The sequence below is a fragment of the Microtus oregoni genome, unplaced genomic scaffold (assembly GCF_018167655.1).
Source record: "Microtus oregoni isolate MIOR12 unplaced genomic scaffold, Mior012 000074F_000, whole genome shotgun sequence".
NCBI classification, from domain to species: Eukaryota; Metazoa; Chordata; class Mammalia; order Rodentia; family Cricetidae; genus Microtus; species Microtus oregoni.
The window spans coordinates 2561073-2633161 of NW_024543987.1; the positions used below are offsets into that span (position 1 = coordinate 2561073).

Sequence of the window (72089 nt, forward strand, 5' to 3'; positions counted from 1 at the left end):
CCCCAGATATTTTGCTTTGTCAAAACCACAGATCCAGGTTTGGACTGAATTTAGGTCCCTAAAAGACTAAGGGAACTCCTCAGGCTGTTGCAGAGGACAGAGTGGAGCTGAGCCTCCTTCCCTGTCTCCCTTGACAATAAGAAGCAAGAATAACTTCCAGAGAAGTGTATTCTGTATTCCCGTTTCTGTATTCCTGGACCCATTAGCCACCCACACAACACGACTGGACAAAACCTGCCCATGCCTTCCCTACCCATCTGAACTCAGAATCCTATTTGCAACTGAGATTTCCGAGGGCAGGCCTGCCTGTGCCTGGCAGCTCAACTGTAGGCTTTTGAAGCCCTAGGGAAAAGTCTCTTTCTCTCTGGAATCTGCATCTTAATGCATTCACTGAACCCTTAGAGCTGGTCATAAAAAACGAGCCTTGTTAGTGTGGTTTCTCGCAGTCAGTCATGTCCCAGAATTATTTTGTCCAGGAGGAGAAGTCAAATGTTAACGGATTGATCTTTCTCTTTTAATAAACAAGCACAGAGGTGAAGGTTGTGAGGCCCAAAGCATCCCAGAATCTGAAAATGATTGTTTAATCGAGGCTGTTTTTCTTTTTCAGAACACCTTTAGGTGATGATGCTGTTAAGACTACCATCTTACTTTAAGGCTGAATGCCCTGTGTTATAATCAGATGGGGTTTTGTGGGGCTTTTTGTTTGTTTTGGTTTTGTTTTCCTTTGCCAGTGTCATTTGCTTTCAGTACAGGATCTATACAAATTTGATCATTTTGCCTAGAGAAAGAAAAGAACTCTGTACACGAGCTCTCTGGGTTCCCTTGGCCTGGCAATATGCTGGCGGTTTGCAGTCCCCTCTAGAGAATGCTCTGTGTGTGAATGAATACATGATTGTGTCTGAATGTTATAATATAGCCCTTCCTTCAAAAGCGCACAGAAATTTCATTAATGGCATGTGAGTCAAAGAACAGCAAAGGGCCACATTGATGCATACATTCCGCATCAGGTTACAGTCCCAAGGGGGCACCAATTAGCAAGTTAAATGCAGTTTCTATTTCAAGCTAGATTACAAAGCAATGGGATAATGCCGCAGGCCTTTAAAGGGAACGCATTTTAATTGATCAGTCTGTAGTCCTTGAATCCAAATGAGTCCTCTTCTCATTCCCAAGGGGGAAACCCTAATTCTAGGTCAGCTGAAGAATGGAGAGGAGTCTATTTCACAAGATGGCACATTCAAATTAATAGCCTTCTTTCCACGGGCCTATTCATAATGGGAGGCTTTTTGTAAATCCTCTAACTACTCCTGTTCAAAACCTATGGATTCATTTGGGTAATTGTCACCCACCCCCACCCCACCCCCATGCCCTGGGCTTTGCTGCTAGAATACCACTGTCAGGTATTCGGGAAGTAACCTTGGAAACAAAGATAATTACCTTCCAGTCTTCGCTGTCAAAATGTAAAGAGCATACAAAATGAGGGGCGGAAGTGACTCTTCCATCTTGGCAGCTGCTGCTCCACAGAGAATTCCCATATGTCCCTTGCAGTTCTAGGTCCCGTTGGGCCTTCTCTTTTTATTCTGTCTCAAGCACCATAGGAAGGAAAAGGGGCAAGTGGGAGGATGTTTCAAGCGAGGTGCTCATGTAGATGGATTTGTTTCCCCCAGCACAGAATTCCCCTGGCCCATGGTGAACAGCCAGGATAACGGGTTCAGTGAATGCTGTATTCAGATTCTAATGGAAATCACACCATTGCAGATGTGTGCTAACAAATGCGCATGCTGCCTCCTGCATTGCTGAACACAGTGCTGTTTCTAGTTGTTTTCCTACAAAACCTTCAACTACTTGAACCTTGTTTATCTTCCGTGGAAAAGGTTTATACATGATGTGTTTTTCTTATAAATATTTGGCATGAATAAGCCCAATTCAACAAGATATATGGGATTTCTGTTTTGAGATGGTGGTCTCAGTATGTTGCCCAGAGTAGTATTGAACTACTGGACTCCAGTAATCCTCTTGCCTCGGTCTCCCCAGTGGCTGGGACTACAGGTACAAGCCACCCACCCTATCAGGTTGATGTATAGATGGGAGTTCTGTTTGTTTGTTTTGCTGGGGACCGAACCCACTAGCAGACATATGCTCTACCACTGAGACACCACACACAGCTCAAGATGAATATTTAAAGTACTTAGTGTGAAATATGTGAATTTTGAAAATAACTTAATTGAAAGCAAGGATTCTTCTTTTCTTATAGTATATGTACCATCCAATGACTAATTCAATATGGAACTTTCCATATCATATAGATAGTGGATTTGAGCCTTAACAAAATTACATACATATTAAATTCAAAACTCTCCTAAATCCACTGAATTTGTCTCATGGCTTGACTTAGTATTATGCTGTGAATGTGCCTTGGAGATTTATTAAAAAGTGGAGACTGTTTTTATAACATTAAACTAGACCTTCATTTTGAAGCAGAACATGCTAATCTATATTTAAACAAAGTGAGCACTGGAGTAAATTTGATAACACACTATCCAACCATACCGGACGGCCTGAGGCATTACAGTCCGAGATAGGGGCACAGCTTGATTGGGGTTCACCCCACAGTCTGGCAAAAAACACCTGGGAGCCCAAGCCAATTAGACAACGGGCAACCCTAAGAAAACTACCTCCAGAGAAGGGAAAAGCAAGCCAGTCTTTCCCACCTGTGGCTTTCAGACAATGACTTGAGCTTTTGACAATGACTGCTTCTAAAGCAGTGAGAAAGACCTTTGAGCTCCAGCCATAGTGCTGGGGCCTGGTCATACCAGGTAGGGGACACACTTGATTTTCACACAGTCCAGTGGTGGATAATCTGGTCCCTCACTGTGTGGTTGCTCAATGCTTCTTCTCAGGTTATAATAGTATTAATCATTAATTAAATTTATTTTTTCTCTCTCTCTCTCTCTCTCTCTCTCTCTCTCTCTCTCTCTCTCTCTCTCAAGATGGGACCTTGATTTGTAGCCCAGGCTGGCTTTGACCTGGTCATCACACTGCCTTAGCCTGTACGTGTTGGTATCACAAGCCTGTGTCTGGATGAGTCTCCATCTTGAAAAGATACATATTTTGCCTCCTTTGCCCAGCTATCGTCTGATCAACCCCTCTCTTTTAATCTCATCACTCAGCTTTACTTTACTGGGTATTAAAATGAACTCTGTTCCTTCTAGAATAGGAGATTTCTGAGCCCCCGTGGATCTAATATGCACTCACCATCCATGTCTTCCTCGGATGGGAGGTAGCAGCAGTACAAAATTACTCATGCAATATTTAAGCTCATATGCGATGATCAGTCAGCCATAGTGTTTCCCGTGGTGCCTAATAATTCTGAAGGCCCCACTTAGGCAATATGGAACTTGACTGCCTCGTACATCATATTTCTCTCCACTTTAGGGAACATGTAGCTATCTGAAGGTATGAAAATTCATTTAGTCTAGATTCATATTTTACATTTACTCAAATATTTATTTGAACTCATAAAAAGTTAATTGAGGTAATTTAAAAGGTGAAGAACTAAAAGACCTCTCAAATATTGACCAAGGAACTCTGAGAAGCAACTTCAAGAACTTAACATCCAGATCACTGCAGGCACATTGCCATAGCCCTGCACACAAGCACATCTCTCCTCAAAACCATGCTCCCCAGCTGCTGAATTCATGGGCTGATTTGCTCTGCAAGGTGCCAAAAATGTAGCTAAAGTGAGAAATGCAGCCAACTATAAGGAAGAAATATAAATGTACAAACAGGATATTTTTTTCTAGAGTCTTGGGAATTCAGAAGGTTCATAATCGTCATACAAATATATAAAATTTTTAAGGAGTGCATTTATTTTAATCCATTTTTTTCTCCTTAGTTCTTCACATCAACCCTGCAAAAGAAAAGGCAAACATATCATTAGGTTCTTTCCCTCCTTGATTTTATTAAAATATGACTAACAAACAGAAACTGTATATTTACAATGTGATGTGATGTTTTGATATATGCATACACCATGAAGTGATTAAATCAAGCTAATTAGCATCTATAACAACTCACACATTTTTTATGGTTAGAACACTGACAGTCTACTCTCAACAATTTCCAAATATGTACTACCTTATGAACAGAAGTCACCATACGGGACAACATTCCTGCATGTAGCTGACATTTTGTGCCTTCTCAACATTTTCACATGTCTTCAGCGCCATAGAAACCACCATTATATTTTCTCTGTTTGTGCAAACTCAATATTTAGATTTCACATACAAGTGAGGTCATATAGCAGCCTTCTTTCTCTGTCTAGCTTAGTTCACTTAATGCACTGGCCAAGTTCACTAATTTAGTTTTCACGTGATATTTTTAGGAACACCTTATATACCAAAATGATTAGCACAAGTTAAATGAGGTATAAGACCCCATTTTGACTTACAAATGCATCTCTCAATTCTAAGTATGCAATGTGAACTGCGGGAAAAGTATAGTATAGCCATCAACTTTGGTTCTAGCGATTTAAGTAACTGTGGACGAAATTAGGATGGTGCTCCTTGAAAGAATTAAAAATGCATGCAGAATTTAAAACTATGACTTGGCAAAACCTAGCCTGGTAGAAATTTCCATTCGTGAGTCTAATTCAGCCCTTTCTCTATCCATTTCCACTGTCATGTGACTATAGTTTCCTACAGTTGTAGGTAGGGTGGAAGCCCTAATGCCTGGGTTTGAACGTGTGATTTTCTTTGGCCAAGGAAATGAGACGGAAGTGTCTTTACATGTATTACATGATTTCGCTTGTTTGTTTGTTCCTCTGTTAATGCCATAGCATGAGTAAGCCCAGGCAAGCCTTTTGACCCCCTAAAGAATGAGAAACCTGTAGCAAAGAGCTAAAAGACTTGAAGACTCCTACGTGAGTAACAGCCAAGATCAGCTAAACACAAAACACATGAGCCAGAATGAAAACATCTTTTGTTTTCATCATTGGATTTGGAAGCCATTCATTATGCAGCGATAGCTAATAACACGGTGCCGTTTCTTTCCAAAGTTCTTCCTCAGCAAGTCTCACACATTATTGACACATTTGTTTCCCATTAGTCTTTAGTGCCATTCTTTGTGTGCCTTACTCATGTGAATGGGCAGATTGTTTCTAAGTAGAATAAATAGCTTTTTTATTACCAATGGCAGGATTTAAAAAAAAATCTGCAGGCAAAGGTGACATGACTGCTGGTGCAAAAACTAAGACTTGGGTTCTCTCCGCAGCCCTTGCTTTCTTCTCCACTTCAAACGCTGGCAAGCCAAATGCTATATTTCTCCATCTCTCTCATAGCTAGTGGGAGTCGCAGAGCCCAGATATGGCCCGTGAGCCCTGAGGAGAAGTGTACAGCTGACATCTTTTGGAAAGCTTTGCTTCACAGTATGCATCTGTAGAGCTCACAGAGCCCTACGTGGCTCTGAACATTTGTAACATGGCCGGGATGTAGGCTGTACTGCTCTCCTTGCTGAGATGAAATGCAGAGAGCTTCCAAAAGCAAAGGGACCTTGCTCAAAGCCTCACCTCTTCTAAATGGAAAAAAAAAAAACGGATTTTAACTTAGGTGTCCAGACTCTGAGGCTCTTTCCAGTCTACTAACAAGGATGATTTGGATGGCTCTTTGAACTAGAGGGAAAAGCAGGAGGCCATTATGGTTGTAAACTGAAATGACCTCTTGAATTTCTAGAGAATTTGATGTTTGAATTGTAGTAAGACCACAACATGAGATCTACTCTCAACAAACATTTAAGTATAAAATATGTTATTGTTGGCTTGGGTAAAATGTATAGTAGATCCCTACAGATAATTCATCTTGTTTAACTGAAATTTTATATCCACTGGTGTGTAACCCCTTATTTCTTCCTGCCACCTGCCCCTAGCAAGAATCTTGGCTTTTATGGGTTTGACTAGTTAGGGATATCATATAAATGAAATCAGATAGTGTATGTCTTTCTGTGAGTAGTATGTTTCACTTTGTATAATGCTGCCCAGTTCATCCATGACCTTTAGTGCAGAATTTCTAGGCTGGATAGAATTGCCTTGTATATTAACAGTACATGTTATTTATCCATTGCACTGTTATATAGTTAAGGGTTTTTTTTTCTAACAGTTTTCAAAAGTCACCAAGAGTAAGTAAGATGCCGCATTTGTCCCTGTCCTGGGTTTCTAGATGAGATGGAGATCACTGACTGGCTGCCTCACGTCCCCACACTGGGCACCATGCCGGTCCTGTCTGTAACCATCCTCTCTCATACTTCAGCCCTCTGAGCTCACCAAATCACGCATGCACTGCTTCTGCAACATGGCAAGGCCATCAGACTTCTTATCCCTTGCTAACACATTGAGACTGTCACCCCACCTCTCCATTCTGCTCCGGGTGGCCCCTGAATAGGGTAAGTCTGCTGCTATGCCTCATCTTCATCCCCTTGCATTTCCCACTAGAACTCTCCTGTCATGGGCTAGAACTTTCTGAAGGATTTGCACATGCCCTATCCATTTCCATTTCCATCCGCTGGCCTCTCAACTGCACCTGACACAGAAGCCTCGGGACTGATGAATAGGGACCACTGGAGAAATGATAATTGAGTTGGAGTTACAGATAGCCTCACAGTCTCCAATGTGAGATGGCAGGAATGAGCAAGGGGTCGTAGATTTAATAAACCAAGACTGATGATTTGATGTGCTATGTCCCCGCTGTGCTGTCAATTCTTCTCTAGACCCCAGACGGAGTCCCATCATGACTAGAGTGTGCTATATTCAATTTATTGCAGTGAGCGCTGTGTTGGGTGACATATGGCCAGCCTTTCTGGCTAAGTGAAAGTCCATAACAAGCTGACCTTGAAGCTAAGACATTCCTTGGACTTCTCTGAACAGCATAAAAGGGGTGGTGATCCATATCAAATTGTCACTGAGGCATATTCTGTGAAGTGTGATTTCTCTCTGAGAAATGTCCAGACAGTGAAGCACTGTCTACAGCCCAGAGTCGATACCATTTATATGACAGCCTTGATGCCGACTCTGAACACTCGGCATCTTCCCAGCTACGTGGAATCATGGCTTTCCTGGGAAATATTATTTAGATGGCCCTAGCCTTAAGGGAAGTAGACTCCTTCTCCTCAGCCACTGTGCCTAAGAGCCAAAGCAGTCTGCAAAACCCTGGTTAAAGAGGGGGATTCTGGGTCTGTGCCATAAGCCTGTATTTCAATGGAAAAAGACAAAGAACCGATGGTGATGCTACCGGTTTTGGTTACCTATTATGTGCTAGGCACTCCAGTTACTCCCCTCTATCTACAGATTGAGCCTGGTTGTTCCTAGAGGAGCCAGGCAGGAAGTAATAGGACGGTGGAAACACCCCAATTGCCTTAGAAATCACCCGGTAGCCCACCCTGTTCCCTTTCCCATAGAATTTAAGTGAGGCTGGGCACACAACTCTGCTCACGGATGAAGTCAAATATAATCTCCCCCGGACTTCAAAGCCCCAGAGGAGTGGAGTCTGTCTCGCTGGTCTCATGGGACTCACTGTGTGCTGAGAATCCCTGGCTGATACCAGAATACAAAAAGCCAGGAATCCAGAGCCCAGCACTCTGTTCTCTGAGTCAGGGCTCTAATTTAGAAATGGAATCAGTGGGAAGCTAGCCAGAGCTAAAACTGCCCTTGCTGTAAAGCACACTTGTTTGTTAGGGTGTTGGAATGCAAGTGTGTTGGGCAATCACCAGGGCCATGATGCTTCGCCACCTAGAAAACAGTCGTCAGTGACTCTGCTGCTGTGCCCTAGCCTCAGGACAGGAAGGTGAAATACCCCGATGAAAAGTCACTTGACAGCTAGCTACCCAACACTTCTCTCCCCTAAATTTGAAAAGCCAGACACCCATCCTCCAATTTCCCTTTGGCCAGGGCCCATTTTGGCTAGTATAAGAAATATACCAAAGACCTCCCCTGTGCCACTCTAAGTCCAGGCTGAGGATCATGTGATGTTTATGCCTCCCCATGACCCATTTATAGCTGTCTTACTCATAGTCACTGTGGTCCCACACACATCATAGGAGAAATGGAGTCCACTCAACACTTGTCTGCGTTTCTTCCTTTAGCCGCACACTCGGCGGGTGCTGCAGCAATTACTGCCTCCTATGGGGTACCAAATCATACAGCCATAAACACGATGACACTCAGGAGTAGTAACACTCAGAGAAAGGCAGGGCCTTGTGCTCCGGTTTCATTTGCAATGGCCAACTACCCTTGGAGCACACCGGTTCAAGCCCTCGAGTTCACTAGAGGTTAGCAGAGTAAAGCAAGGTCCTGGCATCTGTGGAGTCTTCTAAAGTATGCAAGGCACTCGCACACATTGTCCTACGGAGGCATCATGATCACGCCGTGAGGTTGGTAGTGCAAGCTATAGCAACAGCACGGAAGAAACATCATAGACCCACAATGAGAGAAGAAGGCATGTGCCACTTAGAACTCTGTCCAGGCAACCCGAAGCCCCGTAATCTTTTAAAATCTGAAACAACGAATTCGTGATCCTAGAGAAGCTAAATAAGAAGGTGAACCAAAAGAATAACATATAGTTATCCTCCTGGATATTGGAAGTAGACAAGATTGCCGGACAGGGGTTGGGAGCACGGGGGTGGGGGTAGGGTGGGGATAAGGGGAGATGAGGAGAGAGAAGGGAGAAGGGGAGGATGGGGAGAGCCTGAGGGAATGGGATGGTTGGGATGGAGGAGGGGTGGATGTGGGAGCAGGGAATTAAATATCTTAATTAAGGGAGCCATTTTAGGATTGGCAAGAGACTTGAATCTTAGGCCTAGAGACAAAGGTGTTTATATCAAAAGTACTCAGAATGTTCTTACAGCTGCCAAGCAATGGTCTGTGGCAACTGTAGACTCGAGAAAAAGCCAAATGGATTGCCAATGTCTTGACATATAACCAGTGGAAAATACTTTTCAAAAATACAGCCTCCCTGCCTTTATTTAGTAGTGCACAGTTGAAAACCATGTTGTCCTAGAAATCACCTTAAAACTGAGGGACTGTACAGTGACAATGTGCATAACGAGCTGATCAAAGTCTCAGCATTCAAATAAAAAGTAGGGCTTGAAGGCAATGGGACTGGGGGAATGACTCATTTTTTGAAAAATAGAAAATTTAAATCAAAACTGGTTGAGTTGTAGCTAGTTAACAGCTAAGAATCCTTTCTCCTACACTAAATTATTTTTCATAAAATGGGAATAAGTAACCAGTACAGATTATATAGGCTGCTGTACGTTCATCAGTGCAGTCTTGGAACAACAGGCACAAAGAAATGCATATGTTTGTATGGATAATAAAGAAACATATCTGCAGTGTATCAAGACTTTGACTAACAGGCCTGGGGAGATGGCTTCATGGTTAAGAGTGTTTGCTGCCCTTCCAGGGGACATAGGTTTGGTTGTGAGGACCTGAGTTGGGTTCTCAGCACCCATATCAGAAAGCCCTCAACTGCCTATTAACTGCAGCTCCAGAGGAATCCAGTGTCCTCTTCTGGCTTCTGCAGGCATGCTTGCACACACACACATGCATGCACACGCACGCACACACACACACTCACATACATCGAACTTTAAAATTTTTTACTTCAATATTCTTGTACTTGTTCTAATGAATACTAATATATTTAATGAATAAGTTTTTTGCCTTCTCATAGTTTAGCTGTGTTCTTAAAACAGTACAAATAAACAAATACCGAGTTAATGGTTTGATGGGGCCTTCTACTTGTTTATTCTCATGATACTTTTTGTTTTCTTGAGGTTAAAGGTTGAACACAGGGCCATGCACCGAATAAACACATCATCTGCCATTAACTTACACCCCTCCCTCTTGATAAGACTTTTCTTAATTTATGTATAATCTCCAAATTACAGTGGCTGGGTTTTAATGTACAATAGTATAAAATAATTGTTTGCTTTTAGGCCTTTGAAAAACATTAAGAAGTCAATCCAATATTAAGCAAACTGGTACAACCACTTGAGGAAATATAAGAGATACAGTGATATGAATGAAGAAGAAACGGAAAAAATCTCTCAGAGATCCACCTGCCTCTACCGTCTGGCTGCTGGGGTTAAAGCATGTGCCACTATGCCCAACTTCACCAAAGTATTTTAAGTACATAATTTTATTAGTTAAAGGGTCAGAAAAATATGCTTATGGAAAGAAAAAGAATCATATCTTAAAGGGTCTTACAGGCTGTTGTAAATCACTCCTAAACTGTGCTCATTTTTAAACTCAAAACAGGATATCAAAGAGCTGTACAGGAGAATCACCTGGAGATTTATTTGCAATCCCAAAGCCCAGATTGCCCTTGAGCAATTACATCAGCATCTCTAGGGGTGCAATCAGTAGTTTTTACAGTTTCCCAGGTACTCTGATGTGAAGCCAAGGTTGACAACCACAGGTCTAAAAGGGCTCCTCGCACTTCTATGTCCAGATGCCCTAGGGATCTTATTAAACTGAGGGTTTAGACTTTGTAAAGTCTGAGGGTGGAGCTTGAGTTTGTGTGTGTCCCCCACCTTCCTAGAAGACATACATAGCTGTTGTTCCATGGACCATCCTTGGAAATCAAAGGGGACTCGAGAAGTGATTCTCAACAGGGCTTGGTACCACAGACACATGACAATGTGTGAAGACGTATTTAGTGATTACAAACAGTAGGAAGGGGTGTCTGTGGCATAAGCAAGTGTCTTTGAGCAGAGTTCTCTGGCCCCAGAGTTAACAGGATGGAAGAAGAGAAACCCAGATCTAGAGAGAGCTGTTTCTGGTGAAAGACAATGCTTCCAAACTTGAGCCAGAACAGAACGTTTGGTCTCTGGTGTAATAAAAGCTTTCTTCTGGGAAGCACTGCCAGTAAAACCTGAGAGATTTTCTGATAAACTTAATGAGATTAAGAGTCCCTTCTGGGAAATTAGATTTACCTGCTCTGCCTTGTAACAGAGTTTAATGATCACTTGTACCTGGGCTCACAATGTTTACTAGTCCCATTTTTTTTTCTTTTTCCAACATTTGAACAGGGTTTCTGAAGCCTCTTTAAGAAACTCTGAAATGAAGCTTTGATTAGTGCCTGTAATCAGTGCATCAGAGAAACTGCTTCAACATCCTTAGCCCAAACTGCCTCCCAGCTGAGTACCAAATGAGCTCCTGACTATAGATTTGGTCGTGTTTTCTGCGTATCTGTTATGGAGACCATGCCAAGCCTTCACATCCCAGCTCTCCTGCCTTCTACCTGTGCACCTTGGACAAGTTACCTAACCTTGTGAGCTCCAATTTTTTTAATGATAGAAAAATAATAGTGTCAAGTTCATATGACAGTCGTGAGGATAACGCATTAAAGCGTTTAGCAGATGGCCTCCCACCTAGTGCAAACTATGCCAATCTTCTCAAAGACCCACACAAAGCTTATAAATCAGCACATCCTTCCTCTGTCTTCCAAGCAAGGCTTTCAATCTGTGTCATCTTATTTTCCTGCTTTTAGTGGTGCTTATGGTCGGGAGAGATCTAAATGTACTGAGAGGAGAATTGAAGGGAGGTAACGAGGGCTTGACAGCCGTCAAGATGACTCAGCTGTCCCGCAAACATGCTGTCCAGAGTTCAATCCCCAGAACCCACACGGTGGAAGGAGAGAATAGACTCCTGGAAGTTGTCCTTTGACCTCCACATGGATGTCATGGAATATGCATACACATACATCTGTGTGCGCATGCGCACACCACCACCACCATCACAAGAGTAGAATAAGTGAAACCAAATCATATTTTCAAAAAGACATGAGTGAGCTAACATTCAGTTGAAGAAAGAAAAAAAATAGAAGGGCTTGGGGGCTCAGCAGAAAACTGGGTCTCTCAGAAAAAAAGCATTTCAATTCTAGATCTCCAGATGCCTTGGAAGGCTAAAGAAAATTCCTGCAGGTGATGGAAGCATTTCTTGGAGTAGTAAATACAAGACAGTTCCTAACTGACTAGATACTGGGGCATGCCATCAGAACTAAGACTGAGCTCTTTCCCTGCCACTTCAAAGTACTTCGAGGGCTAGGAGGGCTTTGTCTTGAAATAAAGTAGAAATGGACAGTTTCTTGGATGTCATAGCTTAATTTTGAACAGGGGAAACAGGCCTTGTGAGGGAGACAGAGCCATTCCTAATGATTTAATCCTTAATAAAACACTTCTATAAATGGAACTCGAGAGAAAAGGTAGCTTGTCAGAGGGCAAAGGAGCCAGCTCCATTAAACAAAATAGGTCAGGCAACGAGGAAGGTGTCGTGTCTCCTGACTAGATAATTTGATCAAGGATGACAGGCCTTGTCATTTTTGAACTGACTAAAAAATGAGAGTTGATATACAAGAGGTTGTTCGCGTGTCTCCTTTCTTAGAAGATATCTATATCTAACAGAGTCTTGGAAAGAACTGATAATATTTACCACAGCTTTGAATGCTGTCCTTAAAAACCTGTGTATATGTGGGTGTGAATGTGTTTGTATATGTTCAGAAATAAGTTTTCCAGGAAAAAAACCCGCTGTGCTTCTTGTAGAGAGTTCTTAGAGGAACCAGCATTTTGGTTTCACTGTTTTTGCTTATTGTTCTGATTTTAGCCCTCAGAAATCAAGAGAGAGGGTAAAATAATACTGCAAAGTAAGCAAGTTAAATAAGGTGAAGAAAAGTTAAAAATCTACCCCTCTCTTATGTAAAATTTAAGTTCATGTTTCTCTCTCTCCTCTCTCTCTCTCTCTCTCTTCTCTCTCTCTTCTCTCTCTTCTCTTTCTCCCTCTCTCTCTCTCCCCCCTCTCTCTCCTGCTCCCTAAAGATTCATATGTGTGATGAAATCATATCCCCTACTGTTCAGAGTCTGCACTTTGTTTGGATATGGTTTATAGTGCTGTCATCTGCTAGAAGCATTAGGGACAGCAGCTTCATGCTTAAAAATAATCTTTCCCACTGGGCAGTGGTGACACATGCCTTTAATTCCAGCACTCAGGAGGCAGAGGTAAGCAGATCTCTGTGAGTTCGAGGCCAGCCTGGTCTACAAGAGTGAGTTAAAGAATAGGCTCCAGAGCTACAGAGAAATTCTGTCTCGAAAAACCAAAAAAAAAAAAAATCTTTCCCATCTTCATAAAGATAAACAGAATTTAGTGTTTGAAATACATATATGAAGTAGTAAGCCAGACGTGATGATTCATGCCTATAATCCTGGGACTTCAGAGGCAGAAGAAGAGACAAAAGGATCAGCACAGTTAGAGACTGACCTGGTCGTCATAGCTGGTTTCAACATAAAACTCAGGACTATAGAGAGATACCCTATCATGAAAGGAGAAAGAAGAGGAGTGGGGAAGGAGAAAGGAGGAAAATGAAGAGGAAGAAGAAACAGGAGCCAGAAGGAGAATGGAGGAGGAGTAGAAGGAGGGAGGAGGAGGGGAGGAGAAAGGAGAAGAGAGTGGGGATAAGGATGAGGAAAAGGGACAAGGGGAGGATAAAGAGGAGGAGGAAGGGGAACAAGTAGTCCTTGGTGAAGTTGGCAGTGATTAAGGATTATATAGAGATAAAAACACAGCAAAGACATTACTGTGTGTATCTAAGATACGACAAACATCTATATGGCTTTGGGAAAACTTCTCTGGAACTCAGTTTTGTCACCTCTAAAAGGAAACACACCCCCAAATAGCCCCCAGTGATCTTTGCTCTTGGAGTTCACACCCCTATGAAGTTCCCTTCAACACAAAACAGGACTGACTTGTGAAAATCAATTATGCATTGCAAAAGTGGCAGAGTGACTTGCAGCACTAGACCACAACAGACTTCCCATGCTTGGATCTCGTGCTCTGTGGCAAGCCAGCTGCCATGGCAGGAAAGTAGCCCAATGGGTGAGGTCCCCCAGCGAAGGCACCATAACCTACTGATAAACAATCATTGCCAGCTAGCCAGCAATGTGACTGAGCCACCCTGAAACCAGACCATCTGGTTCTGTCAAGACTTTGTTCCAGCTGATATCTTGACTATAGCATTTGAGGAGGAGCCAAGACTGGAATCACTTACCTTAGCCCCTTCTGAATGAGGTAATAAGCATCGTTCTCAGAAGTTGCTATGTTGGGAGTTCCTTGTTGCACAGCAATAGCTAATATCGTTGGCTTAACTAAGTTCAGTTGTTATATTCTGTCACTGAATAGGTAATTCTTGATAAGAATCATGAAAAGCTAATGTTACATCTGAAGGTCAGAAGTATAATCCTAGTTGCAGGATAGAATCTAACGGCTTTGGGCACTTTTTGAAGGGATGGAAGAAAGAGACAGTCAAATTTTACAGAGCCACAATTCTGAGAACTGAAAAGTTTAACCTTATAAAAGCAAGCCAACCCAACTGGCTTTGTTAGAGGGAAATAAGTTTTGATAAGGCTTAAAGGTTGCCAGATTTGTGGTGAGACTCAAGTGATTCTCCAGAGTAAGGGACATGATCTGGAAAGCAGAAAGTATAGAGCAGACCTCAGCATAGGTCTGGTCTTGGGCTTTGGTTGGAAGAAGTGGCACTGTGTAGGGATAAGTCCCGCCCCTTAGGGGGAGTGTTCGCCTCGGGCTAATGTCTGCCTATAAATTTGGCGAGCAAGCTCCGAGCGCTTGCTTCTGCTTTCCTGGTCTCCTCGGGAACGGTGGTTCTGTAAGTCTAATTCTACAATAAAGCTATATATATATTTTTACACTCTGTCTGCATTCATTTACGCCGTTACATTTTGGCGTCCAACGTCGGGCTATTTTGCCCCCGACTCAAGCGGGTAGCCCGCTAGCTAACACAGCACCCTCCCCGGTGCTGTTTTTCAGTTCGTGACTCCGGCCCCAGTGCCGAGTCCGAGACACACTCGGCGACACAGGCCCATTCTGCCTGCCTTGGCTAAGTTTTGCAGCGGAACCCCACTGCCTGAATTAGCAGAAGCTCAAGTACTTGCGGTTTTGCAACAAAAGCTGCCACAGCGTCAGATTTGGTCTGTTACAAAGTGACTTGGCCGGTTGTGGTGGCCCACGCCGGTAGGATTTGCTGAAGGAGGCAGAGGCAGGAGGATCACAAGTTTGAGGCCGGCCAGGCAGTGGTAGAGCACGCCTTTAATCCCAGCACTTGGGAAGCAGAGGCAGGCAGATCTCTGTGAGTTTGAGGCCTGCCAGGCCTTGGTAGTGCACGCCTTCAATCCCAGCACTTGGGAGGCAGAGACAGGCTGATCTCTGTGAGTTCAAGGCCAGCCTGGTCTACAAGAGCTAGTTCTAGGACAGGCTCCAAAAACACAGAGACCACCACTGGCAGGAACCGATCTTTGCAGGTAAAAAAATTTTCTTTTATAAATAAAATGTCTGAACACATTACTGTTCAAGAATTTAATGATTTTTTTAATTGTACCATGTGGGAGATTTTACAAGAGGTGTCTATCACCCCACATATATGGATCCTTCTGGGATTCGTAGTTTTCATTGGCACCAAATGGTTTGATAATAGAAATATGATAAAGTCTTTACGAGACGAATCCAGGATTCTTAAGGTAGAGATTGAACGTTTAAAAACAATTGAGAATGACAACAATCTTCTCAAGAATCAGTTTGAAGTTCTCCAGGCTGATAACAATCTTCTCAAGAATCAGGTTGAAGTTCTTCAGGCTGATGTTAAGGAGAAATTCATTACTATGGAAGAGGGAACAGCTGATCTGGACCATAAGATTCAGTCCCTTTCTGTAGGAAATGAAACATTAACTGAGAGAATCAAAACTGCTGAATGTGACAATCGGATTTTGTCTAAAGCTTATGACAGATTGACGGAAAGATTGTCAATACAAGAAGGCACGGTTTATGCCATAAAAATTATGTCCAAAGATGAGATGTTATCTCTAACGGACAAACTTCATATTTTAGAATCCTCAATGAAGGCTTTGGAACATAATTCTGGACAGGAGATTCAGACATTGCAGAAAGCAATGGTGAATAGAATTGAAAAGATTGAGGAATTTCTAAATTCTGATGAGGAAGAGCAAAGGGTAGAAAGGAAAATTTTAACTACATCTGTGGGTAAGTCTCTCCGGGACAATTTCCACAAAGCTCTACCTACAGCTCTACCTGCCTTTCCAGTAATAACAACAGAGAAGGTGATTGGTTCCAAAAACCCTAGGGTCATCAAGGAGGACACATGGGAACCTGTGCGTATGAATGATCTCAAGGAAATAAAACAGGCTGTCATGACTTTTGGGATGCAAGCCTCTTTTGTTAAAGAGATGCTAAGATCTTGGGCCACGACAAGCAGAGCAACCCCCTCAGACTGGCTCCAGCTGAGCTCTGCGGTACTGGAGAGTGGACCGCAATTGAAATGGAAATACTTATTCAGGCAAGAGGCTAGACTCTTAGAACAGCAGGAAAAAGCGAAGGGAATTGACATTTCCCTAGATCAAATTCTAGGTGAAGGGCCCTTTTCCGATCCTCAGGAACAAGCTAATTTGGATGAAAACACACTCTCCATGTGTACTACAGCAGCCTTAAGGGCTTGGGACAGGGTACAAGACCCAGGACAGAGAATGGAATCATTTGTCAGAGTTAAACAGGGTCAGAGAGAACCCTTTAGTGACTTTTTACAAAGATTAACTAAGGCTGTACAAATAGGGATATCTGACCCAGAAGCAAGACGTATAATGATTGAGTCTTTGACTTATGAAAATGCAAATGTGGAATGCAAAAGGATTTTGGGTCCTTTAAAGCTCAGATCAGCGCCGTTGGAAGAATGGGTCTTGCATACACTCAATGTTGATACATTTGATTATGGCACTAAAGCATGGGTAGAAGAAACAATTTCCAATGGTAAAAGGAGACACCAGAATACCAAATGTTTTAATTGTGGCAAAATGGGTCATATGAAAAGGAATTGTAGACAACGGATTTACAGAAATAATAATAATAATAATAACAATAATGCATCTTTCAGAAATAATAATAATAATAATGCAACTTCTAGAAATAACAGAAATAGGAGGACTCAGCCTTCAGGTTTATGTAGAAGATGTGGAAAGGGCAGACATTGGACGAATGAATGCAGGTCTACAAGAGATAGACAAGGCAACCTGATACAGCCGGGAAACGTGAGAGGGGGGCCTCACAGGCCCCCATGGCAAACATGGTTCAGTCATATCCAGTTTCTGCAGAGAACGTGCCTCATCAGGACAATTAGGAAGCCCCATGCCTACTGTTACAAGCAATAATGATCAGAAAGATAAGTTACGTGTGTTTTGGCAAACTTCTATAAATGATCAAAGACCTAAACTGAGAGTGTGTGTAAATGGCATTTTTATTACTGGCCTGCTGGACACAGGTGCTGATGTAAGTATCATTACCCCAGAATCTTGGCATCCGTATTGGCCTCTTCAGAATGTAAATGTTCAGCTCCTGGGAATTGGAACCCTATCTCGAGCAAGGCAGAGCACGAGATGGGTTGAATGTATAGGGCCAGAGGGACAAATAGGAAAATTAAAGCCATATGTAGCCAATATTGCAATGAATTTATGGGGTCGTGACCTATTACAACAATGGAATACTGAAATTAACATTCCTGCTAAATCTAGAGCCTATATTTCTGAGAATAATATTAAAAGATATTACAAACTGAGAAAACCGGCCATTCGGGCTGTAAAAGAACAAGCAATTGATGTCCCTTCAGAGATACCAACAGCCTTGCCTCTAAAATGGTTGACTGAGAAACCAATATGGACAAAGCAATGGCCTTTAGCTGAGGAAAAGTTACAGGCTTTAGAACAGCTGGTACAAGAACAATTAGATGCTGGACATATAGAAGAATCTACCAGCCCTTGGAATTCTCCTGTATTTGTGGTTAAGAAAAAATCAGGTAAATGGAGAATGGTGACAGATCTCAGGGCCATCAACAAGGTTATTCAACCTATGGGCCCTCTGCAATCTGGAATTCCTTTGCCCTCTTTATTACCAAAAGGATGGCCTCTCATAGTTATTGCTTTAAAGGATTGTTTTTTCACTATACCTTTGCAAAAAGAAGATAGAGAAAAATTTGCCTTCACAGTGCCTACTTATAACAATTCTCAACCTTCGAGGAGGTACCACTGGACCGTTCTCCCCCAGGGTATGTTAAATAGCCCCTCCCTGTGCCAATATTTTGTGAACCAACCATTGCAAATAATACGCAAGAAATTTCCCAAATCTATAGTATACCATTACATGGACGACATCTTGTTATCCGATTCAAACATGGATACCTTGAACAGACTGTTTGAAGAAATAAAGATACTTTTACCTAAATGGGGATTGCAATTAGCTCCTGAAAAGATTCAGAAGGGAGATTCTGTTAATTATTTAGGTTATAAAATAGGTTTGCAAAAAATTAAGACACAAAAAGCACAAATTAGGAGAGATCGCCTACGGACTCTTAATGACTTTCAAAGACTGTTAGGAGACATTTCCAGTCTACGACCAGCTATTGGAATAACACCTGATTTAATAATTCATTTGAACAAAACCTTGGATGGTGATAAAGATTTAAACAGTCCCAGAGAATTAACAGCTGAAGCAGAAAAGGAACTGACAATGATTGAGGAAAAATTACAACAGGCACATGTGGACAGGGTGAATCCAGAGCTCGATTGTATTCTCGTCATACTACCATCAAAAATTTCTCCTACAGGAATTTTAATGCAGAGAGATGATATTATTTTGGAATGGATCTTTTTACCACATAAACCAAGTAAGAAACTGAAAACTTATGTGGAAAAAGTCTCTGAGTTAATTATAAAAGGCAAGCTGAGACTTCGTCAACTAACAGGCATAGACCCAGCAGAAATTATAGTGCCTTTCACTGCTGATGAACTAAAGAAATTATGGGAAGATAATGAACCATGGCAAAGAGCTTGTGCTAATTTTTTTGGAGACATTAATAACAACTATCCAAAAAGCAAGCGGCTTAACTTCATAAAGAGAACTTCTTGGATTCTTCCTCGAATCGTCCGTGATGCTCCAATAACTGGAGCCCGTACATTCTATACTGATGCCAATAAATCAGGGAAGGCAGGTTACAAATCAGAAGACTTGGATAAGGTGGAACAAAGTCCGTATACTTCTGTCCAGAAGGCGGAATTATATGCCATTCTTATGGTGCTAAGGGATTTTAAAGAACCTATTAATATAGTTACAGATTCACAATACGCAGAAAGAGTTATTTTACATATTGAAACTGCTGAATTTATACCTGATGATACTGAACTAACCTCATTGTTCCTCCAGGTTCAAGATTTGATCAGGAACAGGCTTTGCCCTATGTACATAACACACATCCGATCCCATACGGGTCTGCCAGGTCCTCTAGCACAAGGTAATGCAGAAATTGATCAATTATTGATTGGTAGTGTGCTACAAGCCTCTGAATTTCATAAAAAACATCATGTTAATAGCAAAGGTTTGAAGAAAGAGTTTTCAATTACATGGCAACAAGCTAAGGAGATTGTAAAGAAATGCCCTACTTGCTCTTTCTATAACCAAACGCCACTGCCTGCAGGGGCTAATCCAAAGGGCACCCAAACGAATGAAATCTGGCAGATGGATGTGTTCCACTTTGCAGAATTTGGCAAATTAAAATATGTACACCACACCATAGACACGTATTCAGGTTTTCAATGGGCTACTGCCCTGAGCTCAGAAAAGGCTGATTCAGTAATCACACATTTATTGGAAGTTATGGCCATCATGGGTATACCTGCGCAAATAAAGACAGATAATGGTCCAGCATATGTATCTAAGAAAATGAAACGCTTTTTTGATTATTATAATATAAAACACATTACAGGTATACCAAATAATCCTACAGGTCAGGCAGTTATAGAAAGATCAAATCGTACTATAAAGGATATGCTGAACAAACAGAAAGGGACTGAAAATACCCCCAGAAATAGATTACATAATGCTTTATTAACCTTGAATTTTCTTAACGCTAATGAGAAAGGAACGACAGCAGCAGAAAGACATTGGATAATGGAAAAGTCTGCTGAACTAAATCAACCGATTTATTTCAAAGATGTGCTGACCTCTCAGTGGAAGCCAGGAGATGTGCTACGTTGGGGAAGGGGTTTTGCTCTTGTTTCCACAGGAGAAGAAAAATTGTGGATACCATCAAAATTAATAAAGTTTCGATTTGAAGAGGAGAAACCTCTTGGAAAGGAGAAATGACAACTCATCCACAACGATGATATTCATACAGGTGGTAAGAAAAACATATAGAATGGGGGCAGGGTTCTGTTTTTATCTCCACAGGAAAACACTCATCTTTGAGAAATTCAAGGGACCCTGGATGTTTGGATACTGACAGATGGAAAAATACCTGCCCAATAGGGAATATCAAGACAACTGAATGGGTTGTGTAAGTAATATTAAACCATATTTCTAAATTTATAAAGCTGGTTTTGAAGTTGGACTCTGGCTCAGTCCCTCTCCAATTCCAAGCCTGTTAGTAAGAGAAAAACCCAGAGTTTCTGGAGTTTCTGTCTCATGTCAAGAGCCATGATATGGGACAGAAAGAAATATGAGTTTAGAAAACATCTTTGCTTCTCTTCATATCTATCATACTTTTCATTGAATATATCTATCATGTCTTTCATTGAATATATATATATATATGTCTATATGATTAATGTTTAAGTTTTTCATAATGAACAATGAGTTTTTCCTGAAGTGACATTTGAAGTTTCCAGGAAGAAGATGGGGCCCCATAACAACAACTCCACCTGGTTGATATGACGTCATGATACTGATAGCGCTACTACAAGACCTGCTTTTGGTACCAGCTGCACAAGACAGTTCCAACTTGGTTAGCTGAAATGGTGCACATCTTATACAACATTTTGGCCAGACCTGCACGAAAATACTCAGAGACTATTTGCAATTTTAAAAGACATTATCTTGAAATTTAACCATCATTTTACTTTCACAGGATCCCCCAGAAAGAACGTCGCCCCTATGACAGCTGGAAGTAATTCTAGAGAACGACGTCCCCTCTCCCAGTAAAGTTTGCCCTTGGGTTTAGGGACATCATTTAGGGGTTGATTATAATTAGTATATGATTGAGGGTTGGGAGAGGAATTTTATAAGCTCAAGGATCATTTTGAAAAAAAAAAGAGGGAATGATGGGATAATAGATTTATAATTGTGAGTTACTGCTTTTAGACAAATATATTGGTATCAATTCTTGTATATTGAAACAAAGTTAAATTATATGGACTATTGTACGCATGCATGTTTCTACCTCTGTTTAAAACATTTTTATGTATTGACATATATTGTATTGATATATATATTGTATATATTTACCATATTGCAGTGTACATTTCTACCTCTGATTAAGATACTTATATAATATTTGTGTATTGATATATATTTACCTACTGCAATGTATATTTGTACATTGTTTATATTTGGAGGTCATTGTCCTCATTTGTTTCACAGTCGTTTATTGTCTTAGTCTTTAAGTTAGATAGATATTGAGAATTATATAGACTAATTGTCATCTAAGTTTGTCATTTATAATTAGACTAATCAGGTTCTTTAGATATATAGAGATTATACTCAGTATAGATAGATAATCTTCAACCTCTTCAAAGAGCTGTAGAATATGGCCTTTAATCTAACTCAGAGTTTCGTGATAGTGAGACACAATTGCTCCTGGCAACACCGCTCTATTCCCGAGAGAATGTTGAGCACCAAAAACACTCCACCTGGAGCCTTTCTATTTTGGCAGAACTGGCCTTTGGGCAAAGAAATGCCCATACCTCAACCACTGACACAGATACAGAGCGTGCATCAATGGATAAAACAGGACTGTCATATCCTGCCAAGACAGGGTAAGATAGTTTTGAAAAGTTCCTTGCCTTTAATAATGGTATGTCAGTTATGTTAGGCCTTAGCCAAAATTGGTTGACTCAACGTTGCAAACGAGACTTTGGGTGATTGCCCAGGTAGTCAGTTGTCTCTGTCAATTGTTGCACATTTTGGATATATCTCGTTTGTTGAGTAGTGTTTATTCCCTTCTCAGATCTTTGACTGAGTTGAAGATTATATAATTGTAGTTACTCTTTACATTATTTGGACTCCTTGAGATAGAATGTTTAGCAAAGCTTTTGTTCTCAATATTGTTTGTTATATTTATTATTTGTTGTTATTGTATGTAGTTGTATTTGGTTTAGTTCTGTCTTATTTAGACAAAAAGGGGAGATGTAGGGATAAGTCCCGCCCCTTAGGGGGCGTGTTCGCCTCGGGCTAATGTCTGCCTATAAATTTGGCGAGCAAGCTCCGAGCGCTTGCTTCTGCTTTCCTGGTCTCCGCGGGAACGGTGGTTCTGTAAGTCTAATTCTACATTAAAGCTATATATATATTTTTACACTCTGTCTGCATTCATTTACGCCGTTACAGCACTGGTGGTCTTCTGACCTGTGAGGCTGTGTGGATGGATACATGGATGGACATGTGACAGAATGCTGATGAAGCACAGCATGCTGTGGAACTCGGATGACTTCAGCTCCCTTTCAGCACAATCTGGCTATTGTTTGGACTCCTATGTCAATCTGGATGCCTCACTATCTTCCTCCGTGTCTTATCCCAAGAATAAGCCAGGCTCACCAATGAGTCACTGTGTACAAAGTTTACATCTATACCAGGAAAGCGTGGTTGTTTTTCACATTTGGAGACTTTCATCCCAACAGCCTTGGTATTTAGCCAAAGAAGCACTTTCCAAATCCAGAATGATCTCAGTCTGTTTGTCAGGAGAGAATGTGATAAACAACTTCTAACTCAGTTTTTCTCAGACAAGCATCAAAATCACCTTTTGATGACCAAGTCTACTTTTCCTTAAAGAGGTGGTTGGTAACCAGGCACATCCCCATGGCTCTAATGTGCAGTCAGTACCACAGATAAAGGCTCCGACTGTATCTAGCATTTTGCTCTGATGTGAAAATAAGTAAAAATATGAGTAAAAATAAGTGATTCTTGCCCAGAGCCCAAGCCTGGACAACTCAATTGCTCAGAAATCAGCTTCAGTCCTTAAGTCATAATATTTTTAAATAAACTATAAAGCTGGTTATCATTCGTCCAAGTAGCTGAGAACCTTTGGTTCTGTCTGCTCTTGGACATGAAAAGTGTTCAAATTTAGAACCTCTTTTATGTTTTGCTTCCACTAGTTGGACAGTCATAAAAGAATGTTTGAACAAAGATTATCACACCCAACTCCTTTGTATTATTGTATACCTGGAACTCAACAAAGCCTTCGTTAGACACATTTTCACATAGGGCAGGGAGATGACTTAGTCATTATGGTGTCTGCTTCACAAGTCTGAGGGCCCAAGATGCCCAGTGCCCTCATAAAAGACTGGCATACATAAATAAGGACCACGGAGTCTACAAGAACCTAAAGAAGCTAAGTAAGAAGGTGAACCCAAGGAAAAACATATAGTTGTCCTCTTGGCTAAGGGAAGTAGACCAAATTTCCGGGGAGAAAATGGGATCTTGGGGATGGGGTGGGATGGGGGTAAAGGGAGATGGGGAGAGAAAAGGTAGAAGGGAAGGAGGGGGGACTTGGGAAACAGGAGAATTGGGATAAAGGAAAGGTGGATAGGGGAGCACGGAACCACAATTCCTAGTTAAGGGAGCCAGTTTAGGGTGGGCAAGAGACTTGACCCTAGAGGGGCTCCCTAGTGCCCAAGATGAGGTTCCCAGTTAGTTCCTTGGGCAGCTGAGGATTGGGAACCTGAAATGACCCTATCCTAGAGCAATACTGACGAATATCTTGCATATCATCATAGAATCTTCATCTGGTGATGGATAGAAATAGAGACAGAGACCCACACAGGAGCACTGGACTGAGCTCCCAAGGTCCCAAGGAGGAGCAGAAGGAGGGAGAACATGAGCAAAGAATTCGGGACCACGAGGCGTGCATCCACCCACTGAGACAGTGGAGCTGATCTACGGGGAGCTCACCAAGGCCAGCTGGACTGTGACCGAAAAAGCATGGGATAAAACCGGACTCTCTGAACATGGCGAACAATGAGGGCTGATGAGACACCAAGGACAATGGCAGGGGGTTTTGATCCTACTTAATGTGCTGGCTTTGTGGGAGCCTAGCCAGTTTGGATGTTCAGCTTCCTAGATATGGACGGAGAGGACCTAGGACTTAACACAGGGCAGGGAACCCGGACTGCTCTGTGGACTGGAGAGGGAGGGGGAGAGGAGTGGGGGAGGGGGAGAAGGGTGGGAGGAGGGGGAGAAGGGTGGGAGGAGGGGGAGAAGGGTGGGAGGAGGGGAAGGGAAATGGGAGGCTGGGAGGAGGTGGAAACTTGTTTTTTGTTTATGTTTTTTTTTTCTTCTTTTCGCAAAAAAAATAAAAAAAAAAAAAGACTGGCATAGGTGTAACCCCAGCATTGAGGAAAGGAGAGAGCAGGTAGACCCTTCCAGCTCATTGTCCAGACAGCCTAGCTTCATGAATGAGCTCTGGGTCGAAGGTATTCGCACACTCCCATACAAACACCACACCTGCAAAATTAAAGAATTATTTTCACAGAGGTTTGCAAAACTGATTTCTCGTCTTCTCTGTCATTTTATCCAGGGATTTGTCTGTGTTGTTTCTTATATATCAATCTAGAACACTCTTGAGAATTTTAGAAAGAAGCGTCAGTGGCACACTGAGCCCTGGCTTGCCCACCTCTGATCTAGAACACTGTTTGTAGAAATTAAGATTGTATCTATGAGTCTAAGTGGCTGGCAGATACTATAACCCTATAACACTGGTAGAAGTCCTTATTATTTACATGAGGATTGTCTCTTGGGATATACAAAGTCTACTAAACCACATGGGGAGAAAAAGTGAAATCTGAAAAAAAAGGGGGACTGTCCTATCTGCCACATGGAAAACCTGCTTAGGATATGATTGAGTGTTGCACAGCCTGGATCCCGGCTGCCCCACTGTCTAGATGTGCCGTGTTGGGAGAAAGCGTGTTCCTGCTCTGTGCCTGTTTTCTCATTTATACAATGCCATCCTTACACACATTTTTTTTAAATTTGAGTCTCACAGGTCCTTAGTGCCTGGTCACTCACTAGAAATACTATAACAAGAATTTGTGATCCCTGCTTTACTGAATTTCAGTGAAGAAGTCTGACTACGTCTCTTACTATGTATTTGAATCTTGGCTATAAAAGTGGGGTGGGTGAAGGGCCAGGCATGCTGCATATCAGTGGCTCTCAAAGTGGAATCCCCAAACCACCAGTAGCAGTAACAGCGGCCACCATGAAAACTTGTCGCAAAAACACTTTCTGGGACCCATTCCAGACCTACTGAATCAGGAATGAGGGGCGGGGGGTAGCCTGGAAGTCTGAGACTCGACAATCCATCCAGATGATTTTAACATTAAATGTTGAGGGACTGTTTGGGGAAAGGAAGGAGACTTATGTATGAGCAGAGGGCATCTGTGGGAAGGGAATAAGGAGAAAATGTGATCTAAGCACAATATTGAATATGTATGAAAATGTCATAAGGAAACCCATGATTTTGTGTGCTAAGTAAAAAAAAAGTCTTTAATTGAAAATCATAGTTCTCATCTCAGAGTTTTCTTCATACCCCAAGACCACTGCCAAAAATTCTGTCCTTGGTGCTGCTATGATCCCCAGTCTCCTCAAGATCTCAGTTAAAAATAGGAAAGGGCTTGCTTCTTGAATTGCAGCCCAGCCATGCAAAGTCAGCCAGGAAGAATAACTACACCATTGGATTCTAGAATCTAACCCTGCAATGATCTCGGCAGGTTGGAAGTGTCTGCCAAAATTCACAGCGCTGTTTGGATTTTTAATGGAGACAGCTTTATATTTCATGTAACTCAAGTTTCTTGGCATTTTACCGCCTACGTGTGCAGGAGGGTTGTCGTAGCATGGCTGCGCTGTGAGCTCTGTGGCCTCAGAGCATACCATGGTGAAGGCTGCAGAATTGCAACAGATTATGCAAAGCTGACCTGTGGTTCAAGAGGTGAAGCCCTGGCGACTACCGCTTGATAGATCAGAATTTGACTAGTGAGAAAGAGTGTTCCCCAGGAGAGAAAACTGAGTGTAGCTTCAGCGAAAGAGATGACAGCCGCAGGCTGTATTAAGGGCTTCCAGAAGCAGTGTGCTGTAGTTGCATTTGCCATTCCCATTGGTCACAGGTTCTCATCCTGTGAATCATGACCCCCCATTTGGAGGTGGTCAAATTGCACTTTCACGGGGGTCACTAAGACCATCAGAAAACACAGATAATTATATTATCATTCAAAATTACAGTTATGAAGTAGCAATAGAAATAATTTTCTGGCTGGGGGTCCCCACCACATGAGGAACTGCAGTAAAGGGTCGAAGCCTTGGGAAAGTTGAGGACCACTGCTCTAGAGCATTGTCACAATTTGGACTCATTTGGGCCATGAGCTCCTCTTCCTGCCCACCAGGGGCTCTGACTCCAGCTGGGCTGGTGGAGTGGCGAGCTCCTGGCAGTGGAAGCAGGCCTATAATTGGCTCATTATTAGATTGGATTTGGCACAAAATGACTTCCAGGCTCTCTACTTCCTGACAGGTAATAAGCAGCAAGCTTTGTATATGATGCTGCGGGGAATCGAAGATACCTGTCTTTGCTGCTTCTGCTGCTGCTGTTGTTGCTGCTGCTGCTGCTGCTGCTGGAAAGCTTTACAGCAGAATTCACTTTTAGAATGGCGATTTGGGGCATTTTGAAGTAAATCTCCCTCCCACCCCCGCGCGCTATTGTTTTCTACATAGTACTTCTGATTTAAGACATTCACCTAATTTCCATAATCCTGGATGTTTTGTGTCAGTGTGTGTGTGTGTGTATGTGTGTGTGTGATGCTTTGCTGCTTGCATGTGAGTAAATGTTGTACTGAATTATGATGTTTTTACATTTATTTGTACATATGCATGTGACTAGACCGCAGCTCACATGTGGCAGCTGAAAAGCAGCTTTAGGGAACTCTGTTCTCTCCTTCTACCGTGTAGGTCCTGGGGACTGAACTCAAGCTGGCAGGCTTGGTGGCAAGCGCTTTTATCCACTGAGCCATCTCCCTGGCCCGAGTATAGCTCTTTTTAATTTACACATCAGGGTCTGCAGCCCAGTGGTGGAGCATTAGCATGTGCAAAGTCCTGGGTTTGATAGCCAGTACTAGACACAGGAAGCAAATAAACACTAAATATGGGAAGAAATAGATATGGTACATTTCTTTTGAAATATATCTGTCATGACACATCATTATTGGTTAGAAAGGATTATTATCCCCTATTGCATGGGGACTTAAAATAGATGTACTTCATAACCAGTCTTAAAATTCCCTTCCACTGATGGGAAATGACAACACATCCCACAGTCCTCCACCCTGTGAAGTTGGAAGTCACATAAGAATGAATTGCAGATCTAATTCCTATCTGACTGCGCTCACAGTGCTGATGAGCGGCTTGAAATGGAATGAACATGGGAATACTTTTGAATTCTCAGAATCTAGTCTGGAGACTTGCTAATGTCTTTCCTACTGCTAGGCCCCAGTTAAAAGATGAAGGGTTTTTTCTACAAGTCCCACCCCCCCCCCCCCCGGCAAAAAAAAAAAAAAATCCTCTTTTTCTTTTTTTTTTTTAATTTATTTATTAAAGATTTCTGTCTCTTCCCCGCCACCGCTTCCCATTTCCCTCCTCCTCCCCCAATCAAGTCCCCCTCCCTCGTCAGCCCAAAGAGCAATCAGGGTTCCCTGCCCTGTGGGAAGTCCAAGGACCACCCACCTCCATCCAGGTCTAGTAAGTTGAGCATCCAAACTGCCTAGGCTCCCACAAAGCCAGTACGTGCAGTAGGATCAAAAACCCATTGCCATTGATCTTGAGTTCTCAGTAGTCCTCATTGTCTGCTGTGTTTATTGCCTGCTTATGATGCCCCTTTAAGCAGACATTTTGCAAAGTCTGTAGGTTTTCATACTATTTAGCACGTGTATTTGTTAGTGGCTGGCTGCCTGCCTGTCTCCCTTTTACTGTAATGGAACTATCACTTAACTGCCAAATTCAGAAATGCAGAAAGAGAGAGGAAACCCTCCTGTGGGGTACTAATTGGGTGTGAGTGGGGCGTAAGGTTAGAGCAGGATGTAATAGAGAAAACCACCAGGGTCTGTCTGGATGATCAGACTGAAATGATTCTCATTTTATTCCCAGGACCAGACTTCAGTAGTGCATAGTCTGTGCATGAGAGATTACTCTAATAGGTGAGATGCCTCTTTCTGTTCTTCTAGGCCTATTCGAAAAAGCACAACAAGGAGTAAATGAAACTCAGCAGCTTTTCTTTGACATCAGAGAAACAGCAGCTCGATCGCCCAATGTTCCTAGCACGGATTCTCTTTGGAGGAAAGTCCAGAAACTACAGGTCATTTACTCGTGGAAAACTGGGAGAAGAGGAGAAAAAAAAAATCCCTTGAAGTTTCCACTAGAAAATGAAAGTGCTCTAAAGAAATCCTGGCGCTGCCTTCTGGAAGAAAGGGCTTTGGAACACTGCCGCCAAGCAGCCTTTCAAAACTGGAGCTGCACTGCCTCCTCCAGGAAAAAGAGGACCCTTGCAGCCTGAAAATCAACTCACAGACAACAGAAGCTCTGGCAGAACAAAGTAGGTGGTGCCTGAGACACAGGTCCTCTGGGATGCTTAGGAGCCTCTGGGTGAGCTCAGATTAGTCACAGATAATTAGTGCTTTTTCATTTTCAGCACACTTTCTTCCCGATCTCTATAGAAATAGGCTGAGCTACTCTTTAGAGGGTATGTTATTTAAAAGCGAAACAAATCTCAGCTTTGGAAGCGAGAGACAGAGTGCAGGGACAGCAAAAGGAAGAAATGTTTCCTCTACGCTTGTTTGTCTTCGGTGGCCCACCTGAAACACCTCCCTGGCCTTCGGGTTCCACCATGTGGATTCCTGTTCATAGATTCAGCTCAGACTGGTCACAGCATCACAATACAGCACAAGTGTGTCCCATGCTTTCCAGAACAAGTAGCATCTAATGGCTTTGTGTTAAGTGGGAAAATCTGAGCCCTGTCCACACCATCTTGTGCCGTCAAACCGACTGCTATAATTGCCCCCCTACTCTTTGCTGACTTGTTTCTTCACGTCTCCTGTGAGCAAATGTCCCCTCTCCCATCCGTCCCTAACTACGCCAAGTTCTTGCTATCTACTTCTAGTATACTCTTGCCTGACACAGGAGGTACACACATACCTTAAGTTTTTTTCCTGGTCAGGCATAGTTTAGAGTGATAACGTGCATTTTTGAAGGAGAAAAGCTGATCCAGTTAGGATAAATTCCACCTAGCCCATGTACAAAATGATTAAGAAATGAAAATGGAATCTAAACAAGTGCATGTTTGAACTCTTGGCATTTAGTAACCCTGCTTGGCAAGTTTTCAGGAGCTGTCTCTGGAACTAAAGGCCGGCATCTTTTGTACTGATTGAGACTCAGGCAAGAGCTAGACAGGAAGAGGTGTAGTGCTTGCTTGTCCGAGGCTCAGTTGTCCCTGCTGCATTTCAAGGCAGATCTTCTGACATGGAAAGAAGTACCACTGACCCTCTAACAGGAGGCCCCCTGGGGCTTTCTGGCAATAGAGCATGCTTGCAGAAATGATGGTTTTTAGCAGTCAAGAGGAATTGTTCTGAGCTGCCTTGCTGCCACCTGCCTGGATGAAAGAAACTCTAATTTGTCGACTGCTTAATAGAAAATTCACTCAGTGGGAAGCCAATTGACCATCCCCGCCTGGGATTAAACCAGCTACCCCCTCACCATCTGCATAAAGCTATAAACCAGAGCATGTGGACTGAGGAGTTCCCAGGCAGGGGACCCTGGCAAGGGAGCATAAGTAAATCTGCAGGTCTTGCTGTGCTCCTCGTGAATCCTCCTTCTCAACCGCCACAGCATGTGCGGGGAGTTGAAACGAGCAGCGAGCCGCGTTGTCACGATGCAGCCAAGGCTGATTAGACAGCCCAAAATTCACTTTCCTAGTTTTCTGCGTGGGCTGCACACAGCGTGAGAGGGGATGAGAGAAAAGGCTTCATGGCTGGAAGACAGCTACAGTTGAGAACAACACGGCCCCGCCTAACAAGCCCTTGCTTATACTGGGAGTAAAGGCAGCAATGGCAGAGGTCAGGATTTTCTCCTCAGCAGCTGTGTTGAACCTAGTAAGGGACCACACCATGTCCCTGTGGTCACAATCTTATACTACTCTGTCTCTTCTCCTCCCCCTGCACTTCCTTTCCTTGCTTTCTTTACCTTCCGGTCTCTTTCTTTCCTGCTTTCTCTCATGTTTTATAGGCTTTAACATTACATTTCCTTCTCCTAAGACCTTTAAGGGAGAGCAAATTCTCTGTGTTGTCACGCAGTTTTTCACCTATTAACCGGTAAACCGGGCTACCCGCAGTACCCGATGGTCTCTGAGCCCAGGGAATCCTTTACGGTTACTGCTTTGCTGACGGATTGAATGAATGAATGGGTAAACAGACAAGCAAAGAAACAAACAAGCTAGCATGAGACTTGTGGCTCAGTACCCTCTTGGTGGGAGGGAGCAGTTTCTGATGTCTCGTAGCCTTTGCTTGTTTCACTCAGAGCTGGCATAGTAAAATATTCGAAAGAACTATAGCTGACTAGAAGGACGCTTTTTCCCAGAATGCAGCAGGTGACCATGATTCAAAGGACCGGGGGTGGGGGTGGGGGGGGGAGAGTACAGCAGATGCTGGAGCGACTTACAAGCTGGGTGACTCTAGTATCACTGAGTAACCTTAGCTTTGACTCTGCATAAACAAACTAGCCATCCCTCACAGTCAAGAAAAGAGGTAAATAAAATATATATGTAAATCACAGGATGCTTCATCGGCCATCCCCAAGCATATAATAAATGGGGCTGCTCCTGGTGATGAGGAAACCGTAATGCTGCTATTGGCACAGATATTTGTTACTAATACTTAACATTGATTTTTAAAAGTTTGGAGAACTGCTGAGATAAATACTATAACCCAGGTAGGTATATACAATTATAAATATCTAATTTACTGATGGGTAAAAAAAAAGTGTATCTGAGTGTCTTATTTCTACAAATCTAATTATGTTTAAAACTATACATATTAGGTAGTTAATTCCTATACTATACTCCTTTTTATTGTCATCTTAATTTTTATAAAATGCATTGGATAGACTGCTTAGAAAGGGAAGTTTGCGAGATGAGACATGAATTTCACAAGTAGAAAATTGGGTTTATTCTTTGCTAGCACTACTGACATTTGAGGCTGGATAATTCTTTGTTGTAGGGACTGTTCTGGACATTATGGGATGTTTAACAACATCCTTGTCTTCCTCCCCACCCTGCACATCAGTGTGTCCAGATATTACCAAATGACCTCTAAAGGACCACACCACACACACACACACACACACACACACACACACACACACACACCACTCATGTATCCTAGGTTGTAAACCACACCTTAGGACGGAGACAAGCATTCTACAGTACTGAAAGCAAAACACATGCCCGTCATGATTGCCCTTGGGCCCAGGAAAAGATATATGCCAGCTTACACAGATCTGCAGAATCTGGTCCTGAGCCAACTGTTTTTATGCAGGTTGTAGACAGGTCCTAGCACCAATTTTTGCGAGACAACAAAACAAATGAATGAAACTCTGATGTGGTTCAGGACCACTGAGGAAACTCCCTTTCTCCAAGTGCAGAGTAGCAAAAGGAGAATTACAAATCAAAAGAGAGGCAGCTTCACTAAAGAGTTAAAAAAAATCCTTCTCCAACCATTTCCTTTAGAGAGAGAAAAGAGCCTATGTAATTGGGTCAAAGCCGAGAACACATCAAAATTGAGGACAAAAAAGAAAAATGCCCAGCAAACTACAGAGAAGACATTAGGGGAAGCTTTTAGGTTTTGTTTTCCTTTTTTTTAACATACAGTTCTACATAAATCAATAAATCAGTCCCCTGTTTTCTGGCAGAGGGACTAGGTTCTGAAATCATGATAAGTCAGACTATGAAAAATGAATCATGTTAGTCCTGGAGGCTGCAAAGCAACATGAAAACAATCACTCTTATGATAAACTGTATGGTGGGAAAAGCAATATGCAAAACTCGAAATGCAATGAATGATGGCGTGTCCGGAAAAAGAGGCTGCAAGAACCCGTTCTTGCTGCCTGAGTCATTGCCTAGCTCAGGCATTGTGCTTACATATCCTTTTCTAGAAGCAGCCCCTATGCTTCAAAGCTACCACATGCAGGGTATACTGTTTTCCACTCATTATAAAATTAACAAAAGAGGCATTTAACTCAACCTTGCAAAGATGGAAGGAAACAAGACCACATCTTTATGACCATATTGTTAGCAACTCGGCTATAAACTACTCCCTATTTACAAGTAGAGAGCGAGAGGAAAGAGATCCAAGTATCCTACTAAGAGGGGCCATTGTTTGGTGCAATTACCTTTTACTCTCCAGATTCGATTATTTCTGTAGGTTCTTGGGGGACGGTTTTTTTTACATATAAAATTTGGTTGCTTGTTCTGGGTTTTAAGGCAAACTTGCACTCTTTAGCCCAAGGTGACCTGGAGGAGATCACAATAATTCTCCAGTCTCACAGTCTCCTAAGTGTTGATATTATAGGCATGAGCCACCAGGCTTTGTTTTAGGGTCTATGTAGATTTTAAAACCTATTATTTTTTGCATTTGACAGGGTTGTTTCCATTCACAAATTAATATTAATCACATTTCCCAAATACAGAGATATTATTGATTTGGTTGTTGATGTAAGACCCTCGTTTTTAACCATGTCTACATGGAAGATCTCTCTGTAAGCTCTGATTTCGCTGCATCCCAGACTTTTCAGTAAGTTGCAGATTTTTTCCTTTAATCTAAAAGGGGCTCTGATTTCTTTTGTGATATTTTGGTTGATTCATTAGGTATTTTGAAATATGTTTTGGAGTTCCACAAATTTGTGACTTTCTAAACTTGACTCTGTTATTGAGTCATAATTTTAAATAATTTGATCCATCATGCATGACTTCAATCCTTATTCATTTATTAAGACTAGTTCTATGTTCAACCAAAAGTACATGGTAGACAATGTTCCTTATGTACTAGAGAAGGATACATACTCTTGTTCAGTACAGTGCTCTAGGTGTGCCTATAAAGTCTAGTTGATTTCCTTTGCTGTTCACATCTTCTATTTCCTGTTACTCTTTTACTAAAAGTGGGATTTCTTTGAGGCAGGGTTTTACTCTGAAGCTGCCCTGGAGCTCACTGTGTAGTCCACAATGGCTTTGGATTCATGGCAATCTCCTTTCCTCGGCTTCCTTAGTGCTGGGATGATGGACGTGAGTCACCATACCCACCTATTAATGCACATGGGGAATTTAAGTCCCCAGTTATTATGTTTATTAAATGTCTGTTGCTCAGCTCAATTCTGTCAGCTTCGGCTTCATGCATTTTGGGGGTCTGTTGTTAAGTGCTAAGTGTACTTCTAATCAAGCTTGTGGGTCCATCCATTTACCCTCCTGTCAACACTCTCACAATTAGCACTTGAATAAACAGGAGTGACAGCGAGGCAGAATGTTTAACATTTAAGAGTAATGAGTACCTTATGTTCTCCTTTTCGAGAGATGACATATCTCTGGATGACTGGTTAACAAATATGTCTTGTCTAGATATAAATGCACTTTGAAAACTAAAGCCAACAAGTTGCTGAAAATTAAATTTTCTTTGATTTTGTATATTTTGTTACATATGTATATAGTAAATATATTTGCAGTCTGGCAATGGTGGTACGCTCCTATAATCCCAGCACTCGGGAGGCAGAGGCAGGTGGATCTCTGTGAGTTCGAGACCAGCCTGTTCTACAAGAGCTAGTTCCAGGACAGGCTCCAAAGCTACAGAGAAACCCTTCTCAAAAAACCATGCAAATATACCTATGTTTGCATTAGTAAAACTGAAAGTGTCTTCCTTAGTTGGTAATTACAAATGGGATTAATTCTGCAAATTATTACTTTCATACATTACCAAAATCCATGAAGTGAATTACTAACAATTACAAAAAGTCTTCAGTTCTAAAAACATTTATTTTTATTTTATAAATGTTTTCCCTGGGTGTACATATGTGCACCATACACATGCCCGAGGAAGAGGGCAGAAGAGGCCCACCCCTGGAACTGGAGTTGCAGACCACTGTGAGCTGCTGTGTAGGTGCTGGGAGCACCACGATCCTAGGCAGGAGGAGCAGGTGCTCTTAACTACTGAGTCATCTCTCCAGCCCCTAGGTTACATTTTTAAAATGAAATGATGTGTGTGGTGATGGATGGATATACAAAGAAAACGTGAAATATAGACACAGTGGAAAAGTATTTGGCCATAAAAAAGTGAAAATCTATGTGATTTAAAGCAATATGGATGGAGATGGAGAACTTTATGTTAAGTGTTTTACAAGCAAAGACACATGGTTCTTACTCTTATGTGGAAGCTAAAAATATTTGTTTCATAGAACTTGATCATTGAGTAATGGTTGCCAGAGATTAGGGAGAGTAGGAGGAAAGTGGACTAGAGAAGGGTTGTATAATAGATAACTAAGCTCAGTTATATGAGAGTAATGGGTTCTGGCATGCTTCAGCATAGATGAATGGCGACACTTCCTCAACAGTCTATTAAATATGGTATACAGAGCAAGAATGTAAAGTCTCCCAGCACAAAAAGTATAAGCATTTAAGGATATGGTGATTACCACATCATACATCATAAATAAACATATATGCATTGATTTAAAAATGACAAGCCACACCCAGGCAATGCTGGAGTATGCGTTTAATGCCAGCACTTGGGAGGCAGAGACAGGCAGATCTCTGTGAGTTCGAGGCCAGCCTGATCTACAAGAGCTAGTTCCAGAACAGGTTCCAAAGCTACACAGAAAAACCCTGTCTCGGAAAAAAAAAAAGATAAAGGACAAAAGTTTCCCAGAGTCTCTAGCTTAATATGTATAATAATGTGTGAAGTCTGCCAGCCACAAAGCCTGTGGCCACACTGAGTAGCTGAATACCTTCGATCTCAGAATAATGTTTTCTCTCTAGAGTTTCGTCAGTGCCAGGGTTTTCAATTGCTGCTCTCTTGTTCCTTTGCGTAATTGTAGAATTCTTAGGTTTTACCCCTCTAAATCATTTCTTGTAATTGCTGTAGTGTTGCCACCTTAATATTTCCATTGTTCCTCTCTGATGTTTTGTTAGCAGAGAGCTCTTTTACCACTGGGAAAATAAGAGCTATTATAGACAACTTGTAGAGTCTTGTTTGGCTCTGTTCTAAAAGTTTTTGCAGTACTACCTAAAAGGAACTGTTTAGTCCTAACTCACACAAATATGCACATAACACACACACACACACACACACACACAGAGAGAGAGAGAGAGAGAGAGAGAGAGAGAGAGAGAGAGATTCATGTGCTTAAACAATTTTGGTTGGGTGATAATAGGAAATATTACAAAGAGTTCATATCCCTTTTCTGGTCTTTCTCAGCAAGAAATTCTATATTTTGCTCAAAAACCTATTTGAAGATTTCATGTCAGTTTGGCAACTCAAACAGAATTGAGCATGACACTCAGCCATTAGTTGGTTCTACTATTTTATAACTAGCAAGTTGATGCAGTTATCTGCCAGATTAATTCCAACTCCAGGTCCCTGAGCTTTATACTGTGGTTTCATTCTCACCCCTCCCTTCCGTTCTATAATGGGGCTAAGACACTACATGTTGTCATTTTACTTTAACTCAAAATAGATTCTAAGATGAGCATCATGATACATTTCTCCTATCCCAGCACTTGATACGATGAGGCGTGAGGATAGTAAGTTTGAGGCCAACCAAAGCAATATAGTGAGAATCTGTCTTAATTTTTTAAAAAAAAAAAAAAAGAGGAGACGAGAGGAGGGGGTGAAGGGAGGGTGGGTGGCCAACTCCTCTCTTCTCTAGGAAATCTTTTCAACCAAACTAGTTTGAAAATATCTGTAGAAGGTCTATGTCAGTATGCCATAAATGACGTCAGGACAACCCAATGGACTGCCTCACAAACCTCCTGTTAGTGTTATCTAGAAAGTCAATATTCAACTCCAGTGCGAGGAGACTGTGTGCAATCAATATGCATGGTGTGGTGAGATGTGGGACTTGAAGCAGTCTGACAAGCAGATAACTGGCAGAATCAGTTTCCCTAGGACTCACTCCAAGAATGAAGGTCAGCAGGGCAGAATGAAGGTCAGCCGGGCAGTGGTGGCGCACGCCTTTAATCCCAGCACTCGGGAGGCAGAGGTAGGTGGATCTTTGTGAGTTTGAGGCCAGCCTGGCATACAAGAGCTAATTCCAGGACAACGAGGGCTGTTACACAGAGAAACCCTGTCTCAAAAAAAATTGAAGGTGATAATTCAGTATTATGAAGCTTATAAGAAACATAGGAGCCAAGCATAGTGGCCCATACCTCTAATTCCAGCACTAGAGAGGCTGAGGTAGGAGGATTGCCATGAGTTTGAGGCTAGCCTAGGTTGCAGAGAGTTACAGCCCAGCTTCAGCTTTGAATTAAGACCCTGTCTTGGGGGGAGGGGGGAGAGTGGATATAATGTTCTTTACATAGTGGCAAGTGACAAATATTACTGCGATCCATAAGTCTTGATTAAAGGGATGGATAAATGAATGACTGGACAGCCAATGAGACAAAATGCCTATTGCATGTTCCCATGCAGATTCCCTCCAGACTTGTGTTTAAGGGATGGAGAAGGTCATGTCCGCTGTTTAATACTGCTGGTAAAGGACAGGTTTGCTCCTAGCATCTCCTAGGAGAAAGAGCCATGACTTAGTGAACCCATCTGTTGGCAGAATTTTCTATTCCAGTTAATAGGAACCAGATCTGCAGACAGACAGTTGGTTGTGTTCTTACAAGGGGATCATTACTGAACAATTAAAATGAAAATAAGTATTTTAAGTGCCTTGTTGGAACAGCCTGCACAGCTTTGAACCTACTCTTTTTACGTCTGACCCAGGGCTTCTTGGTCTGCCTCACACATATTCTGGTGATTTCTTTTCTTTTTTTTCTTTTCTGTCTGTCTGTCTGTCTGTCTGTCTGTCTGTCTGTCTTTCTTTCTTTTTTGAGGCCTGAACGCACAGAGTGTTGCCTCCTCTCACTTCCAAATCTGCACAGCTCCATGTTTGTCAGATCCTCTTGCCAAAGCAATAGTTCATTGTTCTTTATGGTATATAATAGGGAAAAACATGTGCCACGACCTGCCCTCACCTAACGTCAACCTCCCCTAACCAGAAGAATGGTCAGAAAGAGACCAATGGGCAAACAGCCCCACTAGTTCTCCAAGCAGTAATGGAATAAGACAAACCCGAAGGCGTGGCTTTCCCTGCAAACCATACACAAAATGCTGTCTCCATTGAACGCTCCTGGTGGAGCTTCCTCCTCTTGATAATGGTCATTTTCAGATAAAGAGACTAGTTTTCCACTCACCTTTTCCCTCTTAAAACTACTGTTCCGTTTTGGGGACATATTTCAGTTCACTTTTAATATTCTGGATCTCCGATAGATTGACAGCAGGTCCTGGGAGTTTCTTTGCTCCAGGAATTGGCTTCTTCTCTTCCTCCGAAGTGGGAGGAGCCCCCTGAAAAAAAAGGAGAGAAACCAAAATCCAGGATATTTCATCTCTCTGGCTCATGGCATAGAGCAGGAAAACAAATATCAAAAGAAAACGTCAGAGTGTGATTCTAGCATGGGGACTTTCTCCTGTACCTATTATTCAGATAGCCTTAGAGTTTCAACAAAATTCCCTGCAAATTGTACAGAACTGTAAAATAATGTAAGGGGGAAAGTCCTTTCCATATGTCTTAGGACACATTAAGCAATAGTTGAGTGTCTGGTAACTAATAAACACTGCCAACAGTTAGAAGGGGCTGAGCTTCTCACGAAAGCATATTCTAAAAGCGACTCTGATTTAGTATCATACCATCCTCAGACACCTGATGGCAGAAATCTGTAAAAAGTCAGCGCACAGCTAGCCCCAATGAGTCCAGGAGTCTGCAAAAGTTTGCTCAGAGTGTGGTGCCTGTCAGCCTTTTGTCCTATGGTTCCTTTAGGAAACAAGCTCAGAAGGAAAGAAAACATCTCTGAATATGGGAGGGAAGGCCAGAAGCCAACCTTTGCCTGCTGCTTTGAATAGTTTCAATTTCATATCATCAAAGGAATCTCAGTTCTAGGGAGGGACATACAGCCTTTTCTTTTTGTGTGTGGCTCCTCGAGTACCTGAGGACAGAGGCTCGAATGTATACTTGATGCTTTGTATTTAACTGGTTTATCCCATAATCAACCTACACCTCTATGTGTGTGCACCTAGCACATACAGAAAAGGACTATAAAGCATTGCGATCAGCTACTGTGTGTAGCTCCATCTAGTTACAAGAGATGAAAACTGCATGCTAAGCCTGTTCTTCCTACTTGCCTGAAAGGAAGATATTGGAGAACATTTGATCACCCTAACAGCCAAGGTATCATCCCTTGGATCAGACTACTTCAGGGGTAACTGAGTGACTGCCCTAACTCCTTGTCAGTAAAATCCATCCATCACCATGCAGAGGTCACATTTACCAGATCTGCTGTCAACAAATGATTGAGTACAGCAGCATTCCTAAAGTGATGGCATACCTGGCAGACAGGAACTCCACCCAGGAGAAATTTAGGCGGGAGAGCTGGGCTTCGAGTCACACTGAGGTCTGTATTTCTCCCACCAAGCCCTTCTGTCTTCTTCCCCTGCATCTGGGCCTCAGCAACTCTCCTGTACAAGTGTTTCCCCTAATAAACACTTTGTACCTTAAATGTCTATTTGTTAGAAAACTCCAACTAATATAGTTCCCCGTGCAGAACTGTCCATAGCTCCATCTGCTCAACCAAGAATTGGGTAAACCAATTGTGTGTGTGTGTGTGTGTGTGTGTGTGTGTGTGTGTGTGTGTGTGTGTGTGTGTGTCATGCATGTCAAGGATAAGAAACTGCGTATTTGCCTCCCATGGAGACAGTGTTAAAGCTAATACTGTTAGTCCAGGTATAGTGCCTGCCTGTGTCTCCTTCTCGAATGGGTTAGCACCTAGAGGAAGAATGTCCAAGCTTCCCCGAACTCTGACAAATCACTAGGTGGATGTGTCCCTTATAGATATGTTTTTAAATTGTTTATTGGGGAGGATGAGTAGGCATAAAAGAGTGAGGTGTTATTCCTCTTGTACGGGCTAACGGGACTTCATGTAGTTATTTTCTGTGCAGTTGGTACAGTGCTGATTAAACAGCTAATATGTCACCCCCACGAAATGATAAAGTAACTCGATGAGGATGTATCTGTTGCAAATCCCTGGGAGATAATGTTTCCGTAGGTCCAGGCAGAGAGCCGTAAGCCTGGTTTCCGTTCTCCACACAAACACATCCATCACTTACAAGTGCTGATACACAAAAGGTCATTAAAACTGTAAAACACCCACTTGAAGAACCAGGTATTCCAGACTGTTCTTTGCTGGGCTTTCGGGAAGGGATTTTTAACAAGGCTATAAAGGGTTGCTTCTTCTTCTTTAATATGTGTAGCAGTGAAATGAAAAATGCTTCAGCACTGAGAAATGCTCCTAAGGTTGGAGGTGGGTAGATCTTAAAGAAGCGCAAAGAGAAAAATGTTTCCAGATCCTTCTGCTAAGTTCCTAGGTAAGTCGTCTCCACTGCTGGCACATTTAACACAAACAGCCAATATCTATGCTTATGTGTCTGGGGTGGATTTATAAGGTGAACTTACACAGACTAATAAAGGAATATTTAATGCTAGGCATCTTCCTTACATTATTAAGACCTCAATGGACTGAGTTTTTTTTTTCATTTTTTATTAAGATAAGGCTTGACATTTGATTTAGTGAGGTGGCATATAATGGAAATTGTCATGATTAAGAATGTGATAGTATGATATTATTCAGGATGCATTTTTATATTGAAGTTCTACCACCTTTAAAAACATAATGGAAATCATATTCCTCTACTTCTGTGAATTTATTATAAGAATTACAGTAAACTAGAGCATGAATAAAGAGGCTTCTATGATGGAGGAAGGTCATTGGTTAAATAAAAAGAAACTGCTTGGCCCTCATTGGTTAGAAGATAGGTGGGAGGAGTAAACAGAACAGAACACTGGGAGGAAGAGGAAGTGAGCTCAGACTCCACAGCTCTCCTCTCGGGAGCAGACGCCTCAGAGAGATGCCATGCTCCCAGCTCCCAGGCAGACGCATGCAATGAAGCTCCGACCCAGGATGGACATAGGCTAGAATCTTCCCGGTAAGCGCACCTAGGGGCGCTACACAGATGATTAGAAATGGGCTAAATTAATATGTGAGAATTAGCCTAGAAGAGGCTAGATAGAAATGGGCCAAGCAGTGATTAAATGAATACAGTTTGTGTGTTGTTATTTCGGGCATAAGCTAGCCAGGCAGCCGGGGTGCTGGGGACGCAGCCCCGCCGCCCTTATTACTACACTTCCACTTGAATCATGAAGGATATCTCAAGCCAGCAGATAGCTAGAGGCTATTGATTCTTCCATACAGCCAAAGAGAGTATGAGGGAAACCTTACCAACCCCAGCAACATCCCCCACTTTGGTGAGAGTTCTGTGAAGGGAAGTGTCTGCCTTGAAGATCACAGAGGAGTTGCCAAATGCTGCAGCATGGAGAAGCCTTTCCAGGCTACCCCATCCCTGCCATTCTTTACTACCAGATACCCTCCTGAGTTTTTCCCAAGGCTCTTACTAACTCTATAGAGCTTGACTTACTCATTCAAGTTCAAAACTAAAAACTCACTGCTATCAGCAAACACTACTAGCTGTTCTAAGTGCATGTGCTAAATTATTTAATTCTCACGCCAACCCTACACATTTGCTTTTATCCCTACCTCACCACTGAGACTGAGGTATGGAAAATAGAACATTGCTCAAAGCCTCAGAACTCGTAAGTGATGAGACTAGAATTAAATAATATGTTTGGATCTTGGGAAGGGACAAGATAAAAAGGAAATATTGAAAAGAAAGTCCCAATGTGTAACATAATGAGGATAATGATATTTAAGTTAAAGAGTGAATGGGAGACTTAAAAATAGCTCACCAGAACCGTCGGATTACTTCAAACAAGCAACTGCTTTTCTTGTGCAAAAGTATTTGGATAGAAGACCCATGGGACCCCGTGCATGCTTATGTCTACCAAGCCAAGTATAGAAGGTGCAATCCATGTTTGTAGGCAAGGCAAAGGGCTGGTCAGAAGCCACAGGTACACAAGAGACAGCCAGCGGTCACAGACCTTATCAGAGAGCCAATGACTTCGGGTCTGTTTTTGATGGGATGCAACCCTTTGTGCACTTCTTAGAGGATGTCAAGATCCAAATACCTTCTGAGTTTACCTGGGGTTCTACTGGCTAGGATGGAGGTGAGCTGTTCTGGTTGCTGATGGTGTGCTACAAATCACACATTCTACTATAACTCTGTTAGCATGGAGCTCAGCAACAAATCTTCAGTCTCTGATGGTGAGCAATTCTTAGTTTGCAAATACAGATTACACTAATAAATGTGGATATGGGAGGAATTGTGAATTCACATTCAAGTTCCTCACTCGTTATAATGCCACTGAAGGCAGCTGGGGCCTCAAGCCAACCCACAGAAATCCTATTTAATGCACCTTGTAGCTACGACAAAATACCCAAATACCCTTGTGACGTTTCTCTGGGAAAATTATTCAGAGGCCCAAGTCAGAATTTGAGCCATGATGTCACTTCTTCCGTCAAACCCCACAAGCCCTAAAAGTCCTTGCTTGTATTGGATAAGGAACAGCCTTAGCTCTCTGCTCTACCCGTTGAACCCCAAGATCGAGGAGTGGCACAATGCATAGACCACCTCTACAGTCTCAGGATCTCTGTGAATATCTCCTTCTCTCTACCCTGGGAGGAATATCAACCGGCCATTTGAACACATGAGTGCTTAGAAAGCATACTGTTACAAACCAAATGATATAGGCCCTTGGTAGTTTTATACAATGTGTCCAAACCATCAAATTAGGGACAAGAACAGACTGATAGACAAGTGCTTCCCTAGTGTCCTAACTGAGAGGCTCGTGTTGTGCAGGGAAGAACCCAATGCTGCCCGCTCCACTGATGGAAGAGAAGACCTGAGCCCGGCACAGCTGTGGTATCAGCCAGTTTCACGGAGAAAAGGACCAAGCTACTTTCTGACTATTTGTTGTCATAGTGACAGAGAGCTTAAAAGGAAGGTGAGGAAGAAAAAATGTCCAATAGCAAATTAATGGAGGCGAGGGCAGAGTGCCATGGCCATCCCTTTAAACTCCCCATGCCTCTCTCTCTTAAAAGCAGAACAGGAGCTCTGGAGTCTTTCATTAACATTGGATAACCGGGAAGATTTCTAAAGAACTGCGTATTCAGTTTATACTGTGTCCATTCTTTCACTCATTCATTCCTGACAGCAACCCTCTGAGGGATGGAGGAGACCCTGTTCGACTAACCCAAGCTCATGCACTTGACCCAAGTCCCAGACAGAATTAGTAGCTGAAATTTCAAAATTTGGTAATTTTATTCAAATACTCCCCCTTCTTATTCAAAAAAAAAAAATCTCTTGATCAGAGGCTAAAGCCGAGGAGGTAAGATCATGATCAGGAAAATGCATATCATTTTAGGAAAGTTTGAGGCAGTGGGCCAGATATAAAAGCCATAAAAATCCTTACCCTTTAAAATGCCCTGATTTTTGTACTAATGAAATTATCTAAACCTTTAATCCCACCTCCCTCAGGAGGGTACTTGTTTCTGCTTGCTGCATTTGTTCATTTTCGTCTCTATTGCATGATATCTGAATTGGGCTGGGAGTAGAGAACAGGGAAATTCAAGGAGGGAGACTAGACAGACTCCCTTGGAAAGCCTTCCTTTCAAAGGAAGATCAAGATGACTGAACTTGAAAGTAACTTAATGTGCTTTCTTACTGGGCTCTCATTGAGGTTAATCTCCCCTCAGAAGCCACACCACACACAGCCTGCTCCGTTTAATCATAGACCCTAAGTAAAAACTTACCAAGCAAGAGACTAGCGCTAACCCCGAAGCACCTGTGTACAAAATCAGTCAGCAACTGAAGTCAAGCTTGGCATCTTCAAACAACTTTGTCAGACACTTAACACTGGCTGAAATGGAAAGAAGGCCCAGAATGTCCCTGCTAACTGAGAAACCTCGCCTCTGGGAAGACTCTGGAAGAACCAGGCCTTGCTTATCTCTGTTAGCTATCTTCCTCACCTCCTCTGCTTCAGGAGTGCACTCTTTCCTTCTGGGGGGCTGACCAGCTCCTGGTCGGAAGGCTCCCATTGGAATATTGATATTTGCCTAAAAGAGAAAATGGGAAATTTAGCTTAAGAATAGGAAGAAATTGCAGTGACATTCTAAGACAGCAATCATCGTGAGGAAAACGCTTCTGAAAAGTACATCCTCAGTGCTTTTTATCTAAGGAAAATTGCTGTAACAACAGCACAAAAATATGCAACAGAAAATGTCCCTTCCATTTATTACACCTTCCTGTATTCATCCTTGTATCTCTGCAGTGATTTTATAATTCCTTACTGGATGGAAGAATTTTTGAAGACAGTCTGTTCTGGCCGTTGCCCTCCTGTGGCCCATATTATTTTTCCCCTTTCGGTGATGAGGAATTCGCACATAATGATAGCAAAGTGGCAAAGAGCATCCACAGAAGCGATACCACATTTAGTCCTTCATCAGTTTCCTTTCTATGTACAGTGATGAGGATGCTTTCACATTTCCTGAGGCTCTACCTCCTTCCTATAGCATCCTAGCACTGTTCTGGTAGCACCTCAGGCCTCTGAGTGGACATTCTTCTAGCTTCTCCCCAACACTATCATGTGTGGGACAGTAAAGAACAGAGCTATAAAATCAATTTCCTTTTTTTAATAAAAATTAATTATTATCCTTTATTCAAATAAAACACTAATTTCCTTCAGTAGCAAGCATAAAATACCTTCTTGTAAACATGAACTACTTCAAACACTAAAATATGTAAGAATATATTGACACACTAATTTGAACTTGAGAAGATAGTATGTAAATTTAAATTTTACCCATGTTTCTCCAGACATCAAAAGGTGAAAAGATTTAACACATACCAAAAATGTCTTCAAACAGTGGTATCACTCAAATAAAACATGTTTTAAACAGTTTTAAAAACTAGAATGCACTTTTCCACTGCAGATAAAATGTTGCTTTAGAAGTAAGATATATGGGCTTTAAAAGGTTAAATTTCATGTTGATATGAGTGAAAACGATGTCGAAGCAAAAGAAGCAAAATGTGTTTGCTGACTTTTGACACAGTGGATGATTTGGGTACCACCCCAAATGAAATGAAGAAGAACATTTGGAGGACCTGGTATATGCTCTCTCGCCAGGGTAATGATTAACCTATAGTAGAGGAAATAGCCAGTGTCATTGCTCACATGATGTGGCCTCCAAGGAGAGCGGGTTTGCAAACTCTCCCTCGTGCTAGAATAATGCTTATCCCACAGAAAGGAAACAAATTGCAAAGTGTTAGTGGCAAATAGCAAGAACGGTACATCATTTTGATTCCAAGAAGTATTTTTTATCATCATGTATCATAAGAGAGACACATAAGATGGAGTGAAAGATGGATCTCATGGCCTAGAAAATATGGAGCAAATGTTTATCAATCTCAAGAGATCATAATTTTACTCTGTGGCCCAGGCTGGCCTCAAACTCCTACACTCAAGTGATCCTTCAGCTTCGGCTTCTCCAATAATTGGAATTTCAGGAAGGCATCATCTCTCCAGGTCATCTCACAATTTCAATTGGCACAATTCCTTTGTTTCTTGGGAGAACCTAAATTGATGCTAATCACTAGGGGTGTGTCTCAGCGATAGAGTGCCCACTTAGGACGCCTGAGACTCTCAATTAGATCCAGCACCACAAAGAGGCAAAACTGAATAAAATTCAGGAACAGTATTTCACCTTTGACAGTATTTAGGTTGAATGACATACATCAGGCTTGAAATAAGACCAAAACAATGTGAACAGACTCGGAGAAGATGATCTATATTGGACCAACAGACTACTTTCTCCACTACAATTTGGATGAAAGAAGAAAAGGGTCAAGTCAGTAACTATTTGAGAGAAGATTAATAAATTAAAATTTCAGTTATAGCCATGTGTGGTGGCACAGGCCTGAAATGCTAGCACTTGGTGGCTGAGTCCAAAGGATTGTGAGTTTGGAACCATCCTGGGCTACAAAAGAAAGACCCTCAACTCCCCTATCCTGAAAAAGAAGTTTATTTAGAGTGCCCCATTCAACCCATTTATTATGAATCTGTAGAAGATATCTTCCTGGTAGTTAAAATCCTGTTTCTGGAAGATTTGGCTTTTAAGTCACTTGATCAATCTCTGTAATCAAATGTAGTTTTCAGAAAGGAGACACGCAAAGGTGATGTTATGGGGTGACATCATTTTCTTATTTGAAGATTAATTCTAGAACCTCTTGTAGCCCTTCCATAGGTGGTTTCGAAGAGTGAAGCAGAGCTGGTAGTTGCTATAGATTCTTTCTAATTGTAAAAGAGACAGCTGTCCTGCGCCTCGGTATCCACATTTGTAGTAGAAATAATGGGCTCCTTCATGATTTTTAACCATAGAACCCTTCCTTCAAGTAAAACAATGCAGGGATATCTAAAATACGAGATAGTATTCATCAAAGAAGCTTCTCTTTGCCACAGACAGAGGCCATTACAGAAAAGCACAAGTAGTCAAAACGCAGAGGACAACTGATCATAGGGTGTCCAGTTCTTACGGATACATCTACAATACGACGCCTGCACCTAAGGCTCAGACATCACAAAGGAGAGTGAAGAAAGTTTGTAAAAATCAAAGGACCAGGAAATCTGCTGTTAGGTTGTATCTCCTAGAAATGGCAGGGGAGCTTCGTGCAGGATACCTCAGCAATATGGCTGCCTAAAGAAAACCTAAACAAGGACAACACCAATAGCCATGCTAACACTGAAGGAAATCTCAGAGTCCCAGCCCTAGACAAAGGACTACAGGCAAGTAAGGAATCTCAGACTTGGGGAAATAGTCTTCCCTAAGAATGAGCTCCCTAGTTGGTTATGTGATATCAAGTGCTCAGCCCTGAAATTATATATATATACATATATATATATATATACAAGTAACACTAAACTGGACTCAACCAGCTATATTTATATATTTATAGATATGCAACAACAGCAATTAAAGAACAAACGCCATGGATTTGAGGGGAATCAAAGGTTGAAGAGAGGAGAGGAAAGGAGAGAAATTATGTAATTACATTTGAATTTCAAAAAATTAAAACACGCCGGGCGGTGGTGGCGCACGCCTTTAATCCCAGCACTCGGGAGGCAGAGGCAGGCGGATCTCTGTGAGTTCGAGGCCAGCCTGATCTACAAGAGCTAGTTCCAGGACAGGAACCAAAAGCTACGGAGAAACCCTGTCTCAAAAAATCAAAAAAAAAATTTAAAACACATATTACCTAATGAAAAGTTAAGTGCAAAAGAGGCAGACAAGGAGGGTTCATAACCTTTTCTTCACAACACTCAGCGTTGTGGAGTTAAGATCATCAGCTTTTATTTTGAAATACCATTGCATTGATGCTGTATGGCTAAATGGATAAAATTCAAAAGAAAGAACTGGTGCATCTTTGATAAATATAATAATTTTTTGAATTATGGAACATAGACAGTGCATTGAAGACGATAAAACTGGTCTTTCTTTAAGAAATAAATGTTCAAGTGGCCAGAGAAGGTATAATAGGATTTAATAAAAGCTGATATTCTTATTTTTTAAAAAAAGATCATCATCTTTGTTTGACTGATAAACAGATTAAACCTCAAAGAGTTTAGAGTTTATGATCAAGGTCACATAAACAGTACAACAAACAAAGGCCAGATTGCCAAAGCAAACTCTTTGAGTTAACCTTTCTGCTGTACCAATCTAGTCTCCCAAGAGTTCTTTTCCCTTGGCTAACGTTAGCTCTAACCAGCTCTAAAATCGCAGGCGTACTCCGAGAGTGACCTTTGAAAAGGAGAACACAAAAGGCATACTTCTAGAATAGATGCCAAACCCAAAGCTGCCTTGAAAAATGAGCCATTAACTCAGTGGCATGACACTTTTTCTTCTTGAAGGCATCACTCAAGAAATCAGGAACCTAAATGGGTTTTGAGAACAGCAAATATTGATGGGAACGAAAGCAGCCTGTAACCATGTTGAGCGTCCAGTCACCCCTGTGCATCAATAGGGGAGTGTAAGAGGAGTGCTTTGTCAACTGTGCCATGCACTACACTAGTAATAAGATAATTAGAGAGGCTTCATTATTATAATTGTAGGGCAGTGATATCTGAGTGACAAATTATAGGCTACATTAGAGCCAGAGGAAAAAAATCCTTATAACTTGAATTTGGTGGGAAAATGTAGACCTATAGATCATTCTTTTATTTGTCATCCAGAAAATTGGGTTACATTCTTGCCTTTTCACTGCCCTGCTCTATGTCTAAATATAAATAAAATACCTTTTCAATCACTCAGTACTTCCATCTGCAAACTAGGTGTGATGTTTGCTCTTCAAATTGTGTATAATGCAAGCTAAACTTTTTTGAACTTTTTATTTTTTTCAACATAATATTTTTATTGATTCTTTGGGGATTTCACATCATATACCCCCATCATGTTTGCTTTCCAGTACGTCCCTGCTCATACCTCCTCCCACCCTTGTGACCTTCCCCCAGCATAAAAATGTGCAGTTTTTGTTAGATAAATACCCACTGGACCATGGTCAAACTCTCAGTGGCCTTTTCCTTAAATAGAACTGAGTTGTTCCTCTGCCACACACCGGCCAGAAGCCATCTATTGTGGAGGGCAACACTTAGCATCCTATCACAGTTTTTACGAGTTCTCTTCCATGGCTTCCTATTTCGGCTGCTACTATTTCCTTTGTTGGTGTGGGCAGGGAGGGGGAGGTTCGGGTAGAGGAAGGGATCATCACGGAAGTCATCCATGTCCTTATTTCTCCTCTGAGCATCTGCACTCATCGATATCATTGTCAAAGCATGAATCATGGTCTCCACACCGTTTCTGGTGTCAGCACAGATCACAAACAGGGCTCATGGTTGCACCAGGCCCACGGACCCAGACAAGGCCTCTAGATTCAGCCAAGGACCATGGGCAATCAATTTGCCTTCAAGCTGCAGCATAGATCATGGACATCTGGTTGGCTTTCGGTGATAACACAGGCCAAGAGTATCAACACAGACCCCAGATGCAGTAGGACCATGGACCCCTGGTCTTACTGTGGCCAGGTCTGTATTGATTTATGTGACCATGCTACCACCAAAGCTCACACAGACGTCTGTGATCTGTACTACAGTCTGAAGCCATGTTGATATTCGTGAGCAACGCTACCATGGGGAGGGAGAGCACACTGATGTGGATGACCTGTGCTGCCACCTGGGCCACAGTGATGTCAAAACCCATGCTGCCACTGTAAACTATAGTTTCTGTTTTTTGTTTCTTGAGACAGGGTTTACTCTGTGTAGCCCTGACTGTTCTGCAACTCACAATGTAGACCAGGCTAGCCTTGAACTCAGAGATCCACTTGCCCCTGCATCCCGAGTGCTGGAATTAAAGGCATGCACCACCACCACCTGGCTAGCTATAGTTTTTTTTTTTTTATAATAGAACAAACAGACACAGAAAAGGCTTGACATGAATAAACCAAAATGAATATTAAGGTGTGAATTTATGTACAATCTCTATAAGTCCAAAGGAAGAGGGTCCTTGGGATTTTTGTTTCCTTTTGCAATGCGACTCTTATTTCTTTTATGTTTGTTTCTTTCTTTGTTTTGTTTTTTGAAACAGAGTTGTTCTTGTGTACTCCTGGCTGTGCTGGAACTTGCTCTGTTGACCAGGCTGGCCTCAAACTCAGAGATTCCCTGCCTCTACCCCCCGAGAGCTGGGACTAAAGGTGTGGGCCACCACCTCCAAGCTTGCTACTCTTATTCCTTGTTCCTTTCTGAAGTTTATGCATGTCACATATCTTGAAATATGCCCCTGATGCAGTAGACCTGGGTCATCACCTTCCCAAGCCATACATAATTGGTTACATTCTACAAATTGGGAATGGAAAAAAATCTAACAGGTCATTCTGGCTAGAGCAGGATACTGTTTCCTGATATAAGACCTATCTGATGTGAATTTAATACTGCCCTTGATCTCACCAGGTGAAGAAAAGTAGAAAGAATTCCCTGTAAGTTAACTCCACCACTCCCTTAATTATTTGTATTGTTCTCCTTCCTTGGCTCTAGGCTTTGAGCCAGGAGGATTCTGGAAACAATATTCCCCCCTGAGTCATGACTTACAGTGGGTTGACATCTTCTTTCCCCAATGGGTTAGATCTTGATAGCTGCTGCTCACAGGATTCTGGCAATTTCTTCTAAACCTCATTCCACGGCCACTGATCTATCCACCCCTCCTTTCTCGTCCCCCACTCACTAGCTCGTTTACAGAAACTACTGTGATTTATCTGAACATTGTGTGTTTTGCAAGGACTCCCACACTTACTGATTCTATCTTTCGCTTTCAAATGGCCCAGCACGTCCTGCCAGTATCAGTGGCCTCCTGCGTGCCATTCTCCTGCGGCAGACAGGAAATCCTGTCGGTTTAGATATTTCAGAATTTCTTTCGGCTCTGTCCTGTTCTCGGGCTTTGGCCTTCTCTCCATGAAGTACAACATGGCACTGTGAGGTTTATGGCATCTTTGCTGAAGAGGTGCAGAAAGAAGTGTGCTTTTAGACTAGAAAATGAGATAATTTTTTTTTTTTTTTGCTATATTAGCCTAAACTAAGAGGAGAGAAGACACCCACCTCTACCAACTAGAAGACAGCTGATAGGCTTTAAAATAAAATTCTACAGCTGTAGAATGCAGAAAGGCCTAGGGACTTTTGAAATGTGGAATTGATTCAAAACACCAAACTTTCCCACTCAACAGTTTCGAGAAACTCCCACACAGCCGCTCCTCTTCACCCATGCTGTTTCATTCTGCAAGGTCTCCACCCAAACACTCTGTTCTCAACATTTCTTGTTCTCTTCAGTAATTTCCTGAGTGACTCAACGGTAATCTCGTCAGCCATGGTAAAGCAGCTTTCAAGAATGTCCCGTACAGCTCTGAAGACAGTGTGCAGAAGTGCTCGGGGAAGCGGGCTGTGTTTCTGGAGCACTCGTAAATTCAAAACATGACATCTTGTAGTCAGGCTATGACTACTTGCCTCATGTCACAATGTTGGAGCCTTCATCAAAGCATCAGAGAGCATTGGCTGGAGAAACACCAAACCCACTTGAGAGTTAGACTGCTATATTCAAGTTCTTGCTGAACTTTAAAGAAACCAGCATTGGAAATCATAAACCGTGCGTTTGAGTGGTTTATGTGAGAAAGAAACAGTATATCTATGATCAAAGAAAAGGGCTTGCCTCAAGAGTAAAACAAACATCAAATGAAAGTCAACTTTTTGTTTTAAACTTAAGAAAATATGAAGGAAAGTATGTGTCCTTGTTAAGATTTTGAGCTTAATCAATGATTAGCTGACCAGCCATGCAGGTTGGTAGTCTGCTCCTTTGTAGTAAGGACTGCCATACACTTGGAATCCTTTTCTTAAACTGGAAATCCAACCCAGGAAAAACAATCTACAAGACCTGTCTATACACAGCCTTTGCTTTGACAGAAGCTGCTTTCTGCTTCCATGGAGCCTTAATGCCCTAGGCTATAGAGAGTAAGAGAGCTGTGATAACGGGTGGGTAAAATAAAGAAGTACTAAAATGTATGGTGTGGAAATATTCCATTCTGCATGTGGAATGCATAACAAGGGAACCTTTCCCATAATAAGGTACCACACTTCCCTAACAAGGCAGGGCTCAGACAATCATTCCTTTGAATGTGTGATAAAGGGCTTAGATTTAGGATCACATGAAGCTTGATTAAGTCAGTTAAGCCAGAGGCATTACAGTGGCCATACTTGCTTATATTTCAAGACCACATTCATCATGGAATTATTTTGCTTTGTGCTTTTCACTTCAAACCAACTTGCTTTTAATATGATTGTAAGTGGCTATCAACATCTTCATTCCAAAGACAGCATTTATGAATGTGAGTTGAATTCTTTAGAGAAAAACATAAGTCATCCATAAAAAAGTATTACATCTCAGGTGACCTTGGCACTTGTGGTTTTATCCTTGAAACGATCCACAGTCATTCATCTCTATATAAAGGGTGGAGAAAATTAGCAATAAGACCATAGGACACTGAATCTTAGGATCACAGTGAATGCCTGAGTCATGTGACTCAGCCCTAGGTAATCCCTAGGGACATCAGTTAATTTTTCCAATCCTAACTGGTGATGGATGAAAGTTACACTGCACTGCAGCGGGTACACAACTGTTGAATCGCTGTAACTAATGTTGTCATACAAAAGCTAAGCCCTAAAAGCTATTCACAAGAGATTCACGGGCTATTAGAGACTGGCTGGGCTCTTAAAGGTCATTTCGCACAACATCTTCTAGTTACAAACCATGAGGACCATTCTAGTCAAATCACGTAGCACAGCCACAACCAGGGCGTCAGACACGTTTCTAGTCAGTCATGACATGCTTAGATCTCAAGGGAGAGAACAAGTATCAGAAAGAATGGATCAATGTCAACCCAGAGATGACTGGTTCTGTGTGAGCTGAAGCCCTGAACTGGCTTCTTCAAAATGTTTTGATGCCATTAGCTGAGACTTAATGCAATGGGGGATAGTTCAATGGTCATCTTCAGCAAACATGAAAGATATGTTTGACATGAACGATAACCTACCTTCTATAAGGATAAACTGAAGTCTAACCTCCCTGTTACTCTGGCACATTGGGGGAAACAGGTGTGTGTACGAGAAATCAGGGATTTGTCATAAACTGTCTAGCTTATTCATTGTAACAGACCTGTTATGTAGTAGTACTTGTTCCTATTTCCATGGGAAAGTAAACTAAGGACAATTAAAGTCACAGAGGTTTGTTAACTACTTGACTCTATATTTTCTGCCCTACGCTTAAAATTGCCTCCTATGAGAAGCAGTTCACAGTGGCTCCGGTCAGTCAGCCCAGATGAAATAGAGATCTCAATCTAAGCTATTAGAAATTTACACTGTAAATCACTGTTCTGCAAGACTGCTCAGGGAAAAGTTGAAAATGCTCGGAGAGCTCTATCTTCATGAGAAGAATTAGATGCTGTTAAGAAGTAATAAACTCTGAAAAAGTTTCCCAAACAGTTATGAAAACTCCTTTTATTGTTTGGTTGGTTGTTTTGGTTTGGTTTTTCGAGAAAGGACTTCTCTGTGTAGCCCTGGCTGCCCTGAATTTCACTCTGTAGACCAGGCTAGTCTCAAACTCAGAGATCTGCCTGCCTCTGCCTCCAGAATACTGGGATTAAAGGAGTGCGTCACCACTGCCCAGCCAGTTATGGAAACCCTTAATCAAATTATCAATATCCCATGAAACTTAGGGTATCCTATGGCATACACTTTGGTAATTGATAAAAATAGTGATGATGATGACTGATCGTAATAGCCATTTATTAAGCAATACTATCATTCTAGGCTAGCATCTACGTGGATTAAATTCATTTCATACTTGCAGAAACACTGTAAATCATGTCCTGCAACTCACTCCATTAACAGATAAACCAAAAGATGAAAGACAAAGAGGATGAACTATTTGCCTAAAGTCATGTAGTTAGTAAGTACTGCAGGCTAGGAGCTTATCAAGTATAGTGGTGAGGTATCAACCAATTGTTGTGCACCCTCCTCCTGGCGCATGCTATGCCCCTTGAAAATGGCACTTGAATAGATTGGAGATGAGTATAATAAAAAAGAGTTACACTAGACGGGCTGCTCTTTCAGAAGACTCAGGTTCCATTCCCAGTACTCACATGGTGGGTGTGAGTCCCTCTTCCGGGTTCTGTGGGCACTGGGCACCAGGTACATATTGTGCCCTTACATACACCCAGGCAAAGCATCCACACACATAAAAAGAATGTAATTTTTAAAGAATTTGAAGTGACTGAAGCGTATTGATTAGACCATCTAAGAGCATCCAATGATACTTACACAATCGGAGTGTTTTCTCATCCGTTTTTGTGTTTGCGCCAGAGAAGATCACAATGCAATATTCCTACTATGAACCATTTTGTATTGTGTCACCACTTTCATATTTGGTTTTTATGTGCCGGTTTAAGGTTAATGTGAAGATGATAGAAAAATATCAGATAGTGCGACACTATTTAGCCACAACAAAAAAAAATCTTTCATCTGAAAGTGCATTAAAATAGGTCTTTCAGTGAAATACCGAATATATGGAAAGAGACAACATCACAGCCATAAGGAACCACTGATTGCCCTTGTTGGTAAAGTGGATGGATTTTCCTTAATGCAGCATAATAAAAGCCATAGAAAAGGGTCAATAGGAGCTTTTTAAATGTTTCAGACCTTAAAATACATCAAGGTCAAATTTAGTAAATAAAATGCTAGTGAATTTTCAGCAGAGACTGGTGTGAGCCAGAGGGCACTAAGGAAGAAAAATCAATACACTTTCAGATTTAAAAGGAAGGGATGAGAAGGCAGCTTGATAGTGTTTTGAAAAATAAAAAGGGAAATTTTTGTGTAGCTCTTCAAGAGCTTGGAGTGCAGTGATCAAAACTCTGATACCAACTACCGTTGCGATCAGAAATAGAATAGTGGCTGTTCCAAATGATAACTTACTGTGGTGTTTTTAGGGTCTTGTTTGTTAATTCCTAAACAAAACTACTATTAGCTCCATTTCACAGGCTGGAAATGGAGGTCCAGAGGGGTAAAAAAGCAGAAAGTCCTTGTCCGTGTTTCTGCAGCAGCACAAGATGGATTCAGGACTGCAGGCTGTTTCAGAGTCCGTGCTACAATTTGAATATCATGTAAAAGAGAAGATTCAAAGGCTCAAGGTTCACAGGTCCAGGCAACAAAGCGATGCCCACTGGCATTGTCAGCATACATGAAAAACTCACTAGACAGAGCTACCAAAATGTTGGATGTCAACAAGTGGAAGGCAATCCTTGCCACCGGCGCTGGCTCCTCCTTGAGCTTGCTCAGTGACAGGTTTCCAGACACTGGTATACATCCTGCCACTCAAGAACTCCATCAGTTTAGGGGGATGCATTAGGCATGACCAGTGATGGTCTGTCTCTCCAGTACCCTTCACTGCTGTATACTAGGATTTCTTAAACCTTCAACAACCTGTTCTCAGCCTGGCCAAACGTTCACTGCCACGTCAAAGCTCAGTCAGCCTTTCCTCATTATGTTTATGCTGTGTTTGGTGCATTGGAATTACAATACTCAGGAGCCATCGCAGGCCTGGTAGCATTCAGCAAAGTCCAGGAAGGGAAGAGAGGTTTCTTCAGAGGAGGCACAGCTAGATTCTGTGCTGACAAAAGGCAAATAGAATTTGACAGTAAAGTATTGTGCCCAGAGTCTCAGGGTAGGAGCTATTTGAGAGTCAAAACTCAGAACCCTCGAAAGAAATAGCAGATTAAGTCTTGAGTGAAAACAAATCCTGGAAGTTATTTTCATATTGTATCTACATTGCAAAATGCCTGCTTCTCTGTGTCCTCTTTGTGGATGGCACTTAAGTCAGTTTCAGCAACCCAAGAGTTTGTTCGAATGGCATGGGGAAAATGAATAACATAGGAACTTAAACTCACAAGGTTTTAGAAGAACACTTGGCTTTAAAAGGTTATTGTTTAAAGAAAGATTTGTTTTATTTTACTAGTACTGGGAATTGAATTCAGAGCCTTACGCATACTGTTTGTGTGCTCTACTACTGAGCTAAACCTCCTGCTCCCAAAGATGCATTTGAAACAAATGAGTCAAGCATACTGTGACCTATTGTTAGATCTGTAGATCAGTTGATTATAAAAGTGAAAATTGGATACTCTATTCTCTATCAATGAGCATATAAAATACCATATAGACAAGCATAATATATTTTAATTAACTTTTAATAGCTATATATCCTTATTTTAGTAGTATATTTAATACATGCATACCAGATATACTGGTCAGATCAGATTAAGTAGTGTTTTCTATGCCTTGTTATTTTGGAGCCTTCTGGGGTCTCTCTCTGGTTCTTCATAAAGGATAGAATAAGATATTGGGAAGCTAGTGCCTTTTGCAGATTACAATTCTCATTTATAAACTCAGATTGTCTTACAATTCAGAGCAATCAAAAGTAGCTCCGGCTCTTAGTTATGCCTTTTCAGTCTTAAAGCCCTTTGTCGATTCTGCCCCCTAAGTCTTATAAAGGGGGATTTTCCTTTTCTTCTTAAAGCTAATAATCAGTTAGAGATGAACAGTCGCAGTTGGTGTGACTTGTTAAGGAATCAGACCAGAAGCCACAAAGTTGATGGTAAAACATAAATATACCTACTTACCTGGATGGCTCTGACGTTGGAAACTGGCTGTTTCGACATATTCACAAGATCTTATCCCTAAAAAAAAAAAAATAAGACACTGTTAGAGGTGGCAGCCTTCAGATTCAAGGTCTTGATAAATTAGAGTTTTAACTCATGATTCAGCTGAGCAGTTGCCCCTTTCACTGGCCATATATTCTTTCAGTCTCAGTTTCTGCAGTTACTTGGAGACTCTCCTTCGCAATGCCTCAGGGAGAGCGAACACTAGCGCACCTTGATAAATCATTCAGAAGGAGATACACTGAGACGCCTTGCCCCTGATGCAAACGATAGGTGAAGAGAAACTTGAAAGGCCCTATCATCTCTTTCCCTGCCCTCTTGACCTTCTGCCAAGAACAGCAAACCGAAGAGGTGGTGGGAATAAAACACCTTTGTTCGGCCTCAGAGGCTCTCGGCTTGAAACTGAACTTTTGATCTGTACTCACCGTTACCGGGGCAGCTACTCAGTTCCCCAGGAGCAGGTATTCTCAGTAGGCTACTCAAAGATGTCTCCACTTCCAAATGCCCTCTCTTGGCTATAGAAATGTCTCTTCTCCTGGAGACTCTGAAGAACTGAGTTGTTTAATCCTCACATGTATCCTTCCTAACATTCCCAGCAATCCTAAAGCCTAGGTTCTAGAAATGAGAATGTTCTAGAACTGTCTTCTTTCAGTAGAACTATCTTAGAAGACAAGTAGAACTGACTACATATTGGACCTCACAAATGTAGAAGTGCTTTCTTCCCCCTCTTTCTTTCTTTCTTTTCTTTCTTTCTTCCTTTTTCTTTTTTCTAGATATGGTTTCTCTATGTAACAGCCCTAGCTATCCTGGAACTTGCTCTGTAGACCAGGCTGGCCTCAAACTCACAGAGATCCACCTGCCTCTGCCTCCCTAGTGCTAGGATTAAAGGTGTGTGCCACCACCACCCTGCATTCCCCAACTTTCTTTAAACGTGTGAGACCTAACTTTGAGCACTGGAACCAAAGCCCATCTAGGGATGTGGGCTATGCTTTGCTGGAGCCAAAAGAACAAAGAATAACAGTGAACCCAGTTCTGGCCGGTTTTTTATAACTGTCGTTAAACATCAACTAGACCAAGTAAAAAGTTAAAAACTCATTGAATTCAAAACATTCTCTGTTCCAAAGCTTAGGTGAATTAACTGAATCTGCTGGGAGCTATGTATATGTATGTGCTAACATGTGGCTGAATGAACACAAGGCACCTGAAGCTTGGACAATGTCATTCAATGTTTCTAGATGTATTTCTTCTTCCTTAAAATGGCCCTCCTTCACAGCTGATGGGAATATTTGAGTGCCACAATGCCTCCAGCAAGGCTTCCTGAATGCTGAAGCATGGTGTGACTGTGTGTTGTTGCATTGTTGCCAATGGCCACAGCTGATGACTTCTGGGCGTTATGCTCATCTGCAGCCTTAAGTATAGAGAAGAAGCGAAGGATGCTCTTCAACAGAGAAATGAATGACCAGAGAACTTTGGCAAAAATGCAGGTGTTTTTATTTTAGATCTTAGCTTCCATGCTATGAAGATAAATAATTGTATTTTTATTTTTAAAATATCTACAATTATTGTATGTCAATATATAGTTTTGGGAGATATGATCAGGAAAACAACAGCACTTTTAAAGTTTCATCTAAATGTTTTGCTAGGATATAGGTATTTCTTCCACAATAAGGGTCCAGGAAAAACCGATTTAATAAAGTTAAAAATTAAGTAAGAACAACAGATTGAACAATCAAGGATCATTTTCTCTATGATGGGTTTTAAGTTGGCTGCTACCTTCCACTCAGCATCAAAGAGACCTGAAGAACATTCTAATTTGTCATTCATTCTAGGGTCCACAGCTCAAACCCAAAATGATATGCTTAGAATAGCTTCATTTTTGATGTTTCCACTTGGCAAAGTTAAGAAAAATAATGCAAAAATAATTATTATTCTAAGACTTTAAGGGCCTGACCAGTGGTCACTATGTGTACAACACAATTAGACTTGAATTAACATATTTTTGAGACAAGGTTTTACTGTTGTAGCCTTGGCTGTTCTATAACTCACTCTGTCCACCAGGCTGGCCTCGAACTCACAGAGATCTGCCTGCCTCTGCCTCCCCAGTATGCCACCACCTGGCAACATTGCTTTTTTTTTTGTTTGTTTAAGTTACTGTATAGTCATTTAAATCATGAGGATTAGGAGATGCCCTTATGTGATTACAGTATTAAGTTGGAATGCAAGGCAGTGAACAATGAGGGGTTTTACTTAGATTACACTGATTTTTGTCTGGGACTTATTTTTTTCACCGACAGTTTGCACTAACTACTGGATTGCAATATTTCCTGGGACACCCGGAGCCTAACAGACGCATGAACCTTGTCTCCCCTCTCCAGCTTTGGCATATTCTCATTTGTGTGTGCATCTCTTCTTAATATCTTTGTCCCTCTTTGGTAGAGACATCGCCAGAAAGTCAGTTCGCTTCTTGCTCTCATTTCTCACCATCAGGCTAGAGAATATTTGTATAAATCAGTTCAGCAGCAGCTGCTGCTGTCCTCATTATTTGCAGTGAAACCAGGGCAAAGCAGAGGGGGGAATAAAAATAGACAGTGTTCCCTGGCTGTTTCCCTGGTCGAGCATTCACCTCCGTCAGGATGCGGAGTGGAGTGTACCTTCCCTCCACATCCACATGCTCCTTGCATGGATGGGAATGGCAAGCGATGCCCTCTAAACTCAGCCCATCACCACCCACTTCAGGGCCAGTGCTTCTTATCCAAACAGGTCCTCTTTACAACATGCACTTGCTATGTCTGTCTCCCGGATCTGGCTAAAAAATTTGAAACACTGCGAGTTTGACAAGGCATACATTGACTTTAATAAGCTGGTGAGGCTTGCCAACTGGACACAGGTAAGTTTCCCTGACAGTCTGTGGGAACTTTTAGTGGTCTGTTTGCTGAGTCATGGATGCTAGACACCCCCCCCCTTTTGCTTTTGATTGGGCAACACCTAATATCTAGCTTCTAAATAAAACCCTTCAACTGTTTAAAACTGGTGAACATTAATATCACTAATTTCACAAGAAGAGATTAAGGGGAAAATCAATCGCTGTTTGGAAAGAAGAGCTGTGTGTGTTCTTTTGAAAGGTCAGGAAAATGAGTAAAGCTCTATCTCAAAGGGATTTATCTTCTATCCTGAAGCTAAAAATAATTCTCAAGGAGGGGGGAGAACGATGCTCTGACCACTTCACTATGCTGGGAGGGAATAGAGAGTCGGCAGTTCCATACCTTGGAATCTGGTGCCCACGGAGATAAGGACACTGAGTGCTGCCCTCTACCCTGCTGGGTACAGGAAAACAGGGACGAAAGCAAAGGTCTCAAAAGGATGATTCTGTCTACACAAGTTTGTTGTTGAGACCAAGCCCGGCATTTAAGGAAAAGAGGAAAGGATTCTAAACTTGCGCCGTCTAACTCTTTCACAGTGGTTTTCATTTGGCAAACAAACACACAAAAAGCTAACATTCCAGCTTTCCTCTGCCCACAGCTCTGATTAATTCTCAGAGCCTGTTAGCAGTCTGCAGCTGACTATAACACTACCCAGCAAAGCCTCAAGGTCACAGTTATCATATCTGGATTGTGGACGTTTTCTTAACATGCCTGTCAATGAAAACCCTTTTAGTTCAATACACACGCGCATGCACACACACACACACACACACACACACACACACACACACACACACATGTACACACACACATTTACTTTATAGAATCAGGGTGACCACCAGTGAGTGGGCAATTGACAAAGAAGCTACAGCCAGTACTTAGCAAACTACAAAGTTATGAGGGATTGAAGAAATTTCCTCTAGAAAGCTAAGAGCCAACGCTGGGTCCTTCTGCTTACCTGCTCTCTGGATTTGTTTACTGCCTAAGGACAGTCCCAGGCAGTCAGGTGCAAAAACACAAAGCTCTTTAGAGGGTAGAAGGGACTCCCGGTGTCGTCTGAGCTGCGATCTCAATTCCAGTGCTTTTCAGGTGGCTGGAATAGCTGGAGTGCTCTGTGTCTCTCCGGTCCTGAGAGCCGCTCCTGGCTTGGGGCTAGAGGGGAACTCGGTTTAAGGCTAAGTGTTAAAGAGAATTCCTGTCATAGCTCACAGTTGTTCTTCCTAAATATAGAGTTTGATACAAGCCATAGGCTGGCTGCCTCCGAAAGGCTTGTCCGTGTAGAAAGCAGGGCTCAGATATCAGCCTGGAGGTGGCTGTGTTATCTTACTGCCCTCCTAATCTTCCTGAGGAGGCTGGCTGCATTCTCTCACATTTTTTGAGGGGTGTAATGAACTTCAAAACGTAGAAGTCTATCTTTAGCTGTATTATCTAGAGGCCAGAAAATGAGAAAAGGTTCATTAAAAACCGGGGAAGCAGGGGTGCTGATATCAGACATTGCTTGAATCCAAGCTTGGTCGCTTGGGAGCTGTTAAAGCTATTTAATAATTGGCACTCTGTAAGCAGTCACCAAATAATAGAATTATACCATTACAGCAAACTATAGGACACCGTCCTAGCTTGTAGGTCGAACATGGTTAAAAATGGATGGGCTGGCATGGCTGCCGGGCTCAGAGTCCTTGCTAACTTGGCTCTACTGCTTTTATTGATGCATTGACCTTAGATCTTGGCACACAGAAGAGAACAAAAAGAAGGGAGATGTCTACTTTTAGGTTTGGCAAGGGCCAAGATTAGGAACCTGGAGGAACATTTTTCAAATCCGAAGGCTCACGATCACTGTTTTGAACATGGCTCTGTTGTTGAACTTCTTCAGTATCTGAAATTAAACTCATATAAATCACACCTTTAATCCCAGAACTCGAGAGGCAGAGGCAGATGTATCACTGTGAGTTCAAGCTTACTCTAGTCTGCGTAGTGAGTTCCAAGCAGCCAGGATGATGAAAAGAGGTCCTGCCTCAAAAAATAAAATAAAATAAAAGCCAACAACAACAAAAACCCAAAACAAACCAAAAAAAAAAAGCCTCCAAAACAAAATGAAACCAAAAACAACTTCCCTTTGGTAGAAATACTCAACCGAGTAAATAGACTTAAACCCCAGCCCCTGGGTGAGCCCACTTGGGACCACTGAGACAGGGCATTCTCAGCAACAGCAACAACAACCATTCTTGCTATGTGATTAAGAGAAGCTTCAAATGTTCTGAGTCAACCACCCCCTCCTGGCCAGAGGTGAAGTCACCAAGCATGGTGGACATCAACGGGGTCCAAACTTGTGGAGTGGAGAGTAGTTGTCACCTGACCATCAGTCCCAGCTGGGGCCTCTCAGAAGCACGAAGAAGACAAGCACCTTACTTGACCTCATACCACGACCCTTCAAATTCCCAGGCCTCCTGTCAGCTCGAGGCTCCCGTTGATGTCCGCAGCTGCCCACTGGCACACTCAAGCACCCACTGGGGTGATGAGTGACAGTTAAGGAGGAGGTGCAAGGAGACAGGGAATGAGATTTGTCTATTTCTGACGGGGACAGTCAAGATGAGGACTAGGTAAATGAGACAATGGGTCTCGCTCAAAGTGTGGAAAATGCGAAGCCAGAGGGCACTGGACATTGGAGGGAAAGCATAAGATTTTGGGGCGTATTTCAGTAAAAATTACTTAAGAGGAGAAGGGAACGGCGTTGTTCACAAAAACACAGTTCGCCAAAGTCCTTTTTACCTGCATACATTCACCTCTCCCACCCCAACACACACACATTACAGTCCAGGAATTGCAGGCTATCTAACAACACAATACATGTGCAAATCCCTAGTTCAGCTAAAAGTGCTTTCTCTGGAATCATTTTATTGAGTCCTTTCAACTCTTCTGTGAGTTTAGTGCCATTGTGCTTATTGTAGGAAAAAAGCAGGTGACAACTCATTCTACTGACTCAGTCAGTTCTTCCTAGCTTTTAGTTTTTAGACAAGGTCTCAGGCAGATCTGGCTGGCCTGGAACTCACTAAGTCGACCATGTTGAGCTCAAAGCCATTGAAATCTGCCTGCCTCTGCCTCCCAAGTGCTGGAATTAATGGTGCCTTCCACACCTTTAGCCTATTCCTAACTTTCAACTCTCAAATTCTTTCCTAGTATACAAAAGCACCTCAAGGAAGCACGCTCACGTGTGCACCTCCACGTAGGCGCGTGTAAGTACAGCACCTGGTTAGGAAACATCCTTGCGCACTAGTGAAGAGATGCAATTCCAGGCTCGTGCAGAAATTCTATTATGTCGAAAGTTATGTGGGAGTGTCATATATCAATCTGTTGATTTCATTGGTTAAGCAATAAAGAAACTGCTTGGCCCTGATAGGTTAAAACATAGGTGGGAGGAGTAAACAGAACAGAATGCTGGGAGAAAGAAGCTGAGTCAGGGAGTCGCCATGATTCTCCCACTCCAGGCAGACACAGGTTAAGATCATTCCTGGTAAGCCAGCTCGTGGGCTACACAGATTATTAGAAATGGGCTAGTCCAGATGCGAGAGTTAGCCAAGAAAAGGCTAGATATAATGGGGCCAGCAGTGTTTAAAAGAATACAGCTTCCATGTAATTATTTCGGGGCATAAGCTAGAGCTAGCCATGTGGGCGGCCGGGTGCTGGGGATGCAGCCCGCTGCTCCTAATTCAACACGAAAGACCCAGGCTCTTTCAAGTTCAGTCACTTTGCCACCCTGAACAAGTCAGTATTTTATCAGCAAGGTCTCAATATGACAACCATAGCTCCAAGAATCAGGATCTGTCACGAACATCCAAACAAGGAGGAGGAGCAGTGGCTGCAGAAAAGGGGGAGGATCAGTGGCTGCAGAAAAGGGGGAGGATCAGTGGCTGCAGAAAAGGGGGAGGAGCAGTGGCTACAGAAAAGGGGGAGGAGCAGTGGCTGCAGAAAAGGGGGAGGAGCAGTGGCTGCAGAAAAGGGGGAGGAGCAGTGGCTGCAGAAAAGGGGGAGGAGCAGTGGCTGCAGAAAATGAGGCTTTTATTCTCCCACAAAAGAAAATGCTTTCTCAGTTCTCCAAACCAACCTACCCTTACATCTTTAAAACAAACAAACAAAATGATAATGGGTGCAATAGCTGCAAAGGAGATAGATAGATGGGTAGATGATAGATAGGTAGATAGATAGATAGATAGATAGATAGATAGATAGATAGATAGATAATAAATAAATGACAAAGGTGAATGAAGTAGAAATGATAACAAAAATCAAACATCCTACAAACTGGCATGCCCTTAGCAATGAAAAGACAGAATGCTAGTGATGTAGATAAGGTCTGCACACATATAAAAGGCTTCATATAAGTGTACTTTCCTACACATGACCTCATGCAATATGCACCACATTACAAAGCAAATGTGTATTTTGTAAGTGGCAACATATTTTTAAAATAAATATGAAGGGGAAAAAAGTCAGTGTAAAAACTCTAGAATCACACTTCACAGGATATACAAACATGAATCACACATAACTTAAAGACATAGGGTTTTTTGCAGTAGTTGTTGCTGTTTTGTTTTGTTTGAAGATGTATTATATTGTCTCATCGCGTGTGTGCACCCACATGCCTATGGAAGCCAGAAGAAAGTGTCAGATTACCTAGCGCTGGAATTAAAGATAGCTGTGAGCTGCCTACCATGGGAACCATGATTCCAAGTCAGGTCCTTTGCAAGAGATGTATGAGCCCTTAACTGCTAGGCACCTCTCCAGTCCCAATGCATAGCTTTAATTCTAATAATAATATAAGGAATATTGAAATATGGAACAGCTTTTAAAGTATACTATTAGCACCAAAAAATGGGTCCATAGAATAAATACTGATACCCTTTCCAAATAAAAATTTAAAGGGCCTGTGTAGAATAATAAAATAAGTACATTTTCTGTATACACATTTGTCATAGAATTAACCTGTTTATATAAAACATGCTTTCTAATCAAGAGGAAAAGCAATGGTAAACTTGGATATGGACCACAAAGGATTGAAAAGATGGCTAAGAGTTTAAGAGTTCATACCACTCTTGCAGAGAATCCAAGTTTGGCAACTCACAAGAGCCTTTAACTCTAGTTCCGGATCCTGTGCCCTCTTCTGGTCTTTATGAGTACTGCACACATGTGTGCAAATCTCTCCTCCCCCCCCCCTCTCTCTCTCTCACACACACACACACACACACACACACACACACACACACTTAAAAATAAACCTTCAAAAGGAAGATATACAAATATCTAAGTGTCCAGAGCCAGCCGGAGAGGTCAGTGGGTAAAATAACTTGCTGTCAAGCCTAATGACCTGAGTTTGGTCCTTGAGACTCACATGGCAGCAGGAAAGAATCAACCCCACAAACATGCCATCTAACCTCCACATGTCCCCCACAAATAAATAAATAAATGTAATAAAAATGTTTAAATAATCAATTTTCCAAAGTATATAATAATTTAATTTCAGAATTCTGCACGTGTATAAAATGCTGTGTATTTATTTCCATTTTGTAAGTGACAGAATGCACTAGAAAAAGTTCCGGTCAAATTCCTAAAGTGTGGCTGAGTCAAAACACAAATGAAATTATAATATTCATCAAAAACTCATGGATGATTTGGAAAAAATGGTAGAGTATCAAATGTCAAGGCCGACAGGAAGTGGAAACTGGATCTTGTCAGGGACACTGTGAGCCAATCCACTTCTTCCCTTAGCTCCTGGTTCTGTTCAGTGGCCGTATGTCATCTCTCTCCTTAGACCTTAGCTTCATTCCACAAGCACCCACAAAGAGGAAACCTTTCTTTTAGAAAGAAGCAATGTGTAGAATTGGAACTCCACTCACAAGCAAAATACTTTTCATGTAGTTTTGCACAGAACTTGAGCATCTCCTTCCTCCAAAATCTATTTGCAAAAGGAATGTTTGCTTTATCCTTATAGAATTTGACAACTTGCGTCCCCAAAATATTCTCCTTCTGTAATAAATGAGTATTCTGCCTCAGAAGGGGATTCAGATTTTCATCCCAAAAACACACTACCTTGTCTTCTGTCCTTAAAGAAATGACTGACAACCAACTCTCAGTTGTCCTGTGCTTTTAACTAAGTTATCCTTCAATTTTTTTATTAACTTTGTGTATATATGTATATATGCATGTGGGTGTATGCAAAGACACATGCCACAGAGTTCATGTGGAAGATAGAGAACATCTGTCTCCACCTCCCTTGCGGAATTCAGTGATAGGATACAAGCCATCTTGTATCACACAAGCACTGAGCTACCTTCCTAGCCCCAAGTCACCTTTTAACAGAAGAGTAACTTCATTCACTCATCGCTTGTATTAGTGTTGTTTGTTGTGATCCTGGAACTGTTCTAGAAGTTGAGGACTTAGAAATGAGGAAAATATGCTTCTCTGAACCTGTTCACCAGTCTTGTAGAGAAGACGAATAACAACCTAGTTGTAGTTTTCGTGTGCTATGGGAAAACTGACCACACAAACTGCTATAGAGTTCATAGGAAAGTGCCCTGATGCTCACACCCAAAGGATAAGGGCTTTACAAGGGGGGAAAGTTACAGCTGAATATCCTGAATGTCTACCAAGTGTCACCATTCTTCCTTCCCCACTCTTGGGGTAGGGAACAAGGTACAAGACCGAATAGCTTGCTCATCACCGTCGGCCCTCAGAGCTAAGCAAACAAACTGGAATTAATAAATCCTCTTCAATCATTTATAAAAAACAAAACCTGAAGAAGAGAATGAGGGGAGGGGTGGTGGGACAAGCATCTCTTTAAGAAATTAAATTGATAAGGTGAGAAGGGACCAAGAAAAACAACATTCCAGAGGGCCGTGAGCATGTCTGTCAAAGCCCTGGGATAGGAATGTACGACCCCAGGACACAAAGCCTAAACATACGAGAGATTGGCATGAGATGAAGTCAGAAGGGTAGGCAGGGACTAGTGGGCTTTTTGTGGGCTATTTTGGCAAAAGATGCTAGCTTTTTGGGTTTTTTTTAGTGCAATGGGAACCCTTAGAAGGTTTCAGGTAGCAGACTTGCCTTGGCTTGAGCCTTAATGAGTTCACCATTGCTGCTATTACTATATAGAAAACTCTGTGCTAGGAAAGATATGGGAATAGAGAATGACGGAAAGGCTGCAGGTGATGGTAAGCTGAAGGAAGAGGAGCAGAGAATTAAAAATGTGCCCTAGGTATACACTCAAAAGATGTCTTATAAGGCAGAAGTGACAACCTGGTGCTTAAGAGCACTAAATGCTCTTCCAGAGGACACAGATTCAATTTCCAGCATGCACATGGCCAGTTCGTAGCCACCTGTGATTCTATTTTCGTGGAAGCTGATGCCATTTTCAGGCCTCTGTGGGCACCAAAACACCCATACACATGATTTTTTTTCTAATTTTTAAAAAGATGATCTCTTGTCAACAGACTAGATGTGGTAGAATGCCAAAGACAAGTGTCTCCTGAACCTGGATCAAAAGCTTGGGTCATGAGACTTCAAGGAACCGATACAGGGGAGGAGGTGTGAAGAGAGCAGTAACCATAATGTGAGCATACTTGACATCAGATCTGGCACACAGCATGCTCTTATTCTAGGACATTAAGATAACAGACCGTGGATTCTGGCTCAACCTACCTCCTTTGATCTACCTTGTCTCATGTTGGATCAGAAGACCCTGTTCTCTCCAGAGCAATCTTGCCCCAGAACCTGGAGGGAGGGTTGCTACAAACAAAGGCTGAGGAGAACCTGAACAGACAGGCTTTATTGGATTTCCCTCGTCGGCCTCCTATCAAGCAGGAATTTGCAATGAAGTCTTCAGAAAAACTCCAAAGGTTAAGGTTTGCTGCACTTCCAGCTAGCTCCATGTGTGGGGGTTCCAGGGAGGACATGAAAGCTCTGCTCTCTTCCCACACCTTCCACTATGCCTGGCATCATCTGTACCCAAAGTCAGTAAGTGCATTTGCCCTGAGACCTGTGAGACATTCAAACAAATTAAGTAAGTATAGGGGGTGAGCATTCTGATTCATATCTCATGGTCAGAAGCCCGGGTATAAACATCTAAAGTAGACGGAGTGGGGATCATGGGAACTAAACCTTCCACCCACGGACTCTGATGTATTTCCAGGTATACGGTGTCAGAACTAAACTAGCCAGAAGACAGACACAAAGTTGGCATCCACTTCAGAACGGCTTGCTTTTTGGTGGTGAGCAAACCCCACGCATTTTTGAGGTCCCAGAAGCTATCTGTATTGTTAAAATGTACTGGCAAAATCTGAATGCGAGTTGGAGTTAGATTTTCCTTGCAGAAATGAAAACAGAAAATGCCACTGTTAAGCTCAGAGAGATAAACGTGTCAATAGATCGTGGGTGCTGCTTGAAAGCGAGGCCATGGCTGGGAGGGCCGCACAATTAGGAAAGTGTCGCTGAGGAAGCATGAGGACCTGAGACAGACAGACACACACATACACACACACACACACACACACACACACACACACACACACATGATACCCGTGGGGAAAAAAAACTAGGCATGGTTAGCACATCCTGGAGTCCCAGTGCAGGGAAGGCAGAGCCAGGGGGACCCCGGGAACTTGCTAACCAGTCAGCCTAGTTAAATTGGTGAAGTCTAGGTTCTGTGAGAGACCCTGATGGAAAAAAACTGAGGTAAATGGCTCCTGAGGAACAATACCCAAGGCTGATCTCTAGCCTCCATACACGAGCATGTATATACACACACACACACTCAGTGTGATTAAAGAACTGAAGCAACATGTAGAAACAGCTCTCGTGACACCCTTGATTAAGAAGAAAGTAAGAGGACCGGTTACAGTACCGTAGTCAGGAGGCTGATGGAGGAGGATTACAAATTTGAGGAGACCTTAGCTCTTAGCAAGAGCTTGTCTTAAGCAAAAATAAATAAATAAATAAAAAATAAAAAGCCTCACACAATAGGACATACCTCTATTCGCAACACGCAGACCGTGGAGGAGAATCAGGAGGCCAAGGTCATCCTCAGCTACAGAGCAAATGGGAGGCAAGCCTGAGGAGATGCATGAGACCCTGAAACCTGTCTTAAAAACAAAAGCCCGAGAGAAGGCTGGCAAGATGGGTCAAAAGGTAAGGGCACTTCTAGCCAAGCCTTAAAAACCCTGGTTCGATTCCCGGGACCTATATGGTGGGAGAAAACTCATTCTCAACGTTGTCTTCTGACCTCTGCATGGGTACTATGGCATGCGTGCATTCACACATAAACACATGTACAATAAATAAATAAATTCAGTAACTTTTAAGAAAACAGAAAAAGAAGGGAGTGAAGTTATTACTATGTTTGGTGCTATCCAATATGTGTGTGGGGGTAGGTATATGTAATACCCATCTGAGCACCACTAAAGTTTGGTTTAAGCCAGATTGAGGAAAGTGGGAAAGGTCAAGAGGAGGTCATTAAGAAGTAAAACATAGAGGAAGGACTGAAATACATCCTCTAAAGGCAAAAATAGATGTGCTTTCTTCCGGTTAAAAAGCTGAGCTAGGGAGGCAGGCGACACAAAGTTTATGAAGCTCTGCTGTAGTTTGGGTCTGGAATGTCTCCAAAGGTCCATGTGTTAAATTTGGGTTTGATCTAGCAGGTGTGTCTAACCCTCAGCCTGCAGGCCACATGCATCCCAGAATAGCTATGAATGGACCAAGCATATTTATAGACTACGATATCAGGTCATACTATCAAAGGTGGGATACCCCTAGATGCAGCCTAGCACAGAAGGGTCCGACTCTTAAAGATGTGAGCCTAGGAAAGGCAGGAAGTTAAATCATTGGAAAAATGCCCTTGAAGCGGATACGGGGTCCCCAGACTCTTTGTTTCCTCTTGCATTCAGACCTCTGTGTATTAAGCTGTAGATCCCACAACTCCCTCCCATGACGTGCTGTCCTACCATAGACTCAGAACAGCAGAACCAACATGGACTGAAATCATGAGCAAAAAATTAATCTGCCCTCCTTGTAAACTGATTATCTCAGACATGTGTTACAGTGATGGAAAGCTAATTGACGTAAGGCTCAGGTGTTGAGGGATGAGGCACAGGAATAAGAGATGACCTGATGGTCTGCCTCATTTTTCTCGGGGTCTTAAGAGGAAACAAGATGTGGGAAATAGGAAAAAGCTGAAAGGATTTTCTGTCAGCTCTTAGACTCTGCAGAGGCCCGAACCTGCAGCCTTGTTCACGGACGCTCCATCAGCATAGGGCTTTGCTTTACCAGGAACTGGTTCTACAGAACATACCTTGCATGCTGTAATCCCAGCCAGACCTTGTCTCAACAAGAGTTAAATAAATTAATAATTAAATTTAAAAATAGAACATGTCGTTAGTTGAGTTCCCCCAAACCAGATCTTTTGAGGAAATTGTGAGTACAAATGCTTTATCAAGAAATTGTTTCATGGACTGGAGAGATGGCTCAGCCATTAAAACCAAAAATATCACAACCAAAAATATAAAAAATTATTATATAGCAATAGTGCAATAGTGGCATTTTATCAGAAGGGTAACAAACAGTTGTCGATTTGGAATCACGGTCTGCTCAACAGGTGCCCAATACTGTAATGCCCGATACTGGAAACTACCTGTATCTGGAGCTGGAGAGGCCATAGACCCTAGACCACTGCCATGTTCCTAAACCAGTATAATTTCTAATTTTACCTTTAAATAGTTATCCTTATACCCGCAGATAAGTGTAGTACTCAACCTTCATCAAAGACACTTCTTGGGCTGGAGAGATGGCTCAGTGGTTAAGAGCATTGCCTGCTCTTCCAAAGGTCCTGAGTTCAATTCCCGGCAACCACATGGTGGCTCACAACCATCTGTAATGAGGTCTGGTGCCCTCCTCTGGCCTGCAGACATACATGCAGACAGAATATTGTATACATAATAAATAAATAAATATTTAAAAAAAAGACACTTCTTTTCGCAGAGATCCACAGCTGATCAAAATGCAAAGAATAAGTGACCATGGGGTGCCCAGCTCTAAATGATGTACCTACAATGCTACCCTTATATTTTTTTATGTTTGACTTCCTTTTTCTTTTTTTATTGGACATTAAGAACATTTTTAAGAATTTTTTTAAAGATTTATTTATTTATGATGTATACAGTGTTCTGCCTGCATTTGTCCCTGCAGGCCAGACGAGGGCACCAGATCTTATTACAGGTAGTTGAGAGTCACCATGTGGTTGCTAGGAATTGAACTCAGTACCCCTGGAAGAACAGTCAGTGCTCTTAACTGCTGAGCCATCTCTCCAGCCCCCTAATTTTTTAAATTATTTTTATTGCGCTATTATACATTTTTGTCCACTCTGCTCCCTGCCTCTCCCCTCCTCTTCAACCCTTTCCCACAGTCCCTACTCTCCCAATTTACTCAGGAGATCTTGACTTTTTCTACTTCCCATGTAGATAAGATCCATGTATGTTTCTCTTAGGGTCCTCATTGTTGTCTAGGTTCTCCAGGATTGTGAATTGTAGGCTGGTTTTTCTTTGCTTTATGTCTAAAAGTCACTTATGAGTGAGTACATATGATATTTGTCTTTCTGGGTCTGGTTACCCTTATACTTAAAGCTCGGAGAACACTATGGAAGAAGAATGGGAAGAGAGATTCTAAAGCCAGAAGACCAGGGTAGCTGCTATGAGAGAGTGTCTTCTAGATATAACAGGCATGCTGCACTTATGAAATCTCAACACCATGGTTGCCTAATAGGACCTGTATAATGACAATGCCAGATGTCATGCCAACTTAAGAGGGGGAAATTGCACAAGGCCCCACCCCTAAATGACGAGCAATCAATGGCTGCAGAGAAAAGGAAAGTCAGTCTACCTCAGATTATCTAATCCCAAATTGTCACCCCTAAACACAAATACATACAAGCAACACTAGATGGCCTCAAAATATAATATATATGAGTGTGTGTCCTGCATATATACCATATACTTTATATAGTATATTATTGATATATCAATAATTGTAGGAATAGGTCATGAAGTTGAGAGGGACTGCTGAGGACACAGGAGGGGATAGAGGATAGAGGGAAAGGTAGAAACGATGTAAATAGTACTCATACATGAAAGTATCACAATTAAAAATTTTAAAAACGTTTCTTGGAATCAGAGAGATGACTTAGCAGTTAAGAGCACTTGCTGTGCTTGCAAAGGACCCAGATTCAGTTTCCAGCACCCACCGGGAAGCTCACAAATGGCTGTGATTCTGGTTCCAGGGGATCTGGTGCCCTCTTCTGGCCTCCCTAGGCATAGGCATGCAAATAATCTACATATGTATACATACATGTAAAATAAAAATAAATGAATCATTTTTAGAAAATAAAAAATGCTTCCATGAGAAACTAGGGAGTAAGGATTCAGTCTCAAGTCCAACAGAAGTTATCTTCTGTTTAACCCAACATAGGCTAATCTGGACTATCTGCTAACTGTGGAGTTGTCCCAACAGTCAAAGGAGCAGAGGCTGTTATATCCATATGTCCAGCAGTCATTGCTTAAAGGCTGCATAGGAGAATAAATTCCCAGGGCTTCTTGTTTCCTTCATTGAATAGAGAGGCTCACTCCAGAATCCCTTAGGGCAAGCCTCCAAGTGAGAGGTGAGGTGTTAGCAGCAAGGGCACTTTGAAGGCAGGAGCTGACAACACCTTGGAAAAGGAATGTGAGAGCATGTGGGTGCGTGCATGGTCATTATCTGCCCGAGCCCTATTTTCCATTGTGGCACACGAGCCCCAGTAAACTACATTGACATCTCATTTCAACAAAGCCTAATGGGTCTGAATAAGTGTTACAAAGCTCAGTTATTGCAATGCACTTTAGCTTTATTGGGCATTTTTTTCTCGCAAATATTAAAATGGGCTATTTTTGCAGAGTTTCGACAGCTGGTAAATATACTTAGAGATACATTTTCCTGCTCTGTCACATAAGGGCTCTATATCCTGGCTCTGTTTCAGATCTGGGGTAATTCTAGTCCCTTTGGTGACACACAGCAGATGCAGTAAGAGGAGATCTTTCTTGTTGTGTGCTCTGAAACCATAACAATAACTACTCTCTGGCACTTGTGCCAGAGATCTGGAATGTATCAGAAACATTACTGCAACCTATGCGTCCTTGAACAATTCTTCTTCCTCAAGGTCGGGATCTGTAAAACAGAAGAGAATCTCAGCTGTACTACGCAGAGCAACTCCCCAGTCTCCTTTCCCCACTGTCCTGCCAAGGCTTTCTTGGGAAAAAAAATTAATGAAATATATGAACACACAAGCGAATAAATTCATAAACAAAGCAAAACTTAAAGCATGCC

The 72089-nt window shown here is 42.0% G+C and overlaps 1 protein-coding gene across 1 annotated transcript; it reads right to left on the bottom strand.

Annotated features, from left to right (window-relative positions):
- Positions 1-3487: 3487 nt before the first annotated feature.
- Positions 3488-59946, bottom strand: LOC121441195 (small muscular protein). Its single transcript, XM_041642337.1, has 5 exons — positions 59656-59946; positions 55738-55794; positions 43455-43541; positions 37617-37767; positions 3488-3907 (listed from the first exon to the last, which is right to left on the bottom strand). The coding sequence occupies exons 2-4, from the start codon at positions 55774-55776 to the stop codon at positions 37633-37635; spliced, it is 261 nt and encodes an 86-aa protein (XP_041498271.1). The 5' UTR covers positions 55777-55794; positions 59656-59946; the 3' UTR covers positions 3488-3907; positions 37617-37632.
- Positions 59947-72089: the final 12143 nt, after the last annotated feature.

Coding starts and splice junctions, on each gene's coding strand:
- LOC121441195 (XM_041642337.1), bottom strand. CDS start 55,776: ATGTCGAAACAGCCAGTTTCCAACGTCAGAGCCATCCAG. Junction 43,542..55,737: donor CCAACGTCAGAGCCATCCAG/GTAAGTAGGTAT, acceptor TTTCTCTTTTAG/GCAAATATCAATATTCCAAT. Junction 37,768..43,454: donor GCACTCCTGAAGCAGAGGAG/GTGAGGAAGATA, acceptor CTTTTTTTTCAG/GGGGCTCCTCCCACTTCGGA.